Below are 72,089 nucleotides of genomic sequence, written 5' to 3' on the forward strand. Positions count from 1 at the left end.
AAAGAAGAATATATGTTGTGGAGAGACAGGAAGAGAGAAAGAGAGAGAAAAGAATGCTGGCCAGTCAAAACCTCAACATGTGCATGAATGGATGTACGGAATCACAGAGAGTAAATGTTCTCTCCTTACAGTCATGGATCTACCACTGCCTTATAGCAATATATATGCACACAGCTGAGATCCTAGTAAGTTCAAAACCATGCTCATCACAGATTGAAACATTGAAACACAAATAAGACAAGATATATTAAACATAGAAAATGAAAATTGTAACAATATAAATGTTGTAAACTAAGACAATAGCAGCTTTAAAAAATATGAACACAGGGCTGGCCTCAAAGTTGAATAAAATCTCTCATAAAAAATGCTTATTCCATGAAATCAAAATCACCTCAATAGTTTACTGTTTCTCTTAACTCATTTGATGAAGAAACCGGGAGGAAATTTCAGGATGCCCTGAATTCCCTGAAGTACTCAACTAATGGAATCAACAACCTATGTGGCTCCTGAGAGCCACAAGACATGATCCAAAAGCCAGCTAGGGCCATGTGTCTCGGTTTCCATTGATGCATTTTTTCAAGCTATAAAAAGTGTATGAATAAGTTGGGAAAGCAATTACTCTTTGGCTGCATCTATGACAGCCCACAAAGTGAAGCAAATAATTAATTCTGATGAAGTGGTATTTTATAAGAATAAGTGAGGGGGAAAAGTAACCAGAATGTTCTTCTAGATAGATTTTGGAAGGCCTAAAAGTGAGGTGTGAAAAAGTGTACAGTCCCCAGCAAGAATACAGTACATCTCACAAATGCAATGGAAATGCCTCTTCAAGCTAGAGTCCAAGAAAAGTTGTCACAGTATAAATATTTCTCTCGTCTTGCAATCATAATCTCCTTCACCCATCAGCATCTTTTTATAAACATTTTCTTGTATCATTGGTGAGATTGATAAAAAGTGCAACCACTGCGGAGCTTCCTTTAAATTATTTGAAAGACTGCAAGATGGAAGAAAAACTGAATTCAATCTAGGGCACTGGTATCCATTTGCAGTGTCTTTCTAAAATCTTGCTGAAATTCAGTTATTTCTGTTTTCCATAGTGCATGTTTTCCATCCTTGCACACGCATCATGTAGGGGTCAGATACACAGTTTGCTTTAGCACTCTGGGTTCTACACTGTTGTATGACTTGCAAGAGATTAATCAGGCTAGATAGGGACTAGGAAACAAGCATCGGCTTTCCAGGTATTTCAGTGAGACTCCAACACTCCAGACCAGATCTGAGTGTTATTTGAGTGTCTGGAGCCATCTGGAGTCTTTTTAACACATCTGCCTCCAAACTTTTCCCATAGTGTACCATTTTCAAACACAAAGTCTGATTTTCCCCATTATATCATGGCAATATGTACAGCATTCACATGTAGACCATGATCTGCGCTTGAAAAATATTGTATACAGAAAAGAGATATTTTTGCTCAACAAAAAGCCCCCAACAAAACCACCCCATCTTGCTCCACAGATGCAGAGAGGCAAAGGAAACCTATTGTTTTAAATAACTCCTAATTTCAAAATCTTTTATTTTAATTGTTTATGCCTGCTGCATCACGCATTTAGAAATACATTACCAAAAAAAAGAAAATAAATTTTAAAAAAAGCTTTTGATGCTTCACATATAGCATGCCTTATTTCTTTACCCCTCACTTGCTGTTAGAGGCGCTGTGGTTGTGACTCTATTGGAAAGACATTATTCATATGTGATTAATGTTGAAAGACATATTTTAGTGCCTCTACTTCCACCCCAATGAGGAACACCTGCAGTACAGTATCTGACTAAACACGCCAAGTGCTGTTTTTTTAATTATAGTTTTTTTCTCTATGTCACAAGCACATGTCTATATTAGAAAAATAATCCAGAAAAAAATGTTCCTTTTCCGTATAAGGTTTGTTCATTCCATTTCTCTGTGCAGCTTCTTAAGAGTTTTGTTTAACTATGAAAATATCTGGAAACAACATATAATACAGGCATAAAGGAAATTTTGACAGCATTAAGAAATCTACCAGACATAGAGAAGTCACTGTTGTATAACATCAATGTAAATGAGATTAAAATCAAGGTAACTTCTGCTTTCTGTTTCAAAACTATGAGATCTCAAATGGTTTCAGTTCACAAGGAGCTACAAACACTTCTGTGTGTGCACTTGGGTGAACTTTGACGGAAATTTGGTTAAGATTATTTTTCCCATATTCTTATTTGGGGGAGATAAAAGAGATCTTTCAGCTTCCTATATTCATGATTCACTCCAAGTATTTTTTAAGCCTCAGTTTTATTTAAAATGGATATTGCACCTGTCTTGTACCCTAGAGCTCAAAAACTTTTGTATGGCCATGTGATGCTTCCATTCTTGCACAGAGCACCTATCCCAATGAAAAAAAGAAAATACCTATTACATTGATTTAATTCCTTATGATGGCTCTGCATAATTCTATAAGCAAGTGTGTTTTTAAAGTAATGTTTAAGTTTAAACTGATTTAGTCCAAGACAGAACAATAATGACTGTTTAAAGACATTTTAAAATGTGTGTGTGTGTGTGTGTGTGTGTGTGTGTGTGTGTGTGTGTGTGTGTGTGTGTGTCTGTACACCTGTAGGGAAAAACATGTTATTAGACAAGTGGTGTTTCTTTCTTATCATCTGGACTAAAGAAAAACTAGAAAACTAGCCTAAAATTTCAGGATTATCAGTCCCTGATTGTAAAACCCTTCTGCTTTTTGGCAGAAAATCTGTCTTCTTGATGACATGCATTATTATAGCGGTTAGAAGTATAGTTTCTTTCTGGTAAAATTCTTTTGTATGCACAAAATTAGGTAACAAGTAGCAGTATAAATGGCATATTCATTTAAATAGCAAAACTTCTGCTCCTCCTGTACGTTGAAAACAATGTTAACATTCTTGCAATCCAAGGATTCCCAAATCAATTTGATCATGGATAAGATAGCGGTTCTCAAAGGTTTTGGAAGAGTTCAGATTTTTTTTTAACTCATTTTAGTGTTTTTTTTATTCAGACGCAGGCTGTGGAAGAGTTACATCACTGCTAAATCAAGTCTCAGAAAATAAAATACGATGGAAGACTGAAAAGTGCCATTTGTGCAACTTCAAGGCATTCCTTAGACTACATCATCTTGGATATTTTGCTTCAGCACGAAGACCCAAGATACCTTGCAGCAGCAAACAAGTTAAAACTAAATTATTCATGACACTCTGATATTGACTAAATATTTATTACTGTAAAGGCAGGAATTTAGGTCACGTTAACGGATAGTTAACATTTTGGGTTATAATTTTATCGTGTTTTATAGCCTGATTCATTTGACAGTGAACCCTGGACTGGAGGTGCCCACACTGTTCAGCTGGAAGATATTTATGACTGGGATGCAAGGTCAGCTCAGATCTGGCAGGACTCATTAGTTCAGGTGCAGTGATGTGGAAATGCTTCATAGCTCTTCCAGAGTTGGCTCAATCCAGAAATAGTACATCTGCCTTTTGTGCATCAATCAGATACTGAGACAATTATAAACTGGCTTCACAGAAAGACATACTGTGTCTCTCCACAAAGAGGACTATTTCTTGCTATTTGGTATTCTCTTTCTACTTCTTCAGAAAGCAGTGTGGGTCCATCTCAGATTACTAGTTCGGAGCACTATGGGTGACAGCTAATTCATTTTCTAGAAGTGTTTAATAGACTAAAGCATAAATGCACAGATGCAGCCTGTGCCGGCTCTGCATTTAAGGAAATACAGGACCCTTGACCACAGTGCAAAGATTGAGTGACTGGCTCTGTAGGAAACAGTTAAGTGTAACACAGACAATAAAACTACAGCTGCAACCACGCTGATTCTTGCAGTGCCTCTCTGCCTCATGTCTCGTCACTGCTCCTTGAGATTAGAGAGGGGATCATTTACAAAGGCATAACAGGAAAATTTAGGATAAATAGTATAGAAAAGTCCCATAAGTGGGTTTATACTGCATTGGCTTCTTGTAGGCTTACAATGGGAATATTTTTTACTATTTTCATTTCTGCATCTCTTAAGGACATGGAAATTTCACCTATTTGTCTCTACTTACTTATGTCCTAGATTCAGTATCAATGTAGCTGCTTTTATTATCCATATGAATGTATAATAGCCTTAGAATGAAACTGGAGATGCTTAAATGCCAATGCATATGACCAGGAGGTGTGACAGCTAACAATACCACACATCTCACCCAGTGCAGTCCCCCCTCTCAGCATGTTTCCATCCAGCACTGCTCTGCTTTTGCATTTCTAAGATGGCAGCAGAAGGTGTTAATGCCAGCCTAGGTGTTAATCATCACAGTACACAAGAGGAGGAAAGGTGGATTACCTCGTCCCTAAACTGGTGCTGCAACCAGGAGGGATCACAAATGGAACAGCATGAAGAAAATGTGCTCTCCATGCTCTCTGTACACAACCAATGATGGAAAATAAAAGGCTTCTGTTGATTGTGTAACTACATGTCAATGCAATCATCAGCTGTAACGCAAGGGCTGCCAACACTGTTCTTTTTGCTAACTGTGACAGTCCACGATGGTTGTCAGAGGCTATGGACATATCCAGCACTTCACAAACTGAAGTGCCCCGGAAATGGGGCTGAAACAGAATCCCCCCATAGTTATTCAGTCTTCTGACAGTTAAAAGGTGATTATGTATCTATCTTCCCTCTTTTCTTTTTTTTTCACCTTCATGGTGGTTTTCATTCAAAGCAGAGATTGCTAATGCTAATAAATTCTTCTTAAGAATTTTGCTCAAATCTTCTTAAAAATAAGTTTATCATCTCCTTGTTGCCCATAGTTATTTTTTTGTGCTACAATTAGGCAATTATTTTACAGAAATGTTTACTTTTTAAAAACCCCTGGGTTTTTGTCCAATCATAACTTGTTATTGTATATGCTTTTCCTTCTTTCAGCCACTGTTTTCATGCAATGCACCATTCTTTAATATTCATTTAAACAGACACATCATTGCTATAAAAACAAAAGCTAGAAGCAGTAACTAGTCATGGGCCAGCAGTGGAGGAAATAATAAAGACCAGACTGGCCTAAATCTTCATTTCCATGTAAGTATGTCTTTCATAAAGCCATCTAGGCTCATAACACATCTTTTCTCAACTAATCTTAGCTGGCATTGCCCCACATAAAACTTAAATTTAGACATCATGCCTCCTCGCTCTTTAATGTGTAAAAGTATATCCTACAACTACTCTTAATCACTGGTAAGCAAAACTATCAACACTTTGAAGTGTGACACATTTCTTGTTTCGAGGTAAAAACAGAGGGGAAAGGCGATAAATGTGGCTATTGCATGAAAAAATATAGTATTAAAACAGTTATATTTATATAGATATAAAATAACAAAGATATATTTACAATTACTATGAACTGACAAAGAAAATACCTTCACAGCCCTAATTTTCCTTATTACTCTTCATTTCATATAGCAAAGAGTATTGCTACTGATATTTCTGGTCAAAGCAGTAAATTAGTATGTAAGCAAAACAGTCATAATTTATAGATTCTTACAATGAACAAGCAATTCAATTTGTTGGACATCTCCAGTTTACTTCTGTTTAAGTGTACTGAGTTTCCCCTAGGGATTGCCACTAGTGTTTTCCACTTAAATTGGTCTATAAATAAATGAAAACTCTATGGAAAATGTATACCTTGTATTTAAAATCTATGAAATATTTCAGGCCTATTTCTTACATAAAATAGGGATCTTTCATCTCCTTGGGTAACAGAAGGAGGCCAAAATATTTGAGATTATGGTCCTTACTTTTTGAAGCTTCTGATAAAGTTCATTTTTTCTGACCATAACACAGGACACCTGTAGTAAAAGGTGTCTCTGCCGGTGGCAGAGGGTTGAAATGATCTTTAAGGTTATTTCCAGTCCAAACCATTCTGTGATTCTATGATTCTATGACATTTCCTTTTATGTCACAACATTGCTTTCAGGCTATTGACTTGATTTTCTCTAAATGTTGTTCAGTGCTATTGTGCTAACATGGAATCAACGCTTCCATCAAAATTAAAATGAAGCAGATAATAAAGAACTCCCAAATAGAACATATTTTTGCTCAAACCATGACTGAATTCAATGATCTGTGCATAAATTTTATACATCTTAAGCAAAATGCGTCACTTCTGCATTCTTTTTGTGGAGATGTACAGTCCCATCTTACTGACACCAACTTCTTCTATCACAGAGACTCTTTACTTTTAGCTGTAAATATGGTCACAGGTTGAGAAACTGAACCTCAAATAAAATCATCTTGTCAGTGGCACTGCGTCTCTGGTCACTATGCGTTTTAGGCAATTTCACATTTAATCAGACAACAAAGCATGAGTTTAACTTCAGCGTTCCCTACTATAGAAATGGAGATGGCACTGAAGAAAACGCCCACCTTCAGCCTGTACCTACCTAAACTGTAAACCACAGCACTACCCCTTGTGCTCGAGCAGAATTTGAGCAGGGCAAACAGCATCTGCAAAAGTTGCCTACACTTGTATGACAGAAACAACAGCTTTGCTGAACAAAATCTTATTTTAACATGCCTACCTGTATTTTCTCCAAACCAGCCAGTCCCTGCAGCAATGAAAACAGAAGGAAGGCAACAGAAATAGTAGGAAAGCAACCGAATAGACACTTTATTCAAATTTGCAAATTTTGGAGAGGGTCAATTTTAATCTTATAAATTTTATCTTATAATTTCTACTGATCCTAAAGTCAGTATTGTAAAGAAATGAGGTTTGAGAATATTCTAATAAATCATTAAAGCAAACAATCATGACTGCTGAAAGCAGAGATCTTTCAAAATATATTGCCAAAGTGAAAGCATTGAAACTCTCTCAGAAACTCCTAAAAATACAGAGTATTACAAAGTTAAATGTTGCAGTTATTATATTGCACAACTATTTGGGCACCATGTAAAAATTATTAATTTCTACTGTATATATTCATGTTGGGTAGGAAAATCCACAAATTTACTGAATCCTTCCAGAAAATCCAGATTTACACTTATTAAATGTTTCCAGAAAAAAAGGATGAAATATTTTATTTTATTGGTTGCTGGCCTTAAATAGAGCGGGCCACACATCACAGGAAAGCTTCAGAATGATAATATGGATATGCTAATATACAACATTACATGTAACACATGAAACAAGACTCCACACTGTTGTGAGCACCTTACCAAAAATCAGTATTGCAGAACTCAGCTATTTGTAAAATAGCTTGTATGAAATGAAAGAAAGAAAAAGTAAACTGTGGACAGCCTAAAAACTCTTTGCTTCACTTACTGGGTTTCCCCTCCACTGGTGCCATAAGCTGACCTGGGCCAGCGGCCAAGCACCCACACAGCCAAACGCTCAGCTCCCCCTGCCCAGTGGGACTCACGGCAGAGAAGGGAGATCAAAAAAAGCCATGTGTCAAGATAAACATAATTTAAGCGGTGGAGGGGAAAGCAGCAAGATCACAACCACACCAAATGATGCAGAGCTGGTCACCCACTGCCTCCCACAAGCACAGTGACAAGCAGCAAATATCACATTACTGGCTGCCTTGGAAGAAGCCCACATCCTTCCACCCTCCTTCATCTATACCCAGTTTTGAGTGCTAATCATGATAAGAGCTATCCCTTTGTTCACTTGCAGGCAACTGTCCCAGCTCTGTCCCGTCCCAACTTCTTGTGCACCTCTGGCTTACACGCTGGGGACAGGGGCAAAGTGAAAAGTGGAGAAAGCCTTGACATTGTGCAACTAATGTACAGGAACAGACAAATTATTAGTGTGGTATCAACACTCTTTTAGCCAGAATCAAAGATTGGCTGCTGTAATGAAAGCTATGCCTTCCCAGCAAGGGAAGGAATAGCTTATTCAGTAGTGTGATTCAGTAGTGTGAATATTGCTTATTCAGTAGTGGTGATTTTTTCACCAATTTAAGGTTAGACTTCCCCTTAAAAGACAGGTCATGGTCCAATAATGACTTTCCAAAAGCTTTTCCTGCAGATCTGCTCACACTTGGATGTTGACAGGAAAAGAACAATACCACAAAAACAGGTCTAAGAATTAGGTTTTCTAAGTTATTCTCGTTTTTCTAACATGCAGACAGTGCCAATAAGAAATGCACTGCCATTACAGCAATTGCCAAAAGTCTCACTGAAACAAATCAAGAGCAGAGACCTTTTTAAATGGCATGAAATATGCGAGATTTGTACTTTGGCAGCTCTACTATCAGGTGTACAGTCCATTTTGCAATAAGGAAAGGGAGACAGCGTTTTGGCTGAAAATAATGCCTGTATCCCACAATAGTGCAAACACCAATTTATTATGGGGAAGAAGGAAGTGGATTTTTCCTGTTGCAAGGACTGCCCATCACGGGACAGCGCACTGTGTCATGCAGCACAGTCACCGCTGAGGGAGACCTGCCCACTCCGGCCTCACCCAAGGCCCCTCATGCCACCCAGTCCTGTATGACCGGCATTAGAAGTGGTTTGTGCCAGGGCAGTCACGATAGCAGCACCTTTTGGCCGTGTGGTCTCAGCTTCCACAGGAATTAACTCCGTCACACAGGGTGCTAAGGACGCCTTGGGACTTTCCTTCCAGCCAAGTGCCTGGGACACTAGAGTCTCCTTCACACCTGGAGTTGCTACAAATGTTTGATCAAAATATGGGAGAAATTTTTGTGTGACATACAGCAGGAAGGGTAATACTGTGCTGTGGCAGGCCGCTTTGCTGCTCCAAAAGGAAACCCCCTGGGAGTCCTTTTCTCGGCGAAGTACACACAAAGCACCAAAGAACTTAAGTATTCCAGAATTTACCAATTCACAGTTGGCATGTGCACCAATATGCACACACTCGTTGTTTCCCTTTCCAGAAGCCGCAACTGGCACACTCCGATCCTCTGTCTCCAGCGTGGTGCTGAGCGACGACACGTCCATCTTCCAAAGGCAGATGGCCGTGAGGCGACACCGGCGCTACAAGGAGCCGGGGCCGGGGTGCCAAGCGAGCCGGCACGGCGGGGTCCCGGGGACAGCCCCGCCAGGCGGCACCAAGGGAGGCACGTCACGGGTCCCGGGCAGCCCGTGCCGCGGGGTCCGCAGGAGACGGACGCTCCCTGCCCCGCGGGAGAAACGACTGGCAACAAGCGCCGCCGGCGCCGCTGAGGGCTGCAGCGGTGCCCGGCCCTCCCTCCAGGACCGCCGCCCGAAAGAGGGGTCCGGGGGCACGGCGGCCGCGCCCGCTGGAGAGGAGGGAGCGCTCGCCCACACCGTGCTGAGGAAGTGGCCGCGGCTGCGAGCGAAAACGAGGAAGCGGCGGATCCGGCGGCGCTAGGAGAGGGTCCGGCCCCGGTCCGGCCGCAGCCCGGCACGGTTCGGCCCGCCAGAGCCGGCTGCCCGAGGGCTGCCTGCCGGAAAGAGGCGGCGGCGCGGAGCTGAGGGACCCCGAGGCAGCGGTGAGCAGCGGCCCGGCCTCCAGCACGGGGAGCCGTAGGACGATCGCCCCGGCGCCACCGCCCCTTCCCCGCCGGGGCTGCGGCCGGGAATGGGAACGGGGCCGGGGCCGGGGCCGGGGCCGGGGCCGGGGCCGGGGCCGGGGCTGGGGACGCGGCCGAAGCCACAGGAGCGGGCGGCGCTGCCGCTCCCGGTGCGGAGTTGCGGTGTCGCGGACACCGGCGGAAAGGAGAGCCGGAGCCCTTAGCAGCGGGTGGGAGGGAGGCTGGAGCACCTGGGACACAGGAGAGTCCTGAGGAGCGGCGGCGAAGAGGAGCACTCGTGTCAGGGTGGGAGCGGGCGGCTGGAAAGGCGCCCCAGCCTGAAACCTTGTTGTATTGCGGTGCTTCGAAAAATAAATACCGCTAGCCCTGCGTCTCAGGAATTTAAATGTAAAGCTTAGGTGCAAAAGAAAATTGATTTTGCTTTGCTACGAGACGTTACTGTGGTGGCAGGTTCTAAACAGCCAAGTGTGCACAAAAGTAGGGCTACTGTTTGAATGGTGCATAGCCTGTGAAAGATTTATGACTGAAAAAAAAAAAAATCTTTCAAAAAGGGGTTCTCTTACCAAACTTCCCTGTTTTGATTCCAAGAAAACAACTGTGGTTATTGTATCGGTTGTAGTCGATTCTACAAGCCTGGTGCCAGAGAAATTTCTCTTAGTTTTGTGTTCTGCCAGTATTATTCAGTTAACTTTGTTAGCACTGTATTTGCATGCACTTTATGTTGTAGCTGTCTAGATTAGTTTGAAGTGATGTGATGTTTTCTTGGACGAAGTAAAACAAGACTTTTGTTAGATGAAACAGTCCTTTAGAAGAGTGGCAAGTAGAGTCCTAGTCTGACCAAGTTACATGATACAATGTAGAACAATTATTTCAGGTAAATTTAAAACGAAATTATTCTTCTTTAGGGCATTAACAGTTAATAGGATTTTTAAGTGTTCTTTTCCATTAGGTTTCTTTCTTGCTCTTTTTATCCACAGAAGCGTAGATTTCCTCAGTCCTTGGGTTGAATCCATGGAGTAATCCATGGACACATCCATGGAGTACAGATGTGTGCAGATTCAGCGTGCAAAGCTCTATAATTTTACGGGCTTGGAGGCCATACAGTGTAGCAGCGTAGATTGAGGCAGTCCCGTTAGAGGAACTGTGACTTCTTTTTTTTTTTTTTTAATCCCTCTGTTGAGCATTAAGAGATAAATAAGGAAGTTTGAATGTTCTTTATATTGTGACAGTTATCTTGTGAGGGAGAAAGATTATAGTTATAGATATGTATATTTAAAGAGTTTGAAATCAGATGTAATTCTTTTTAAAAATGGCTGAAATAGATTAAAGTATATAATTCTTTTGGTTTTCACAATCACTTAAAATCACTACAAAATACCATGATACCAAATACTGTTGACATGTTCAGTGTTTTTTTCAGTTAAAAAATATTAGCACTCTGTCAAAGTAAGGGTGAACCATGCAGCTTTCCCTTTTGCACATTGTTGCAATTTGACAGAAGAGCAGAATTAGATCCAAAACCACAGGAAGACAAAAAACCTCCTTATTTTTAGAATTAGCTAGCGGTTTATCTTGAGAACAAAATAACAGTTTAGAAGACTGATAGTGAAATTATAAGCTTGTCTTAAGCGCCTTTGAAGATACCAATGACCAAAAAAAAAAAAATCTACAGTAATTTCCTTAGTCTCCCATCTTTTCTTCTGGACATGTTAGGACTGAAGTATTGGAAGTGTGAAAAATCACTTGTGAAATATATGTTAAGTTCAGAAGTCATGATCTCTCAATGATAATTTTCTCTTTTCTGCAAATTACACTTCTTTTTTTTCTTCCTAGTCCTTTTTCAAGATGCAATATTTAGCAGAAAACGAGTCCAATGCCATTGCTGATTTGAATCCTGTAAGTGTAAGAAATCTGTATCTATTGATCATCTGAATCTACTGAAAATTCTAGGTAGTTATTCTTTTTCTAGCTTTATAGACCTTTGGGTCAGTTCCCCAAGATCAGCTGTGTACACATTACACAGGCTGTGCCAGAATCTGCCTTCAGTGACATGTTTTTAGCTCCAGAATAGCACAGCTGAAAAGGGGAACTTGTCAGGGTTTATATGATAATTACAAGGAATACAAAAGTTACCTATGAATGTGAGTAATAGGCACAGAAAAATCATTCCAAATGAGTATTCTCTATTATGCTGTGCTCGAAATAAACCTGTAGCTGCTTCTAAAAACTACCTCTTTTTTGCTTGAATGTAAACATGTGCTTTGGTGAGTTGCTCCACTGTGGCAAGAGGGCTTGTACCATTCAAGGTATCTGTTACGAAGCTGAAGATGGACTTTGTAGGTGTTTCTGGGTTTCAGTAATATGGTTCAGTCATAAGAATGAAAACTTCTCATCTTGCAAGGATTTACAGTATCATCTTCTTAATTTCTAATTTAAGAAAAAGTAAAATAACAACTCATTGTAGAGAATCAACTTTGTAGTTCAGTTTGACAGAAGTTTTCCTTGCATTTGACAAAAGAAAAGAATCTTGGTGGAGGAGGAGAGGGCAGTGCACTAGATGTCTCAGCTGGCATTTCTAGAAATGCTTTTACAAAAAAGGGTTTTTAATATCTGTACTACTTTTACAGAAAAACATTAATTTCTGCTGTTGGATTTAAGCCTTTCAACCACTCTCATAAGAAAAAGAAACCTTGGGCTTTACCATATCCTTCTCTAATCTTTTGTATGGTGTAGGATAGTACAACACACACTTACTAATATTTATTTGAGGCACAGTAAAATCATTTGATCACAAAGCTTTTGCTTAGTATTTGCATTGTATTTTAAGGTTCCAGCAGCAAGGGTACATAGCTGACACTGTTTACCTTTTAATTTCATGACATAGGGTAATGTGAAGGCATACAGTTAAGCAGAAGTTAAGTGGAAGAAAACATTTCCTACTGACTTCTTCATTGCATGTTGGGGTGATTGGAAAACATCAGCATTGCAAATGCGAGAAGTGTGAAGGAGAACCAAAAGAAAACATGCCAGGATTTGCTGTAGCAAATGATAATTAATAAATAAATATGGTGTTTGACACAGAAATATTGCCTGCCTCAAAGAAATTAAATACAATTTAGTAGTTTGTGTATGCATTCCAAATTTGAAATTAGGTATAGCTTCCTGTGCCCTTGCATACAATGATTAATGATACTTCTTAGGAGTGGCTTTTCTAAAAATGAAAGAAAAGGTAAAAATGCTTTGGAGACTCACAGGGATCCTAATGTTATAAAGTGACTTCAGAATATCTATATTGGGACCAGTGTTATTTATTATCTTCATTAATGACAGACAAAGGGATCAAGTGCATGCTCAATAAATTTTTAGATCACACCAAGCTGAGAGGTGCAGTTGACACACCTGAAAGATGGGATACTATTCAGAGGGACCTGGATAAGCTCAACAAATGAGGCCATGGGAACCTGAGAAGATTTAACAAGACCAGGTTCAGGGTGCTGCACCTGGGTTGAGGCAGTTCCCAGTACCAGCACAGGCTGAGGATGAACAGATGCAGAGCAGCCCTGCCCAGAAGGGCTTGGGGGTGCTGGTGGGTGAGAGGCTGGACATGACCCAGCCATGGGCACTCCCAGCCCACTGAGCCAAACGTGTCCTGGGCTGCATCCAGAGCAGCGTGGGCAGCAGGGCAGGGAGGGGATTCTGCCCCTCTGCTCTGCTCTGCTCTGGGGAGAGCCCACCTGGAACCTGCATCCAGCTCTGGGCTCCCAGCACAGGGAGGACATGGAGCTGTTGGAGTTGGTCCAGAGGGGGCCACCAAGGTGACTGGAGGGATGGAGCACCTTTCCTGTCAGGAAAGGCTGAGAGAGTTGGGATTGTTCAGCCTGGAAAAAAGAAACGTTCCAGATTTCCTAATTGCAGCCTTGCAGTACCTGAAGGAAACCAACAAGATAGACATAAGAGAATGTAGTGACAGGACAAGGTAGAATGGCTTAAAACTGAGTTGGTTTACATATTAGTGGATGGATTATTACATGGATTACATATTAGGAAGAAATACTTTACTGTGAGGGTGATGAGGCACTGGAACAGTTTGTCTGGGAAGTTGTGGGTGTACCATCGCTGTAAGTGCTCAAGAGCAGGCTGGGGCTTGCTCCTCAGGATGGGGCTCTGAGAAAGCCTGGTCCAGTGAGAGGTGTTTCTGCCTATGACAGGGGGCTTGAATCTAGATGATCTTTAAGGTCCCTCCAACCCAAGCTACCCTGTGATTGTATGATATGCAAAATGCTGCAAGCCTTCCCTTTGTACCAGGTACCAGAGCAAATAATTTAAACTTTGCATGTATTAGAACGTAAATAACCAGCATACAGAGTATGATTACAGCTAGTTTGTCCAGTTTCACTATCACTCAGTGTGTAGTAAACAGATGTTAGAGTATGTTGGTTGACCAGCTAGGACTACTCAGTCATTTCTCCAGTTTTGCCCTTACTTGCTTTGAGATAGCATTCCTCCAAACAGATAATGGATTTCCAGGTGCTTGAGTAGAAAAAATGTCCAGTAAAAATTCCAACTTTGCCTTTTTAAAAATGAAAAGAGGCAGCAGAAGGAGTTTTTCAGCACTGACACTGAGCAGAAGTAAGATATGAGGTACTAAAAGATTTGATAAAGAAGCAGGACTTCTGGCATGGTAGTGTGTAAGTCCAGCTGTGTAAATCCCTGAGACAGTATCTAGGCTAGGGGTGGAATTGAAATTGACAGGAAGCACAATTGTGATAGGAGGCAACTATAGAAAATACATTCAAGAAGTGTTAGAGTAGGATATGTACCAAGGAATTGGGCACAAGTTCAAATATTTTAATGTCATAAATCCTTATCTTAAACAACAGATTTAGTAAAATGAGTAAGGTATCACCATTTCATGCATCAGCCACAGCCCATCCCTACCCTCTTGGAGACATTCTCTTATTTCCCCCCACCTTGTTTGTATAAAACGGCAAAGTAAATGAGTGGGGGGAAAAAAGAGGAAGAAACCATAAAACTTCTAAGACCAAAGAAGAAATAGAATCCAGAACATATAAAGACAGTATGTGTCTTAGCTAAAGCCCATGTGACTGAAAACGTGTGGTATGCTAGATCTGAATGCTAAAATGTATGTTGCTGATGACCACTGAGTGTGTAGTTCTGCTTTTAAAAGTTCTAGTATCAATTTCAAAATTGGCTCAGTTTAAAACAATGTCTAAATGTGTCTTGCAAAACTGATTTCTTGATTTTTGATAGGGTTACCAGAAAAGTTGATTTTTTAAATCTAGATTCAAAATCTGAGGTTAGAAATTTGCTATAAAGACAGTCCTTCCATCTCTAAAATTCTTGTAAAGTGCATGAAAGAAAAGCTTCAACTGGAAAAAAAAATAGTTATTTTGTTTGTTGAGAACATTGAAAAGGAAGCTGGTATGTGTGTAAAAAGCAGTTGCTTATGGGTAAGTTCCTACTGTGGGAAAGAGACCAAATTTGATAACTTGAATCAAGTAGATCAATCTGTGCAAAAAACCACAAACCTAAAATTTTGTCAAGGTGGTAATCTTTGATGTCATAGAATCACAGAAAGGTTTGGATTTGAAGGGACCTTAAAGATCATTTATCTCCAACTGTACTACCATCGGCAGGGACACTTCTTGTTAAACCCAATTGCTCAATATCTGAAATATGTGGAATATTGAGCGAAGGAAGCAGCACTAGTATTGTCAATTTAGGCATAAAGTTTTAAATGTCACTGCTGCATTTCATAGAATTCATGTGAATTCCACAGTGTTTTGCTCAAGAGTTGGTAAAGCAAGCAGGATGTTTAACTAAAGATTATTTTTACAAGTTGGATAACTGGATTAGCTATCTTTTGGATCAGTGCGCATCTTGGTGCTGTGAAGTGAAAGTGATCACTTCCTTAAAATAAGTATCAAGTTGGAGAGCACAGCTCTGAACAGTTCTGATGCCCCAGAATTGAGGTGGTCGATAAGGGAGGCTTTGAGTAACTTTTCCATCCTCAGTTATCAGGTGCAGTTGGCAAGAAATCTCCTGCTGCCTCAAGTGCAGGGAATAACTGTGTGACAGTCATGATCCAATAAATGCCTCAAAGATCTGTTCTAGGTACTTCTGTGCACAAAAGTGCAGGGGCAGCCCCCCAGTATGGGATGAGTAAACTCAAACCCACTGGAACATGCTTTCTGAAAAAGATGCAGAGCTGTGTTCACTTGGAAGCAGTGGTGTGTTAAGGCCATGATGTTGCAAGTGTGAAATACAGTTGCCTCCAACTCTGAAGAGACAAGTTTCATCAAATGGAGGTGGCTTTTTGTTATCCTGACATAGCAACTATCGACAGCGACAATTACCAGTGGACCTTTTAGAGAGGTAGCTGTTGATGCTGTGTGGAGGACAGCACACCATGAAAAAAGAGGCCTGACTACGCAGCCTGGCAGTTTGTCCTGCAAGAGATAGGGAAATATTGCCTATTGGCCCAGAACACGCTGAGGCCAGGTGCATCCTCTTTCTGCCCAGAGTGATAAATTGGCCCTGTCAAGAGTATTTCGTTGGTCCAGGGGTTGCTAATGGGCTTACTTTGCAGGATGGGAAGAGCGGGCTTATATCTCTCCCTGTGTAGTGTTTCTGGAATGCTGTATGTTTTTATGTGAGAGGAGAGGTTAGGTTTCAGTTTGTTTGCTGGCTAAAATAAGTTCCTGCCTGTCAAGAGACTGTTCTGTCTTTAGACCTATGAGAAGTAAGTTTTATCTGTGCTGCTTGTTCTGATGATAAAGGTTGGTATGGGGAGAGATACAGACTTAATCTTTTCAGGATGGCTGATGCAGTAATTGTTATGAAGAGCCTCTTTTGCGAAGCAGTCTGCCTGTTATGCTGTCTGTGTTCTCCTCATAAAACACATAGTCAGGAGGAGTTGGCACAATTGTTGGATGATAGTATTTTTTAAGAGAAGCTTTCATTTCCTAACAAAAATGCTGTTAAAAAAGGCTTTACTGGGCGAATGTTGAGGCACTTGAACTGGTTGCCAAGAGAACTTGTAAATGCCCCATCCCTGTTAGTGTTCAAGGCCGTATTGGATGGGGTTCTGAGCAACTTGGTCTGGTGAAAGGTGTTTCTGTCCATAACAGGGGGTTTGGAAGTAAGTGACCTTTAAGGTGCCTTCTAACCTGAACAATGCTGTGCGTCTATATTTCTAATCATAGATAGATTTTAGGAAAGATATCCTTAATGCTGTCAACCTGGCTGTGTGAGCTAGTGTCACATCTTCCTTTCAAAAAAACAGAAATGCTTGGCCTTTTTTTCCATACTTCTGTGGCTGTCAATTCTTCGTGAGTGTAATTTCTGCTAAGAGACAGTGCTTACAGTGTGTCTATAGCAGAACGTTTAGCTGGTCTGTGCTCCTAGCAGAAGGTTTTCAAAAAATAAGGTAACATGGCATGGTTTTTATAGACTCCAGTGGCAGTGAGAAGACTTGGCCGGTTTCATAGAAGCTTGCCTATTCTGGGAGTATGAAAGGCAGGTTGTTTTTGTTCCTGCAATAATTTCTGTGCTTTATATATAAAGCAGGATACTGCAGACTGTTTCAGATGACAAAACAACCTTGGTCTGAAAGAGGAAGATGTCTAATTTTGCCTCTCTGACTCATGGGGCCAGTCCATTGAGGCGTCTGTTCATCAGAGGTTTTAGCAATTCTATAGATAGACCAATACATTTCAGATAAGGAATGAAGTATAATGGGGTCCAAGTGTTCTTGCTTAACAGTAAGTGAAGGCTAATATTCCTGGTTGAGAAACTGATATAATTTATATATCTGTAGCCTCTAGACTTGGAAATAAGTAGAGACAGACCTGCACAAAGAAGGAGAGTTCATACCTGCATAGAAGCTTTGGAAATGCCAGCCTGCAACAATTACTGATTTTAAAAAAGTTAAATATAGACACTTACTGGAATGTAAAATAAACGTATCTTGTGGGTCTGCCGACTAGTAAGACCACAGTGGTCTTTATCTGAAACTTTGATGAAAGAAATTCATTCAAATTTCATTCAAATTTCATTTGAATGAAGTGTGGCATTTTGTCTTAGTCCTGCAAAGGTACAAAACTTTGAGACTGCCGTAATAATGTTGAATTTCTCATGGGTTGTTTATTTTAATGGATGAAGATTTTCATTCGCCTTCTGTTTGATTGTAGTAACTTCCTTCTAGAATTCATGATTCTTTAGTTCTGACATGTCTTGCTTTCTAGAAAATTTGCTTAAAATATCACAAGGAAGGAAAAACAAAGTTATGGCTTGTGGATCCATCCACACTTGGACCCTGATCTTTCTGGATGACTCCAGCCTTTCTCTGAAAATTTAAAGTATCGTCAACTCTCTGCCCAAGGCACTTTTTGTGTGTGTTTGGAAATTGGACAGATATTCCAGGTTTTGACTTCCTGGAAAAAGAGGAATGTTTTGAATCAATGTTTTTGGTCTAACACTCTGGTAGATCTTGGTCTGGCAACTTCTTTCTGGGTTGTGACAAACAATAGACTGGAGTCAACCTTGAAAAAAGATTTTGGAGTAATTTGGGGCTGGGGGGAAATTTAGTGATAGTTAGAGGTATCTTTGTTTTACTGTGCAATCACTATCTTGTCCATAACAGTTTTTTTATTGCTCTGTAAAAACTCTTCTGTAAAAATGAAAATATATTCCACTTGGCAACTGCTATACTGTCATATTTAATGTCACTGTAACTTTGAACCTGAAAACATGCAGGCCGTTGGCTAAGCAGTTCAATCTCTTTTTAGTGATTTCTTGCAAGAAAGATGGTAATTTTTTTTTTGTTTTGCTCTTCACATATTTTCACTGCCTCTGTAAGTTCACTTTACAGCCCCTTCTGTGCAGTCGTAGTGGGATCTATGGTATGCACAGGAGTTTTATTTTTTACTGTAGTTCTGGGAAGTAAATACCTGTTTGAAACAAAATCATAAAGGGACAATACGTATACATGTATCCACATACATACATACATGCATACATATATATGTGTGTGTACATGCATATACATTTATGTATGTGTCAGTAGTTCCTGGAGGGAGATAGTTAGGGCTCCCTGAGTAAGACTTTTGTAACTGCACCCCAACACAGGCTTTTTTTTTCTTTTTTACCCCCCCAGCATTTGGAAGATGCAGCTATACCTGTACTATTCTGCAGTCGCTACAGAGGCACAGCTGGTCTTAGTGAAGACCGTCTGTGCCCAGAGAATTTTTTTCACATCTTGTCACATCAGGAAAACAGGAGATTAGACGGGTCTGCCCACAGTATCTGAAATGCTTTCTTGCAGCTGTTCCTAATCCCAGTGGTTCTGTTACTTGTAGGGTAGTTTAATCACAGTCGAGTACTTTGTCCAGAAGGGAGCAGGTTTCCCCATACAAATGGTGCCACCCATTTTAAGTCTGAAATTCTTGATTTGACAAGAGACGAGTTTAGTGAGAGGCAGTGTTTGCATTTGTGACAGTGTAAGAGTCGAAAAGAAGGTAAGGGAATGACTGATAGAGCATGGTTAAAATGTAGAAGAAAATGTTCACATTTTTGTGAAAGTGATCTTGTTTTTTCTTTTTCTAAAAGGAGAAAAAATTATTTTGGTTTTGGGTTTTTTGGTGGTTTGTTTCTATTTTTAATATGTGTGAAAATCATAGGATTTTTTATTTCCAGGGAAAGAATTATTGTAATCCATAATAATCCATAAACGCCTGGCCTTTTTTTTTCTTTTTCTTTCACAGTAGCATTCTGACATTTTTAAGAGATCAAAGCATAAAAAACTTATTAGAGGAAAATTATGGCATGTGAAAAGAATACCAAATACATGAGAATCCCAAAAGAAATATGTTGTATAAGAGAGACAATAGATTCCTAGCATCAGTGAAGAACACTTTTTTAGTGATGCATGCTCCTCCATGAGCTGAGTACGGAAGATTTTATAGAAAAGCCATGAATAGAACATGAATGCTGTGGTACTTTTTCTGAGCATCTGTTTGCCTTGTAATAGGGCAGTAATTGTGTTGACAGGTCAAGTAGTTTTTCCTCAGGAAATACTTCAATAGCTAGAGTGCCCTGAATAGTCTGATGATATTGGAATGTCAGATGCAATTTAGAGTAAATGAGGGCATTTCTGGCATGTTTCAATGGAGAAAAAAAAATCTATCTGTCCTCAGTATTAAGATGACTCCAGAAAGTAAATCTAAATGAAAATATTTTTGAAGCTAATAAGGATTTTACGTGCATTTGTGACATTCCTTTTTAGTTCATTTTATGAATGACTCCTTGATACAGGAGGGGAGATAAATGGAGTTCACCCTAAACCTAGTAGATGCAGTACCAGTGCCACCTGTTTAGTAGGCAATTATTTGTTCGGATGTGGCCAAAATGCTGAGGATGTACATGAATGAGGGAAAAAGCTTTTTCTTCTTAAGCTCAGAAAGAGGCTAGCTAGGCCACTAACTTTCATAATAACGATGAAATAAATAAACCTGTTGCAGATTGGACAATCCCAAAGCTCACTGATCATATTGTAAGATTCAGGTTTTGAATTCCCCATCAGAAAAGTCTTCTGGGCCAAAGCTACCATATTCCCTACTTTTCCCGACAGATTTTAATTAAGCTATGTTTCTGGTGAAGAATACATCTCAGTGTTTAAAAACCTTAGCAGAAACACCATTGTCGCCCTGAAGGCATCACAATAAAGCAAAAATATCTGAAAGAAAAAAAATGCTTCTGAAGCTGAACTGTTAAATTAAAATTTGGAACCTGAGACAAGTATTTTTACTAAATAGAAGTTCTAGGGAAAGAGCCCAGTGTTGAAGAAATAATAAAAAATTAACAATATGAGCTTCCTTGCATATTGTCAATATGAATTGACAATATGAAGGTATAACAATATGAAACTTGCTAAAAACTAATGCTTCATGTATCTGTCAGCACTGGCTAGGATGCACCCTGGCATGTGTGGAATAAAAAGAAAGTCTTTGCAAATGAAGGCATTTTTAAAATCTGAAGAATAAGGCAAAAAACAGAGCAGCATAGCCTAGATTGTCAGTAAAAGGTTACAGAATTCAGAGAGGAGTGTTTGATTGTGTGAAGAAATTTTTCTTGGAGAAGCCGGGGAAAATACATGGAGAAGGAGGGTCGGGCATGAGTGGTGGGAATGTTGCTGTCAGCTGTAAGCTGAGTAGAGACACAGTAGGTGCAGACACAGTGCCCTGAGCATCGGTACTAGGCAAGGGCACTTCCCTGAGCAAGGTCAGCAACTCGAAGATATTTAAGTGTCACTTTTCCCTCTTAGGCAGTACTACAGTACGTCCCCTTCAGTGTGATGAGTGGGACATTGTCTGAAGATGTCCACAAAAGTTGCAAAATCTCCAGTATTACCAGTTGAATTACTCAGGATTTCAAATGTTTTCCAGTAGGTCAGTAAGTTCACTCTAGTGTCCTGAGCAAACTCTAGTTTGTTTGAATTACTTGATAAAATTGTATTCTGCTGCATTTCCTGCCCTAATGACTTCCTTTTAGGCACTTGCTGTGTTCTTCCTTTGTTTCTGCATAATTTGCCCATAAAAACTTTTCTCCGAAGGTGTGGATAGAAATTAAATCTTCATGTTTATACGAAAACTAAAGGAGGAATTTAGAGGTAATCTGATGATCAAATTAAAATCACTGTTCAGCTGCCTACACACACTGGATGATGATTTTAAAGGTGCAAGAATGAGAAATTCATTTTCTTTGTTAAACTTCTTTAAATTTAGTTTGCTTAAAAGTGAGATAGTGGCAATGAATTTGTAATACCTCAGTGCTAATTATTTCCAAGTGTACATCAATTCAGAATATACCTTTAAGGTTCTCCTTAAACCCTGAAACTACCAAAATATTTAATATAGTATATCAAGACACCATCAAAAATGTATTTATAATTCTATGCATACTGAATTTCTTTCAGCTTTCAGGTGTGTTACATAAGTTGAAAATGTGGAGAAGAATCTTAAAAATACTTATACTGCTTTTCTCAGAGGCACACATCTTGATTCCAAGAATCCTAATTAAATAAGAGCTTCAGAAAAATACACATTCATATTATTCTGTTATTATTACTGTTTTCCTGTGTATAATTAGAGAACTGTTGAAGTTCTGTGGGTGCTTGAAATATCTCCCTGTTCTAGAACGAACTGTTTCAGTAAGCATATTTTCATCATTCAGTACTGGTGTGCTTTGTAGGTATGTGTGCACGTGAGACATTTGCTTTAAACCTTACTTCTTTATTTTCATGCCCTGATCACAGAATACTACCTTGAAAAACAAGAAAAGATGAAAAAATAACTGCTCAAATAAGGAACATTTTTTTGTAACACTTATTTCACTGCTCCACGGCTTTTGGTCTTCTGTCACATTTTACTCATCTTACCTATGAAGGACTAAATTTATAAATCAGAAATCCCTAATTCTCCCACCACACTACTGTTCAGTCTTTTTAGAAAGATTCATATTCCTATTTGTATTTTTTTTAATGGTAGAATGGATATCAGTACCTTGGCAATATTATACTCTTTGCTAGGCAAACTTTTCAATATAGCAATTATTCTCTTTTTATCCTTGTATAAATATGAGATCAAATAGAATTAAGCACCTTCCAGGTGAGTTTTCCTTAGTTTTGCTCATCTGTTTTGAGAGAATGTTTTGCTTCCTAGTATGCGTAAAATGCGTGAGGTACTAAACTCTTGTGCTATGTCAGGAGTACCCTGCAGAGTTGATGAGGAAGCTGCCTGAGGGGAAGTGGGTACCTGATTTTCCTATGTGTTTGTGCAGTATTTTTTCTTTCACGTAGGATAAGCCTGATATTTGCATGCATTTTTAGCTTCCTTAAAAGTCACATTTAACAACTAAGGGGAGAGTTGCACTTAGGCCCCTCTGTGGCTGTTATGCTCAAGCTTCTCTCTTGGACAACCAGCCACACTTCCTTCAGCACTTGTAAGGGTAAAGCCTGACAGTCAGCTGTAGCGGGGGGGGCTGATCTCCATTTTACAGCTTCACGTTTGCAGCCACACTGGCTCGAAAAACACTGCACTGTTTGTGCACCTGGAAAAACTTACCAGAGGAGCAAACTCTGAATTCAAGCATTTTCTTCTATTCCATTTCTGATCCTAGAAGGATATTGCACTCCCAAACGGAAGACAAGATTTTGAAATTCCAAACAAAGAGAACAGCCATCCCAAATTCAGACATTTTCTTCGAAAATTTTAAAGTAGTTTTTAATCATTATCTAGAGGGGGTTTTTGTGATTATTTGCCTCTGTGCAAGCCCAGGAGGTACTGCATCAGTCCAAACATTTCCTACCATTGCTAAACATTAAATATTCTTCACATATTAGAAAGTGGGTTAGAGAAACATGGCCTGAAATCTACCAACAGTAACCTATTTTGTGAAAGTAAATCAGGCCGTTGTTTTCTGAAACAGATACAGATAAATAATTTGTTAAATATTAGAGATCATAAGAATCCTGCTGCTGTTCTTTGTATAACTGAGGAATATTCTTCATATTTTAGAAACTTGTTATATAGCAGGCCTTCTCATTCTGAAGATTTAAGAGACAGTCCCTCACCAGTGCCATCTCTGACATTTCATCTAAATTACAACCAGTGGATTTTCCCCCCAGGCTCCCTCTGCCTTTTAAGAACTTTTTTTCTGGGCAAATCATCCTGAAGATTGTGTAGAAAATACTGAGATTAATATGAGACAAAACAATACTCTGGAGAGTAGCCTGATCTGAAACACATCCTAGTCAAAGTGAATTTAAATTTCAGTAGCCATAAAGGTTTTTGTAGTCGGGGGTGATGCGTTTACCCCCTCTAACCCTGTCCCCCACCTTACTTTTGTCTTATTAGCTGTTATTTTCATTCTAAAATTCTTTATCTTTTTTAAGTCTGAAACTAGAAGTATGGCAACTTTAATGAAGTACATTCATTGAAATAAATTTCTACAGATGAAGAGTATGGTGATATTTTTCTGCTTGATATTTGTTCAGTATGTGTTACTGAGGTGTTTTGAGCAGACACTGCAGTGCAGTACCATTCTTGGCATGAGACACATTATGGGATTATTTCTTCCTTTTCTCCAAGTTGTACATTGCTGATGAAGAGCCAGTGTCAATCAGTCATCTGTCCAAATTCTTTCCTTGCTAAAAACCTAGTAGTAAATCTGTTTTCTTCCATCTTTCCTGAAACCTTTCCTTGGAACCTGCCTTCCAGGACCATTTTGCTAGAAGTTGGATGATGTATATTTCTCTCCTAACCACCAGTATGTGTGGTGGATAGTGGAGTAAAAAAAAATGATGTGGGGTGTGTGAAGAAAGAAAGTAAGCATGAGTGAAGGAAACAGGAACTAGAACATTCAAAATATCCTTACTTGTAACGACTTTCAGAATAATTGAATCAAAGAGTCATAGGACTATTTAGGTTGGAAAGGTCTTTAAGATTATCAAATCCAACTGTAAACCTATCACTACTTAATCCACTACTACAAAACCATGTCCCTAACCACCATTCTGTAGGTTTTTAAATCCCTTCAGGGATGGTGATTTAAACACTTCCCTGGGTACCTGTTCCAATACTCGTTAACTTCCTCAGTGAAGAAATATTTGTTGGTATTCAATTTAGGCCTCCTCAGTACTACAGGAGGCCTTTCCCTCTCATCATCTCAGGTGTAGGAAGAGATTGACTCCAGCCCTGCCTGGGATGTCTGCCCCATGCCACTGTCCCTTGCAGCAGAGTTGTTCTTCCCTGTGCCTTCCTAGGTGCCTGATGCCATGTCCTGCCAAGACAGACATACAAAGTGATGGGACTTGTTTTTTTTGCTAGGAGTAGAAAAGTCAGGGAGGCATCAGAAGGCTGTGGGAGAGGGGAGATGGTGAAAGAGCCTCCTGCTGGCTCTCCTTGAAGGCTTGAAAGCAGCACCCGAGCCCTGGGACAGGGCAGTGAGATGTGGGGCTCGGCTGGCCTGTGCCCCTATCTCTGCACCCTGCTGGAGGGCAGGGAGAGATGGCAGGGATGGAGAATAGGAGGAAAGCCCTGATCTCCTCCACATCTCCCAAGTGCTCCAGCTGAGATGTGTGTTGCAAGTGACAGGCTCTGGCAAGATGTCAGGGAGGCTTGGGAGAGGAACTTGTATATTTACAACCCTAGGCCCCCATACCCTTCCCCAGTCACCGCCAGCTTAGTACAGTGTACTTGGGGGAGGTGCTTAGGGAAGACAGAGGAATTTTCTGAGAGTGTTCCCTTCTATCAGTGCACTGTCCCAGGCCAGGCTCCAGTGAAACCCGCAAGACTGTGCAGCTGGGGAGAGGAAGGGAAGCACCGGCAGGGGCTGTGCTTGTGCAGTGCCCAGGTCTGCTGCTGTCCCCTATGCCAAAGCTGGCAGAGCAAGCCAGGAGTTCTGATGGAGCCTGCATGCCTTGTGTGTGCACCTGCAGGGGCCCTGGACAAACTGTGGATAGACAGACCCTGCTGGAAAACATCCTGGTCACAGACCTTCCTTCCATGGTGACATCACAAGGGTGTGGGACACCACATAGCCAGGAAGGCAGATACTCCGAAAGGGGCAAAGTCTGCTCCACCGGATGTTCCCCTTTGTTGAGCTTCATTAAATTACTTTAATTTGAATTCCTTAGCCTTTCAGGTCCCTTTAAATTGTATCACAGCCCTGTGATGTTTAGCCACTGTGCCATTTTGTATAATTTGTGAATTTGCTGGAGCTGCGCTTTCCCTGCTGTCCACCACCTCAATGAAATAACATTGACCCCAGTCCTGACCCTGGGTTACAGTACTATTAACTGGCCTCCAGATGGGCATTGTGTTATTGACTGCAGTCCTCTGGCCCTGCATTAAATTACTGAATGAATCTATTCCATTTGAAGAAAGCTTTGTATGGTACAGTCAGAATGGTCATTTTGCATACAGAATAAATGTTTGATGGTGACTGACTAAGGACTGCCTTCTGTGTCTTCAGTTATAACTTTTCTTTGTTGCAATTAGCGACCGAAAGTTATGCTACTAGATTGGTATGGGAACTTAACACCAGTAACTTTGGTTGCAGATCACAAGAGTTATAAATAATATGTTGCCTAAAGCTCTGTTTTATAGGTGCAATATCTTTGCAACTTTGAGATCTCCCTTATTTGGGATGGTGGGAGAAGACCGGAAGATCTGCACAGCATGTGGTTTGACATGACTGTGCCCTGTCTAGTTTTCTACACTGTGTGAGCCTTGTTGTTTTGACTTTGTGTTTCTCTACCTCTTTCCTTTCCCACATCAACCCTTTACGTATTCACAGCATAACACAGGTATTTCTCTACTGTTTTTTGATATGAGAACAAGGGACAGCAAGTCAGCACTGATGGATCAAATATGAATTAAGCAGTAGGCACAAACAGCTCTGCCTGCTTCAGGACTGGCAGGGAAGTTGTCAGTCTGAAGTGCTGTGTGCTAAAATGCCCTACATTAAGACTCCCATTCCTCAGTTACACCTTTGCATTATGGACCCTCCCTTTTTACATACTTATCCATAAAGTCTTCTGCACTTTTCTTCATGTAACTCAGTTGCACACTGTTTCCTACAGCCTGAACTGTTTTATGCTGATTCCACAGATTGCTGCATGACTTCCCTGAAATGATGCTTCATTTTATTGTGAAGGGCTCATATTTTAACTCCTATGTGCTTCACAACTATAGAAGGAGAAACTGAACTTCTGATCACTTTGTCCACTTCTAGCCAAGGTGCTGGGAAACAGGAAAAGAGATCTGATGGGATTTAGACAAACAACTTCTAACAAGATAAAAAAAATGAGATCTTCACTTTAAAATATTTTTTTTAATTGTCAACATATGTATCACCAATAAATGTTTTAATAAAATTACCTCAAGCTATGCCCCCTGGACATTTTCAGGTAGGACATTGGGTGAATTTTTTTCACAGAAGGCGTTATTAAACAGCGGAATCCTGTGCTGAGGGAGGTGATGGAGTAACTGTCCCTGGAGGTGTTCAAAAAACAAGTGGACAGAGCATTCATACTTGCCATGGTCTTGCTGACAAGGTGGTGATTGGTTCAAGTTTGGACTCAATGATTTTAGAGGTCTATGCCAACTTAAATCATTCTGTGATTCTGCAAACATACTACAGGTGAACTGCCATCTTATTGGTTTATCCTGTTTTTCCTACTGACATTCATATCTCTGTCTTTGTATTTTCAGATACAGTATTCTCGGTTTGTTACTTGGAAAAGAAAAAACCATGGCTTCCAACACATCAAACCCTGCTAACCATTTGCCATACTTCTTTGGTAATATCACACGTGAAGAAGCTGAGGAGTATCTGATGCAGGGAGGGGCAAATGATGGACTATACTTGCTCCGCCAAAGCCGGAATTACCTGGGGGGCTTTGCCCTATCCTTGGCCCATGGAAGGAAGGTTCACCACTATACAATTGAGAGGGAGCTGAGTGGCTCCTATGCTATTGCAGGAGGCAAGTCGCATGCCAGTCCTGCTGAACTCATTAACTATCATTCAGGGGAAGCGGATGGCCTTATCTGTCTACTGAGAAAACCTTTCAACCGGCCTCCAGGCGTTGAACCCAAAACAGGACCCTTTGAAGATTTGAAAGAGAACCTCATCAGAGAGTATGTCAAGCAGACTTGGAATTTGCAGGTAAAACCAGACTGATCTTGCCCTAAGGTAATCTTTGAGCTAGGGGAAAAGAGATTGCAGTGTTTGTTTCCAGCTGTTGCTGCTGCTAGGTAGTATTTTTTCACAATGACATCACAGATGTTTGAGATTTAACAATGAGGGGTTTTTCTCCACAGTCCGTGCAGTAACTTGGTGATAAGTCTAGTTTTCCTGAAATTTAAGCCCTTAGAATTTCTACAATGTCCTGGTCTAGCATAATCTTATCTACCTCTACACTAATATATGCCATCAGATGTGGACCAAAAATTAATACCTGTAATAAACAATATACAGAAATGATTTGTCTCGTTGCTTTTAAATCTGATTTGTTATGGATTGATATGCAGGCAGGCATGGTGACATGATGACTTGTTTTATATCTTACTCTCTTAGTTGGCCTTGTTTCTGTGATGCTGATTTATGTCCAAAACAGAAATTATTCCTGAAAGAGAGCAGTTTCTACACTCCAGAGCACTGCATCTTCAGTGCTGCAGGGGTCAAGCAGGAATTTTCCATGTGGAGGACAGATGTTGGATTTTTTCCTGGGAATGACTATAAAGAAGCCATTCTTAACATGGAAACACTAGTGTAGGAGGCTGCAAAGAGAGTATTATTTCACCTTGCGATGTCATGAGTTACCTTTATGATTATAATTGCTTTATGAACTCATGAAGATACTCAAGGTTCCTAATCTCTTTTGCTGCTAGCAGGTAACCCTATGAATTCTGCTCTGTAAAATATATGGAGCAACCCACAACTGGGAATACCTGAAACTTACACAACATTTTCTATAACTGCTGAGGTTCACAATGTCTTTTCTGATGAGTCTGAGCTCAATCTAGAGGGAAGTTGATGAGCTCTGGTTAAACGTTGGTGAAACTAGTGGAGGTTGCCCTCAGATTCTGAGCCCAATTTAGAAGTGGTAGGTTGTAGACAAGGTTAGAAATGTCTAAGTTGATATTACTCTGAATAATTCATTCTAAAATGGGGACTGTTCTGTCTGGGAAAATTTGCATTGATGTCTTTGACATAGACATGCTGCAACAGTGCAAAGCACATTTGGTTTATTTTAGTACACTGCCATAGGATATGTAATTTGGAGGTATGTTTGAAAGCTCAGACTGACACAAACTTCATTTAGCCATGTCTCATTACCATAACAATATGACTTTGTTTTAAGCTTAAATACTAATATATCAGTGGTTTTATTTACTGGTTAATTTTTCTTCTTTTTCTCAGAGGTAGAGAAAGAACCCTAGTTTTGTGATATGTTAGTTTCTGTTTTAAAATCTTTATAGCAACCAGGCCTTCACACACAACAAATATGTGCAGATTTTGGATGTCCCAAAAGACTGAGAGTCTACCTGTGATCTTTTTATTGCAGAAGATAGTTTGACTGTTTCACCGTGTTTTTACTGTTCTCTAGGGGCAGGCTCTTGAACAAGCTATCATTAGTCAGAAGCCTCAGCTGGAGAAGCTGATTGCCACTACAGCCCATGAGAAGATGCCGTGGTTCCATGGGAGGATCTCTCGGGAGGAGTCAGAACGCCGTATCCTCATCGGGTCGAGAAACAATGGAAAATTTCTGTGAGTTTCTTTTCCTGTGGTATTGCTGTTCGCCTCCAGTGTTACTGTACAGCTCTTTTGAATAAATCTCAAATGAGACTGTGCCCTAAAGCATGGTTCATCCACAGTGAGGGCATCCAGTTCAGCGTCATTTACATGACATGATGCTTCCTGCCTTCAAGTCCCTCACTTAACTAAAGATGGAAAGCTATAACAAAAGCCTGGAACATCTGCAGGGGTGTCCACCAGGACCTGCTGGCACCTGTTGTGACCAGCCCAGGGCAACCCCTGGCCTTTGCAGCCCCACTGTCAAAGCCTGACCACCTGCAACCAATACACAGGATTGTTAAACTGGTACAATTAGAGACAAACTCCCTGTGTTGGCAGCTGTTGAGATCTGTATCTGTCATGTCTCCAAGGGACAGTGGTAGTGCTGTGTTTTGTAGTTAAGCAATAAAATGACCACTTCTACCTTGACACCACTATTTTGTGTCTGGTGTTTACCCTCTGCATTTATCGAGCCTGATGATCTTTTGTTTTCTGAGCACAAATGTGGCATTAGGATAGTGACTGACAGCCATCAGGGACTAGAGCCAGGGGTTTGTTTCGAGAATCCTCATTTGAAAAATACCAGTGTTTTAACAGAGCTGTCTTTTGTCACTCCCACCCCCACCCAGAAAGTATTTATTTAATGATAAAAAATTTGAAAAATTTGGCTTAAAAGTCAAGGCCATGTAAGGATCACTTGGAACTGTATAATTTTTGAGCGAAATTTTATCACCTACCTGTGTAGTTTTCTTTAGCACTCAGCCTTTGGCTTTTTTTAGAGGTAGTCCAAAATGAAACCCCACAACTGATTGCAAGAAGGATATGGTTCTTCTGTATCAATTCTTTCACTTTACTGTTTTTCTGTTATTGTGCCATACTAATTGCTAATGTGGGTGCAACCCTTGCATATTTCCGTGTTTCAGTCTCAGTAGACAGGAACCAGTAACTTCTTTAAATCTGATTCCCAGTAGAGTGAATTCCTATGAGGTCTTAAGCAAAAATGCTGTGACTGTAGTGACATCTCATTTCTTGAACTCTCCTTTCTTTCCTCAGTACTTGAGTTTTTTGTGTTTCATAGCCAGTCTCACCCAAGTAGCCATGCATGCCTGTTTTCAGCCTCATATTCCCTATTGGTGCGGACCACATCCGGAGGGGTGTTATCCAGTTGCTTTGGCTGCCATGTGTAACAAAACATTGTAATAAGCTTGTCACAGATTTTGTCATAATTGTAGTAAAAAAAAAACTGTTGAAAAGTTACAAAAATTTGTGGAGCCAGATGTATATCTTTCTGCTGCATAGGAGTTCAGAGGATTTGATGAACATAGCTGCTGTTACCAATTACCAGCCCAACATCACCACACAACCTCTCCTTTTCCTTGCCCTGTGATTTTTTTAGTTTCTTCTCCTACTTTTTAGACAGAATGTCCAGTAATTGAAAGAAAGAGCAATCCTTTCTTTTAATGACAATTTTGTACCTAAAAATATATTGCTTTTTTGCTTTCTGTTTTAACACCTTACCAAACCAACTTTGTATCAGCTGAGTCATGATGTTGATCATGTATTAAAACTGGCAGCTTTTCCAGTTTGCCTCAGGCACACATTGGTTCCTTTGTGGCCAAAGTGCTTCTCTTTGGGGAAAGGGCGGTGGAGGGGTGCACAGGGGAAGGAATCTAGTTTTTCTTCAGAGAAAAGAATCCACTAGCTAGCATTTATTAACAACAGGGATAGGTTTTGGAGTAAGGGAGTGAAATTTTCTAGTAGACTTGACATTTTCAGTCTCTATTATAAACACTAGTCTCTTTTTAATCTTCTATGAGCAGTCCTACTGCTTTGACTGGAAATATTTTCCCAGCATTTTCCTATGTTCCTTAAAGATGGCCAATGAGGCGTTTCTGATACTCTTTGCAGTGACATGTGCAATCAGTTGTGGGGGAGCATTCAGACCTTCTCCCATGGGACTGGATATTTCAATGGATCCATATTTATATAGTTTTGATGGAACTTGAGTGGCCACTTTCACACTGGGAGGAGAAGCCCATAGAGGAGAAAATGCTAATTTTAAGGCTCTGTTTAAACCATGGCAACTGCCATTGGAGCTTAAATAATATGAATTGCTAGCGTGTTGATCTTGGATATCTGTTATTAAGGACAAGACTGCTTACTTTTGCATCTGTAGGATGCTCTCTGATGTATTAACTGTTCTTGCACAGACTTCCTATCTGGCCATTTTAGAATGCAGTAGCCACTCAGCTGCCATTTGCTCCTATGGTCTCAGGGAAGACACAGGGAGAGAACTTAACCTATCCCATAGTTCAGTGGCCAGTGCAGCAAGAGAAATAATGTGTTGTTCATTTGTGTTGAAATCAGTTATTCTACATTGCTGAGCCATTCTAGCTCTCAGACCCACACACTTAGAGGATCATCACAAATAAAAGAACTGTCTTATTTAGAGAGGTTTATTGGTTTCAGCAGTGGGTTGCCTAACATGGGCTTGCTCAGCAGGTATTGAGAAATAAACCACTCATTTCTGGCTAACTGAAGCAGAAGCAGCAAAACTGTTGAGTGTGAGTGTGGTGCATTGTTTTATATTTCAGGCACAGACATCACAGTTTTACTTACCCAGCAGCAGTGCTTGCCAGAATATTCTGTACATATGTGGATTGAAGGCTTTGAAGTTGTGACTGTGAGTTAGTGTTTTTCTAACACTGGTCAAGATAATTAAGCCCAGTAGCTGACTGAAAAGTAAAACTTTCAGACATGTAAGTCTAAGAGATGTTTGCTTGTTGAAGTAGGAATTGGAACATGGGAACAAAGAGAGGAGCTAAATGATTGAAGAGATTAGGTAAACTGAGGTTATTTAACAAGTCCACGAGTGTATACTTGTATGTGACGAAAATCAAATTGTTTATTATGGAGAAAATAATAAATCTTAGAAGGATATAATATTTTTATATTATATAAAAATAAATATTTTTAACAAGGCTCTCCAAAACTTCATTACACCAGAAATTTGCTATCCATCTGACATACCTATCTTAAAGCAAAATCCAATACAGCAGTCTGTGTAATGATACAACTAACATGTAGATTTCTTTAGCATTGCTAAGATTAGCAATGCTAAAGAAATACAAGATTATCAAATCTTTAATTATTTTTAATGGTTTAAATATGTAAATAGTAGAAAAAATTCCTGATTGCAGTTCAAAATATCAGGAGTAGCACCATAAAAATAACACTACAATGCATGCAAGGAAAAATTCTGAGCTAAATGTGGATGTTTTACCAGGAAGTTTTCAAAGATCTATTAAAAGTTTTTTTCATGGCTTAAAAGTCAATAAAGTTTGTATGTGGATGCTAGAGAGTTTGTTTTCAGAACCAAACACAGAAACCATGACATGAAATGGGAAGTATTTTCTACCTCTTCTGTGAAGAATGTTTATGTAAGATTGCCACTCTAGGCACAAACTTTGGGGGGGAAAAAAATAGCAGTGGAACCGAAGTAAAATATTTCTAAAATTATCTGAAAAGAAACTGAAAATAGAGAACTTTATGTCTGAAGCCCCACTTTACACTAACACTTTTACATTCTATATTGGGTGAATGTTCTTGACCAAACTTCTGGGGTTTATTGCATTTTGTCTGGTAGGGAACTTTGATAATAGATTAAACTGTTAATATTGGTAATACTTTTTTTAATATTGCAAGATTATTTTATTAATAATGCATCATTAAATATTTATAATATTGTTGATATCTGAGTTCATGCATGCATATGTGGAAGAGTTGAAAAATAAATTATAACTTCACTGAAAGCAAACAGCAGAAGAGTTAGTTTCCTCTGTAGTTTCACATAAGAAACGCCTCTGGTGTGTGGCAAGGGTTGGCATATCTTGCCATCAGTGTTGACCACTTAAGTTATACAAGCATTTGATCTTGCATATGCATTCAAAACCAGGAGTTACGGAGTTGGAGGAGAATAAAGAATATTCAGAAATACTGGTAAACTTAAAAATTCAGTATTAGGGAAATTGTGAGTGAAGGCATTGCAAATTAGCAGTTAAGTCTATATAAACTTTTTACATGTGTACCTGTGTTCATGGCTGTATGTAGTCCACATAAAATATGAACAGTTGTGTAAAAGGAAAGTAGAAAACTATTTTGGTGTCATATGAGTATCTTCAGGAAGTAATGAGAATATTAAAGAGGACAAAACTGGTTTAGACTATTATAATGAGCCACAGTAATATGCCACATCATGGCATTCCATGACAACTAGAAACTAAACTGTCTCTTACATGTCACAATACTTAGTACTAGTAACAACATTTCAAAATAATAAGCTTTGAAGTGCAGTTGTCTGTAAGAGTTTTATTGTCTTTTGTCTGACCAAAGATTTTTGTTTCTGGGATATGTAGCAGTATATATTTACACTAATATTGCTGCCTTCTTCTAGGAGTTTGCTGCTACCAGACTGCATACGGAGCTAAGTCATTTTTTGACCATATAGAGCATTCTTAAGATAATTCTATTAGTGTTAACTTTCTATCCATAAAAGGGTCTGGATATTGTTGGCATCATAGAAGATGAAAACAATCCTATTAAATGTGACCCTCATTCAGGGATATTAATTAATGATTAAATTCCTCTTGAAAGTGCCAAGGAGTTGCTAGGCTTAAACAAGCTATAAAAGACCGTAAAAGCTTTTCAAGATAAATGATAATACACAGACATTGAACTGTGTTTCTGGAGGTGCTGTCGTCCTCTCCACAGCAGCCTGGATGATGCCCATGACTCTTTGGGAGAGCTCTTTACTGATCTTCAGTTAGGTACATGTTGGGTGCCACTTGCAGACCACTACGGCAGAGCTGTGGCCTCTCAAGACAGGTTCTGCACTGGGTGCTTCAGCCGCAGAGTGGGTCTGAGGTGTGAAGAAAAGCTGTGACCTAACTGAGACAGCTGTACCAAGATCTCCTATTTCAGATGCAGTTTTACTGCAGAGCTGTTTGTTAGGGGTTTGGTGAAGCATGGTGTATTTTCGTGCCATGGTGAAGTCGACTAAATCAACTAATTTGATGCAATCCTTCTCACAAAATTATTTTATAACTGTGCAGCAGACTCACCAGGAAATGAATTTTTAGGATCTATTGTAGATAGCAATAGTGTGAAGCTGAGATATCTCCTAAACTCTGTAGTGTTCTGACATTTCTGAAACAGCTTTGAATGTGTTAGTGAACAGGGGAGAAGAAATGATGCAAATGAAGACAGCAGTTAATCCACTTTGCCCTTTATATAATTCTTTTACAGATGGTGCCAAGTTCATTACTTATTACTCGCAAACTTGGAACATATGCAATGTGCAGCAGATCTTTGAAGTGATAATGAGTAGCCATGTTGTTAATAGCGTTACCAGAGAGATGGCCATGGAGAGAGAGGGCAAGACAAACAGAGAATGGCTGGAGCTCCATCAGCAGTGGGGAATGTCAATGTCTCTGGCATCAACAAAGCTGTAATTGCTGAGAAGGCAAAGCAATGCCAAGAATAAAATTTAGTATGCCTTTGGATCCAGGAGCAAGAATAATTTCACACCATTCCTAAAGCAAGCATTTTGCTTGTTTATTTTCTTCATAATTCTCCACTGCAGAATGCTGTGAATTCTGTTTTTTCTACACAGTCAATGAGGCATATTGTGATAGCAATTTATTTCTTTGACCCTCAAGGATATTTTTCTTTAGAAAGAGGGGGATCATTTGGGCTTTCAGATGGAAACAGAAAAAATTGGGACATTGTTCTTTTTGCTTCCAAATGAAAATACCAAAGGAAGGAATGAATAGCTATTTACACTGAATCTAATAACACTCCAGATTGTTATTGGTTGCTGTCTAGGTTACACTCCCAAAATCACAAAAAATACTCAAACACACATTGCATGAAATATAAAATCAATACCTAAATATTCTCTGCATTGCATCAGGTAACAATTTTAATTTCTACATTCCTTATTCTGCTGTTTTAAAAATATATGTCACAAAAAAATCTAGATACCTTGGGCACTTCTCTAATATACCTATGTAGCTATGTACTCAAATCTGTTCTCAGTGAAGTTGTTCATAGTTCTGATGAATTCAGTGAATGAAACAACAGTGTTGTTTGTTTGCAGGTGTTTATTATCTTTATGTTTTTCTTCTGGACATTTGCAATTCTCTGCAATAGCATGAAATGGAAGACAAGGTGATACCTGACTGTTGGCTTCCTTCCTTGCCAAAATTTTGCAATGAAGGCCTTTTTATTTAGCAGTTTCTATTGAAGAACAGTTAATATTGTGCTTCATTTCAGAGCCCTTTAAAGCAGAGAGTGCATTTGGAATTTTGATTTTTTTTTTCTTAACATTCCAGAATTTGTTACTTTCCATACAAGGAAAGTTCCATATGTGAGGAGAGCTCCCAGATCTGATGTGAAGGCCCTGGGTAATGCAGGCAGTACCATCAAGATGTGAAAATTTTCTGTCCGTTCAAAGAGGTTTCAGGTTACAACCTTTAAGTTTGAATAGCATTTGCCTTTTATTCTATTTTTTACAGCAGCTGTTGACATAGAATGGAATACTGTTACCCAGCTGCAGTTCTGGAGGCTTAGCCTAACCTAGACAGCTATTATCACAGTCTGCAAACCAAAGTGAAATTGTGAAACGTGGCTTGGGGCAATCCATGCCACGCAGTAAGGGTTCAGTTTGCCAAAACTAAGACTTAAGCTGTCAATTCAATGCACTTGATACTTCTGCCTTTCAGTCATATTTAGAAAAAGGGTAGTATCTTCTGGTTTTGTGTTTTGTGGGGATCCAGGTTGTGTACCTCCTGATTTTATCTTTTGTAGGGATCTATGTTATGCTGGAGTTGACTGACTGCAGTTTAAAACCCACCTGCTCCATAACCCTTAGAGAGAAAGGGTCCCATGGACCCTGACTGATCATGTGTTAGAATGGAGGTGTTTTCAGGATGTGCAGTGATAGAGCTGTCTGACAGAAGTTGTCATGGCTGTAAGCTGCAGATGGCTCCAGAGTTGTGTGGCTGTTTGGTTAGGGGAAGGAAAACCTCTGAAATGCAGTTACAGCCCTATAAACCTGAACTCCAGCTAAATCCTACACTGAAGAGGGATAGAGCTTTTTGGGTCTGTGCCATAGTCTTCAGAAAGCAGGGCTCTCCCCTCCCGTTCGTGCCTGTGCTCTCAAGAAATGTTTGCAGTGCCTCTCCTGAGAGTAACAAGTCTTGGAAATGAGAACCAGTTTCAGTAGAACTGAATTTTATTGGAGCCTCCATTTCTTCCTGTGAAACATGAAGGATATTTGTTACTGAGAAACAATCCATTGAATTTTTATAATCTTATTTGTGCTGTTCTCAACAGAAGCCTGATTACAATGAAATGCCGTTTGTTTGTGTTTTAGAAACAATGCCCTCTATTCTGAAAATATTTTTCTCAGCTTTATTTGCTTTGAGCAGGTCAGAGGAAGACTAAGTAAAAGCCACTCTTCATTGTAGCAGAGCCTGTTGCTCTTCACTGGTCAGTCAGCACAGGAAATCAGCATGCTGAGAAAACACCTATATGCCATGAAGAAACCACAATGTGTTTCAATTTGCTTTAGAGACTTACACAACCTACTTTGGTGTCAGGAAAAAAAACCTGACCCTGCTTCCCTTTTCTTTTAGCCAGTGTCCTGTTCACATCTTAGGCAACAAGAATCATTTTATTTGAAGGGAAAAGGTACATAAGTAATTCAGGCAAAATACACTCTTACTTCAACCTTGAGAGAGTCAGCTGACAAGAATACTTTAATACTTGACTCTGCAATCTCCTGAGATATAACAGCAAATACCAGTGTTGCACCAGCAAAAGTTCTTAAAACCTTAGTGAGAATTTACTGCTATAATTCTTTTCAAGGCTGCTCAAAAATTCAAGGGAGAGAAAGTAGATTTCTGTGCACACCAGAACAAGAAATGTTGTAGTGCTCCAGAATCTAAGCTTTTCATTTAAAAAAGAAAAAATCCAGTCAATTTTATTATTACTCTATTGCTGTCACACTGTCAGCTGTCAGTCAGCATGGGAGCCTGACTGAAAGAAGAAGCCTGCTTTCCAAACTCAGAAATGTTGCACCAACTATATTGGAGGTAGTAACAAACTCCCATCTTTTCTGCGTCCAGTAGTCAGAATATACTGGTCTCAGTGTCAGCTAGCCCTGAGTACACATATAACAACTCTGTCATGCTTTATGGGCATCTCGGAGGGCACTCATAGGTCTCCTGGAAGATCATCCTACCTTTGAATTTTAGACAAAGTTTTTATATTACATTTAGCAGTCTCTCCGTGGTGAAGTTTAGATGAGATATGTACACTTCAATATCATGTTAAGTTTCATAGGAATTTTATGTAAAATCTGCAACAAAACATTAATGTCTTTCCTGAAATTATAAGGATTAATGATTACAGAAATACATTATTTTCTTTAAATTCCCAGCCACACAGCAAGCTATTTCAAACATAAAAAAATTGCCATTTCACATTATGTTCTTTTAATATTTTATCTTCTGTTCTTACTGTCATCTCTTTATTTCGAAATAAAAGATAAAAGAGAGGCAAGCCAGTACTGCAGAACCTTTAAAAGGCATATTTGCCCCAAGAGTGCTTTATGTAGTGTACAGTGTTCTGTAGCTGCCCTAAAGTGCCTTACATAATTGATTTTTTGTTTTCATCTGTTGCCTTTTTGGAAGAAAAAAAAGAGAAACTTTAGTCAATTAACCTGAAAGTTAATTACACTAAGAAATAAATGAAAGGCTTAACAAAATGTTTTCAGAAGTTGCAGTGCTCATTTTGTTTTGGTTTTAATTCAAAATCTTTAAGGAAAGGGTAAATAAAAACAATGTTCATTCCTGGTAAATCCTGAAAGTCTTTCTTATTTCTACAGTATCCGAGAAAGGGATAGCAATGGTTCCTATGCCCTGTGCCTACTGAATGACAGAAAAGTACTGCACTATCGTATTGACAGAGATAAGACAGGAAAACTCTCCATACCAGATGGAAAAAGATTTGACACCTTGTGGCAGGTCTGTTAAATTTATGTCACGTGGATATCTGTCATCACATTTCTATACAACTGACCAGCTGACCAACGTTGTTTTAGTTTGCCCTGTGACAATAGTTTTTGGCTAAAACCAACACGTTTTGGCAGGTTTATTTGTGATATGTTTCCAACATTGTGTGGTTTCTGTATATGAAGAAAATATATGTTGATGTAGAAAGCTATGTGAGTGTAGAGAGTTCAATAATTTTTAAATATGATGTTGCAGCCTGGATGAGTTCAAAACTGTGATTTTTATTAGTTATTATATTATTAGCTGAACATTCTCTAGAATGAAAATCTGTTCACATTTGCAAGTAACCATTTTCAATAATGGATATGCTTGGTTTAGTCTTTTGCTAATGTAATTTATGACAGCAGCAACAGAATTCTAGCAAGCAAAAAGAGGATAGTTTAAGGTGTTGCGCACATAATGCAGTCTTTAGCTTTGAAATTCTCTACCTTCAAGTCTGCTAAAGCGTGGCTTGCTGAGGCTTACCACCCAAATATGTCTGGATCTTGGTAAAGAATAAACAATGAAGACAGCCACAGCTGACTATGCCATAGTTGATACTAAAACTGAATACTGGTGAAATTACTGTGTAAATTGAAAACACTAAGGGAATTGAAATCCCTGCAGAAATCTCTTATGTCCTCCTGCTTAAAAGTCTATTAAAATGAGTTAAGTGAGTCACAGATCTAAAATATGAGTCTTTGCTTGCATATATTAATTCTTAGGGGTTTTGCATTTCTTTCCTGATCTTACTAGAAATTTAAAAGCAGCTCTGCTATCTTACAGTTTTTGTGAACTGTGAACATGCCTGCAACTCTTACACTCACAGACCTTCTCCTTTATACCCAAATGGAAGATATCAGTAACAAACCTGTAAAACATGATGTGGGGAGGACAATCCAGGAGCACAAATGGTCACAACTACTGGTGCTACATTTATTAACTGCTCACATCCCATTGAAATTCTGAGGTCCAGAGAAGGCATTGCATATTAGGGCAATTCTTGCATTGTAATTATCCCCAAAAATTAAAAAGAAAAAAAAAAGAAAAAAAGAAAAGAAGGAGAATGGGAACTCAGAGACATAAAAATAAGTTATTTGCTCAGAGATACAATGCTGTTTGATAGCAGAACTGGGGGAAGTACTGACCCATCACATTGTACATTTATTCACAAGGTTACTTCAGAAACATGCACCCCTGCTAGATAGAAATAAAGCAAATAACATGTGCAGTAAAGAATTGTGGTATTTCAAGGTCATTTATTGTAATATAGATCAGCTATTGTACATATGCACACATTTCTAAAGAGACAGTATATTTAATTAATATATTTAATACCACCTTCATATTTTCTTAACTTCTTCTCTCATTATTTCTTTTTTTTCCCTCCCCTCTCATTCTGCTAGTTAGTTGAGCATTACTCATACAAACCAGATGGATTATTAAGGGTTCTTACCATTCCTTGTCCACAACATGGCTCCGAAAATGGTGAGTTATTCCTGTTATTTTTATATGTGTTAAAAGAAATAATTATGATAAATGTGTGTGAATTTTTTCCACTTCCCATATAGGTGGGTGCAGATTTTCCACGTTTTCGAATGGGGTGATATCTGCCAGACTGTGCATGATGGAGGTGGTATCCTGTAGCTTAGGGCTACCAAGTGAAATTACTGCTGGGTCTAAATTATTGTTAGATCAGAAATGTGCTTTGCTGCTCAAAGTGGTAGTGTGTGTTACTTGGACCACAAACATGAACAAAGTGCTCTTCCCAGCACTGCTCCAGTCACAGCAGCAGTGCTGCTGCAGGAATTCATCATGGGTGCAATGAGTCGTGTGCCCAGCAGGTGAGTTCCTGTGCTGGGGGGAGCAGGGCAGAGCAAGGCACTGGCTGCACCCAACCCTGAAAGTGGGGTCAGAGAGCCATTCCTTGATAACTTGTGGGAAAGAAGGAGAAGAGGTGGGGGAAAGTGTCAGTGTTGGGTAGAGTGTTGGTTTTTATCCTGTTTCTTCTTTAATGTCATATCACACTGAAGAGATGTTGTCCTCCCTCTTTCCCTGACTGAAAAGGGAAAAGAGATGGATCTGACTGATCTATGTCCAGCTTGTGCTCTTCCAGAACTGGTATTCTCTCTGTAAGGTCACCTTCTGTCATTCTAACTGGATGCCAGTGCCATGGTGAGAGGATATAGAATAATAAAATATAATCATAGAACCATTTAGGTTAGAAAAGACACTAAGATCATCAAGTCCAACCCTGAAGTTTTTACATTTTCCATTCATTTGAATGACTACATGCTTTTTTCCCACCATTATTTTCATTCTCGTTTGAATCATTTAGGCTCTCCACTTACTTCTGTCTCTGTGGCCAAAAGTAGCAGAGTCTGCTGCATATAAGAGACAAAAGCAAAAAGAAGATGGTCCAAGAGAAACACTGTAATGGGATCTAAAAACTTCACAGTTGGTCCCCTCTGTAAAATTCTGTGTTCTTACACAAATTTTTCACCTTGTTCAGTATCATTTTACATTTGATTCTTTTGCAGATAATCTTGGTTTTAATACTCATTCTTCTTCTGGAACACTTCCTAAGGTAAATGAACATGGTAGTATAGCAATAGCATTGATTTGAGGAGGATTACTGTCACATACTGTTCTGGGAATCCTAATTCTTGGGTATTATTTCATCTGTGAGTTTATTTTTCTTGAGTTATAAACAGTGATTTGAAAAGAAACTTAACATTCTATCATGGTATTTATTGCTTTCATCAGTGTTTTGAATGCACTAATCATAATTTAATTTTTTGTGAACCTCTTTTACACATATCATGTATGTGATAAAACAGTATTTTACATAGGCAAGGTGCCTCATTGATAGTCATATTCTATAATGTTGTATCAGCAACACTAGGAGGAGAGATACGACATTGCTTAAACTGTTCACTTTGAGAATCTGCTGACTGAAGCAGAAATGGAAGTTCAATTTATTTTCATATTTGGTCTGTGCAGTTAACATCAGACTTTGCACAAGGGTTTCGTTTCTTATGTACTGCTTTAGGGGTGATTATTTCATCCACTCCATGAAGAGTGAGCAAGTCCCCCTGTTACTATAATTACCTGAATTCTCAAAGTCCATTGAATACAGAAGCCATCTGAGGTGTGATACATCCACAGAATCACGTAATACTGTCTTGTTCAAGGTAGTTGATTTCATCTGAAATAGGGAGTGAATTTTAGTCATTTCCCTGCATATCTTAATCATTTAGATCATTATCTTGATGCAGTCCCATATTACAGAAAATAAATTTATTCAAATAAGCGATTACTTCCATTTCAATACAATTGACTCCTAGCAGGCCTGTGAACTACCACTCTCATACCTTCACTTCTGAACATCAGGTACCTTTATAAAGAATTTGAAATTAAGTAACCAAAATCAGTCCCTTTTTAATTAGAAATATTTTAAAATTTATTACTTCTTTATTCTTAATAATATTTTTAATTAGAAAAAGTAAATATAAAAATACTGCCTTGAGGTTTGTATCTGTGCCATTTACAAGGATGTCCATGAAGTTTAAGCCCACAAGACCCACATGTGTATCATCTGGTATACATGCAGTTGTAGAGATAGGGCAAGCATATTTAGTGTGGTAGTACTGTGTATGTTTCATAATATACACAGAAAAATTCACAATATAAGTGTAAATTTAACTGCTACTGCTTAAGGCTTGTCATGATAACTAAAAAGAAAATAACCAAAGCTAAGTGAAAGTGCCTATTTTGCAAAGAGTGTACTAAAATATTGTTTTAATTCTCAATATATTTGATATTTTGAATTTCTTAAAATTGAAATCTGTGTTTTGTGTTTTCTTTGGGACTTTTTAAAAATGAGCCTGCTAAATTACTTGCTTGTACTATAAACATAGAAAATGGAAAATTTTAAATAACTAATACTGCTTATGGAGCTTAAAAATTTCACTTAATATTTCCAGGTTCCCACACATTAATACTTGTGTGTAAAAGCAGTGACTCATGAAGACTTTTAATATGCCTGAAATACAATTATTCAGATTACACAAAACCAAAAATTACGCCAGCTTGAAGAGAAGGTATACTGTCACCAACATGCAAACAGAATCTTATATGAAAGATGTGCAATCTATCTTCATATTATTTACACCATGATAGTTAACATTTAGGAGTTTCTGACAATTCTGGTATACTGCATTGGGTTTTTTATCTATGAAAATCATTGCCAAAATATGTAAATTGGAATAGTGAATTTTTGAATTGGGTATCAAAATAGTTGTGATGAATTAGGGAAATGTCCTGTAAAAAATAAAAAGGGTGAGGCTCAGAAGAAAGTAGTACAAGATACTGCACTTTTAATAGTCAGATATAAATCACAGAAGAGCGGGCAGACACAGCTTTTCAGAGGATCCTATGCCTGTGATGAATCAGGATGGGAACAAGAATGAGCAGCCACCGTGCTGGTAGAGGAAGGGGAAACATCAGTGTGTTTCCAGCTTGTTCGACTCTGGCAAGGTCTCAGCTGAGACACTTTCACCTGTTTTTGGCACTGCATGGAAGAATGTTTTCCAGGAGGAGATAATCCAGAGCAAGACAACAGGGATGATCATGACTTGTGAGAAAGGATTGATTATAATAAAGAAGTAAAGTAGAGAAAGTAGAGGAACAAATCATAATGGCCAGTTCTAAGCAACAGTCTAATACTGATGCTCCCAGGATGCAGACCAATTTTTCAATATCTTTTTCATTTATATATAAATATTTTTCATAGATATATATTTAGCTTTATATTTATAATTATAATTATAATTATATATAATATAATTATAATTATATTTATTGCAGCCTAAAATAAGTGATGCTGTTCCAAAGTCTTAGTGGAGTAGAATGCCCAAATGTGAAGTTGAATTTAAGAAGCTGCATGAAATGTAGAAACAACTGCTGGATGATATGCAAATTGTCCAATTATTATCTGTATACTGTTGGTTATAAGAGCTTGGACTAAAATTTACACCAGGGACATGAATCTACATCAGATTTGTCTAATATTTGCTATTGTTCTGTGGGCAAATTTGGAGTAACAAAATGCTTAAATTTAATGTAACATGGACATCTCCTTCTTAGTCATACTAACATGCTTCCTCTGCAAAAGAAAGAACTTTATGCTAAATTTCTGTATTGAAGGTAATTTTCCATGCAGAATATGGGGAGTTGCTTGTTCTTGCTTCTCCCAGAACATGCATGGACTGAGATGTTTCTTGCCTTTCAAATGAGGCTCCATGGCTAGATTTAAGGTGATTTTGACCCTTTACATTTTGTAAATTACTTTTTTCTCCTTGCAATCAATTTCATCTCAATATATATTTAAACCAGCAGAGGAGCTTTTGAGATTAGTCTTTATTTTAGTTCTCAAGCTGATGACATTATAGTGAAACTGCCAAATTCTGGCCATTTCCCAAATTCTCCTCTTAACCTTTCTCAGTATTTTGTTTAGTCATAGTCTTTTAGGTGGTAATAATAGACCTAAACTTTATGAGTAGAGCCTAACTTACTAGTTGCTGTGCTTGATGAGGTACTCATCTCGACATACATTTGTAGGTCTAATACAAATATCTGAGTTAAGCAGTATTATCCTAACTACAGGTGGTTGCTTTCCCAAGTGCTAGGAGATACTCTCGTTGAAAAAGTATAATGAGAACCATGCTCAGCTTGTGCAACAGAGCACTTGACCTCTTAGAGAATTTATCTACTTTCAAACTGCAACTAAGTAGTACTTCAGGTTTCATTTATTCCCAATATGGAAAGAAAATTTCATGAAGTAAAAGAAAAGAGCTGACTCAGTAACCTTTTTCAATATGCAGTATACTGAATTTTTATGTATCACAGCTATGAAGAATGTCTAGCATGAAAAAGGTTTCTGTTCTTCCAGTAGCATCTCAGGGACTACATGGCTGTCCTTGGTGTCTTGAAACAAAAGACACCTTTCTAATGTGAAATCAGAAATTTTATTTTAAAAGAAAACTAGGGAATATACCAACCCTAGCAATTGAAAAAGTTGCCTTTTCAGAAAATAAGTCCAAATGGGCTATTAAAACGTTCTGAATATCTAAGTTCAAAGGCTGTTTAAAGTGACTGAGAATGTGGTTCAGATTGTTGTTTTAGCTTCAGCATCAGACTAAATGTTTGAACGGTATGTGCTCCATCTCAGTTTTTAATAGTCATGTATGATCTTTAAGTGACCCCTAAAAATGCTAATTTGTCACATTTAATTAATTTAATGTGTTTTTGTAAAACATATTTGCATATCTTTTAAAGGTATCTTTACACAGAACATAAGTATGTGTCTATAATGTAAAGCCTGTTTCTTTTTGTTTGAAATTAATATTACCTACCATGCTTTCTGCTTCAATAACCACAGTGTTTGTTGTTTGACCAAGGTGTGTTTCAAATTTTTCTTGATACATTAGGTACATTACAATTAGGAAGTATTTCCAGACACGAAAGTTGTCAACTCGTCTCTAAATATGTTCGGGGGCTGGGGAAGGGGGACTAAAGTTCAGTGACAGAGGCAGGAGAGACATACAGTGTACTCTGTAAATAAAGATCTGGACAAAGGGCAGGGCATTTGAATTTAAAAACTGCCTTAAGGTACGTCCACAGGTTCAGGATGGTTTGACGGTAATATAGATGAAATAAAATTTAATACTAAGATTTCCTGTACTGCATTTTTCTGATGCATCATATGTGTGTACTTGAAGGCAGAAGCAACAGAAAATTTGGGAGTGTTTTATTCTTTTAGAGTGTTTTTTGTTTTGTGAAATATCTTTAGCTATTTTCATGACACATTTACTGTTCCTCTTTGACATTGTGGTTTCTAGAGTTGGTCAGGAGGTGGATTTATCTCAAGACTCAAATCGTACACCATCCCAAAGCCTGGCAGCAAAAAGGTGCCTCATATACTTTTTTTAGGTTTTTGACTGAGTTAAAAATACTTAAATTACTAATTTCACTCTCTTCTCCCCCTCTTTTCGCTTGCTGTCTTGACTACTAACAATTAGATTGTTAAGATATTGTAAGCTTTCTCTATCTATCTTAATCATATGCATAATTATGAGCTCGATGTTATAACTGAAGCAATGGGTTTGAAGGGGTTTTAAAAATAGAGGGACTCTTTTTTATTTTTATTTGTGGCATACCAAAATAATGCAGATCTCAATATTTCTGCGAATGAAATGTGATAAAATATTTTTCAAAACCACTCAGTTACAACAAAATTATATTTCTACTTTCATTTGTAATCAGAAAATTGTCTTGCTTACACAATTATGTTATTACTGAACACATTTAGTGAACAATAAAAACAACAACATATACATACTTACATAACCTATGTGCACAGAGCTTCTTATGCATTCACTTACATTTAGGCAAGCATAAGATGCCACAGGACCAAGCAGAATGGGAAAATTGGCCGGATGCCAGGGAGCCAAGGGGAGCCCTGCCCTGTCCTAGTGAAAATGCTTTTGCATGGCCTGAAAATGGTGCTGTCCAGTAATTGATGTAGTTCTGAAGCATGTAGCTGTGAGTTTGTTTGCATGCTGAGAATAATATGTATGCCCCTGTTTGGTCCAGGAGTCTGTATGTTTATTGATTTATTTCCACTTGCTCTTCAACAAAAATGAGCAGGCCTGAAAAGCCCTAGAGGTATGCTACTGTTCAGAGTGAAAAGCTATGTTTTATATATACTATATTTGATAATCCTGATAAATAACAAATATTGTTTTCTTACAGCTTCAGTTCACTTTTATGCTGAAGTGCCAACAGCTGTTGTCAGCTATGTATCCCTACAGGACCCATACCTCTTTTTCAATGTGTGTTTGTTATATACGAATACAGACACAGTCTTACGATCTGCTCTCAGCCATCTGAAATACAATGCCAAACTGTCACACATTTTGGGTTGATTCAGAAAAATGGGTGTCGGGTCTGAACTCTGTAGACGTATTTTTGGTCACACTGCTGTCTGTTAACCTGGTAAAACCTGTGTCTTGCTCTGGTCACTTTCTGCTGTCAAATACCTATTTCCTGACTTCTGGAAAACATACACAGAGTAGAGACTGAAGCATATTGGCAGAGTAAAACCATTCAGGAAAATAATTTCAGAAACCCGATTTGATTGCCATTTACGTGTACTTCACCTGGAATACTCAGACCCACATCATACTGCCCGATTTTAGACTCTAGACAAAAGTTGTGCTTTGAACTGTTCAAAGATTTTAACTATTCATTAACCCCAATAAGCACAGTTTACTTTAGACCTGGTTAATTACACAATTACTTCTACTACGTCAAAAGCTTTCACACAGTAAACCAGAAAAAAAACATATTTATTTTATTTTTTATGTTATATTTATTCACTTCTGGAAATTTTTTTTCAATTTTACAAATGCACTATTTGTATTACATTTTCAGATCCAGTTGAAAATTTTTCAGTCTGTTTTACTCGTGTAAAGTCGGCAATTTGGACAATTTAAGTGAAATCCTGCCACCTAGTGGCAACTGAGATGGCGTAGGCAAAACTCCTCTCATGGCTAATGAGATGTTTGTCATGCAGTATTTAGCTATTAGATTTTAATAAAATAAGATTACTTCATGCTTTTTTTCAAATCATAGTTATTACCCTGAAAGAATATTGCACTTGCTGTACAACTTGCCTTCATGAGAATCGTACTATGCTATTTACTATAAAACTATAATCATCACTGTAAAAGTCAGATTTAGAGTAGTTGGAGCCATTTCATTCATGTGTCACATTTTTAAAAGGCTCCTCTAGAGGCCTGTTTTCTTGTACTCCTTTTTATTGATTGTATTGATTGATGTATGCAAGTCCTTGGTCATCTTGCCCATTCTCTGTTTCTTGTAAGAATACAAGAAGTAATCAGTTGTCCTGTACCTTACATGTATTAAGGCAAAGATCCTTATGTCCAAAAAATATCTGCAGAATTATACTTGCTGTTTTAAAAGGGTAGGGCAGAAAGGACTCTGCATTTAAATGATAGTTAAATAAAAAGGAAAGTAGGAATATTAACATAAAAGGCATCACTGTTATTTAATCAATCTGCAGCAATTAGAAATTCTATATGCATTAACCAAACTAAGTAATGACAAATAAGGCACTATGATTCTTCTTAAACATGAGCAGCTCTCTGAGAAAGAAAACCAACTTTGATATATCTGGTGTCACTGTGTGATTTTCAGTTCACAGCTGCAGAGCTTTATTTGCAAGCATGGAAGTGATATACTTGTTTGGTTTTATGCAGAGCAAGAGCATTCAATCCTTTTGGATTTTTGTTGTTGTTGTTGTTCTTGAATTGCAAAGAGCCGTCATAACTCATATGTCTAGTTTGAGGACTCAGCTATGTCTTGGCCAGAGCTATGTTTTTATCAGCAGTTCTCCACTGCTGAAAGGATTCTTGAGGTATGCAAAATTTGGTGTACATTAATTACATTTGGCCAGTTCAAAGTATGCCAGTTGACTTCCAGTCTTAATGGGGGTTTGGGGTTAGGGAATTGCCTGTGTGAAATAGAGTGACACAGGTCTTGTCAGGGTGAATCAGTCTAGAAAAAAAAAACTAGAGCTAAGGATCTTGGTTTATACCTTCATTTGCCTTGAGAATGGTAGATCAATCAGTTTGTTCCTTGACATATCCCAGAACTGTCTTGGGGTTTTGTGGCTTGTCTTGACAGCAAATGGCCTTTTCACACTGTTCCAAGTCAGAAATACTACCCTTACTGTGCCTGATGTCAATGTGCTCATTCTGCTAGGCCAGAATATTGCTGCAAACTGGATTCCTACACATGGGTTGCAGTAAAATCTGTGAAACCTTTTCTATTTCATCCAGCTGGGCAGATTACTTAATTATGATTTCAACGTCTGTAGTTCCCAGGTCAGGTGTTTTCCCTACTAAATGCTGTTTCCAAATGATAAAACTTCTATTGCATCTAATAGTTCACTATGGGAAACTTCACAGAATCATGGAATGGTTTGTGTTGGAAAGGACCTTAAGGTTATTTCATTACAGTCCTTTTGCCATGGTCAGGGACAGCTTCCACTAGAGCTTTGTTTCTCTTTGCTTGAGAAAAAACTAATGTGCAGAAATAGATTCTGTAATTGCATGTTCCCAACAGCTCACAAACAGAAGTGACCAGATTAGTAGAGTTTCTCTCATCTCTACTTTATTGTGCCAGGCAAGGAGCTTCCCAATGGGTGAGATGGTTTGTGTACACCATATTATTTCTCTGTCAAGAATAAGGGCAGAGGAATTGTATTTGAAACAGATGCTTAATTAAGTAATCTTGTCCCTCCTCAGAGCAGACAAACAGGCTGTACCCCAAGTATCTGGTCCATGATGTTTGTCCCTGAAGTTACACATGCCTATGAAAGTAGTAACTTTTTACTACAGTTGCTTCCACTTCTTTAAAATAGAGCTCCTCTGTAATATCCACAAGAGAAACAGGAAATTGGTTTTTGTTTTCATTTGTGCTAGCAATTTCTCTGTGGCCCAGATAGGGGGAGAGATAACTTGAAGAAGGAGGAAGGACAGATTAAAGAGAAATCCTTCTAACTGCTTGTGTTACATGGCAAATTTGAAAAGAGCATGTAAATTTAATATCTGCAGAATAAGATTTGTGCCTGACCCACTACAGTTAATTCTCTCTTATCTAATGTTCTGAAATATTTGTAATATCTTTCTGTGCTTTTGGCCTGCTCTAATAACCTTCAGAATTAAATAACCGCTTTTGGATCCCTTGCTTTCTGATTCTCACCTATGTGTCTCTTGCAAACATTATACCAAAATTCTTAGGGGAAAAAAAAAGGTGCTTTTAACTTACCTATTTATTGTTAAAGAGAAAAACTGTATTTGTGTGCTACAGCTTCAGTCAACTATCGGTCACCCACCAGAAGAAGCACCTTTTAATCCATACGTGCTGCAAAGGAACAGAGGTCCTACAGGAGCAGAAAGAGGTAGGCAGAGTAATATATGTCATTAATGCAATTTTCTTCCTTATGGCAGAGCTCTTTCTCAATCCTTATTTATTTTTCCTTGCATCTATTTCACATTCCGTTATGTATTGGTATAACCACTATCATAACTGAAGCCAGGTAGCTGAAGATACCAGCTGTCACGATGTATAACAAAAATAATTTAGCAGAAATCCCTTTTTCCATTTTGAAGTGGGGTGTTATTTCCTGGACTCTAAAAACTATATTCTCTCATGTCTGAGAAAGGATTGTGCCCAGTTGCATCCACAGTGCCAACCATAATGCAGTTAAAGTTGGGTGCCTGAGAATGAAGGACATATAAGGCAGCATTCTCAGTGAAGAACTGTGTGAGGTAACTCATGGGAAGTACCATGGAGAAGGGCCAACCTTTAGCCAGCCTTTTATCAAGTAACCTCCTGGTTTCACCCTGCACAGATGTTCAGTAGTTACAGCAGGTCACCAGGGGGATGTCTCTGTCTTTTGGTCTGCTCTAAAATGCATATAGATGGACAGCATATGGTTTCTTCATAATGCCCTTGCAAGTCATACACACTGATGGTCTTGAACGTAGAAAAAATTAATATATTAGCTGTGGCAGCAAAAATGTCTGAAATCATGTCTAATTTTTTCATTGTTTGAACTGCAGGTGATCAGAGAGAGGCCTTACCCATGGATACTGAGGTCTATGAAAGTCCATACGCCGATCCAGATGAAATTAAACCAAAAAATGTCACTCTCGACAGGAAATTGTTGACTTTAGAGGAAGGTGAACTTGGCTCTGGCAACTTTGGTACTGTAAAGAAAGGGTTCTATAAGATGAAAAAGTGAGTGTTGCCTTCTGTTTTCATGGAATCCAATATGTAAAAGTTCTAGCCTTTACTTTTTGGAGTAGCGTGTCATTTGGAGTGACACACTGTAACTAATTTCAATTAATATTCACCGGTTTCTCTCTTTGTATGTACACTTGCGCACTCATTTTTGTCGTAAAGTGGGAAAGTACTGTTTATGACTATTTTCTTTCCTGATGGGGATAGTAGAATAGGAATCCCACTGTCTTGCTCCATAGGTTGCAGAAGTACTAATGCTGCACAGTATTTCCCATCTGCACAACATCTCTGTCAGAAAACCGGGAGAGTGCCATGGACAGTTTACCTATAGCAAAGAGAGTTTTGCCTGAAGTGTGATAAATACCAGTTTCCTGAAGCTGGAATGTTGATTTTCAAGGAGACAGAACATGTAACATTTTCCGTCACATCATGTCAGTAGGAACAGACCCTGTTTGTACTTGACTCTTCATGCATTTTCATAGTAAAATGTTATCAGTATGCTGTTTATGTGCATGGACTGATTATGTACACACTCTCATCTCTTGAAGTTGGAGGCATTTCTTTATACTGAGATTTTCAGAGGCAGAAAGGATTTCTATTTTTCTAATGTCGGATGTAGGAATTTGAAGGGCTCTGATCTCAGCTTGTGTATATTTTAATCGTGTTTCACACAAGCTATGTTGATCTCATCCGTCACTCTGTCAGTTTGCTGTATGAATGGAAGGTTGCAGAAGTAAGCTTAGATTCTCGGGGTTTCAGAACCCTGCCTTGGCAACTGGCGGTGATGCATGTTCCAGTCTCCACCCCAAAACACCCCAGTGCTTAGAAAACTCTTTATAGCTTTTCTTGCCAGAAAAGCTTTATGCCATCTTACCAGAGTGGACAAGAAAAATTTGTCCAGTGTTTATTTTTCAGGCTTCTTTAGGCATTGTTATGACAATCTGTAATTTTCTGAGGTTCTTTTCATTCTCACTCTTTTGCTTAGCTGTCTTCTGAGCATTTGATAGAGAGATGTTCCTGTTATGGCTGGATTTTTCTCCTCTGAGTGTCAATTCTGTCTTATGTCACAATTTGTACCATGTGAATGGAAATATCTGATGAAGATTGTGTGCATTGGTGCACAGATTTTTCAGCAGCTAGTCTCAGAACTGGATTCTCTTTTGCAGGGGTGCCAAGCCTGTCGCTGTAAAAATTCTGAAGAATGAGAGTAATGATCCAGCCATAAAGGATGAGTTACTGAGAGAAGCGAATGTAATGCAGCAGTTGGATAACCCATATATTGTCCGAATGATAGGTATATGTGAAGCTGAGGCCTGGATGTTAGTAATGGAAATGGCTGAACTTGGGCCATTGAACAAATTTTTGCAAAAAAATAGGTACGTAAACTTTGATTCCATTCCATAGGCATGGAAAAATTCCTTTCTTTTATTTTTTTCTTTAAGGACAATTAAAATTGATATGTTGTTAATGTAATAATTAATGATTGTAGTTATTCTTCACTAGAACATGTCTCCGAACTGTCAAATACTTCCGCCAAAATATAGTATTTTGAATAAATGAAAGACTTTTCATATATCCTTCTTCTCCTTCTCTGTATCTTCTTCATATATCCAACCTGTCCTTTATTAATGTGATCACACATCATCTTGCTCAGGACAAAAGCTTAGATTACCTTTTCAAATTGAAGCTTAGCTAAATGTGAGTGAATCAGGTTCCCAGTGTAATGTGGACAACTTCAGAGTAAAGATTTGTATCTAAACTCCATGAAAAGTCATGAAAATGAACTACTGACCTCTTTAAAATTCAATTGTGATTTTCAGACATGTCACAGAGAAGAATATAACAGAGCTGGTGCATCAGGTTTCCATGGGGATGAAATACCTGGAGGAGAATAATTTTGTTCATAGGGATCTGGCTGCAAGAAATGTGCTCTTAGTCACCCAACATTATGCCAAAATTAGTGACTTTGGACTTTCTAAAGCTCTTAGTGCTGATGAAAATTATTACAAGGTAAGGTCTGAACACAACATGAAAACTGTGTAGTATCATAGCTTAATAAGGATATTTTCAGTTGAAATGCAGTTGAAAATGAAAAATATTATGTATCACTCATTATTTTAAGACCTAATATTAGATTACCAAATTCAAATTTTGTGATCAACATTAAGACATGTAGAGAAGAAAAAGCTGGTCCTTCCTTTTACTTGTCTACTTTCATTTCCTTTTGATAAACTTGTCGTTAGAAGATTTCAAGTTATTGTGGAAATTAGATACTACCTTATATAAATGGGGGGAAGTGTGTTTGTTGAGAAACAGTTCCCATTATGTCCAAGTAAAATGTATGCTACCACTAATACACTGCCTTATAGAACATAATTAGGGGAGGTTTTTGAAAGAATACCATTGTTAAATAATAAATTAACCTAAGCAAAATTTGTTTATCTTGGTTTTAAATTCTTTGGACCTCAGTACACCTCAAATGATTAAAGTAATTGCAACATTTAATAAGGTAAAAGGTGGGAGACAAAGACTGTTACCATGTGTATATTTGTTTTCCTGATATACACTCTTGTGATTCAAATTACTTCTTCCTTCTGCTTATTCCCTTTTATCAGCTCTTTGAAACTAATAATCCAACCCCTGAAGCACTGCAGAGGAGAAGCAAGCCCATGGAAAAAAATTATTCTAAAGAGCAACTTTAAATTAAATGCCACTAAAAGCATGACTCAAAGTCATTTAGCTACACTTTTTTTTACCATGGATTTCATTTCAATACATTATTTTGAAAGTGGAAGATTAGAACAATTTTGTAACACTTTCAAAGAAGCTGTTACCCATTTTCTCTAATGCTAACTGCATCAGAAATGTTATGGTACTTAGTACAAATGTGTGTAGATCTAAGTTAATGTTAATTATGTGCATTCAGATGTTGTTTACTGCTTATCAGTTAATCTAGTCTGCTTTTTTTCCTTTCTGTTATGACATATTTTAGGCACAAAGTCATGGAAAATGGCCAGTCAAATGGTATGCTCCAGAATGCATGAATTTCTACAAATTTTCTAGCAAAAGTGATGTCTGGAGCTTTGGGGTTTTAATGTGGGAAGCTTTCTCTTATGGACAAAAACCATATAAGGTGAGTGGTTTTATTTGGTCATGTTTTTTCTTTAAAAATTCATAGCAAATTTGAACCAATATTTTTTCCTAACTAAAGGGACTTGCTGCAAGAAGTGAGTCAAAGGATAGCCCAAAATCGGTTCCAGTCCTGTGTTTGATTTATGCTGTCATGTGTGCTGTAATAATTTGCAACTTGGATGACTGTTCTGGTCACCCTGTTCCAGGGAATGAAAGGTGGAGAGGTTGCACAGATGATTGAAAGAGGAGAACGAATGGAACGTCCTGAAGTCTGCCCAACAGAAGTCTATAGTCTAATGAAATTGTGTTGGACATACAAGTGAGTGTGCTGGGATGCTCTTTTGATAGAAGCACATTTTAATATACATGATTAATAGCTAGAAAGAGGGTGAGTAGGGGTTACTTCAAAATGCATCTTTTCACAACCATACTCCAAGCTCAGAAGTCAATTGCACTTTCAGGTGAAAATTATCTAAATTACAGAGTATACTACAAAAAGCCAATTTTGTACAACAGAGTTTGCCAGAACAGTTATATATAAAATACATGGTATCATAAAAAAAAATTACACAAAGATGTCAGTCTAATGCATTTTGAAAAGAATGTTTGAAAGTATGCAAATATTTTTGTTTCATTTTGAATTTGGTTGATTTCATTTTAATTTCCAAGGGTTTAGTTTTACTGAAATTTCAAAGTCATATTGCCAAAATATTTGTTCAATTTCTCAATATTTAATTTTTTGAGCTATTTATCTTTTCTCTAATAATGGAATATATTAAAATTGGATCCCACACTGACTTCTTATCAGTGAGAGGCAAACCATCTTTTCTGATATGTCAGAAATATTTTTTTCTGTTTCATAACAATTTAGAAATTAGAACTATGAAATACAGAAAAAAAAATAAAGCCTACCTGATTTTTTAAATTAGTATGTTGCAAAAATATACTAAAACTCTTTCATGATTTATTGTTTTAAACTATTCTGCTGAAGTTACTTTTAACTGTAGAAAGCACCCAAAATTACTCTAATATCACTTATTCTTCCAGGTCATCATCAGGAGAATAGGTTTGTCCAAAAGTTCTATGTTAAGGTGCTGTGGTACTTCATTTTAGGTACCTTGCTTCATGTTAGCTTTATTAAACCTAGTACTCTAAAAAGAACGTGCAGCCAAAAAGTAATTCCTACCTTTTGGTTTGACTCAAGGAATGCTATAGCAGGTCTACAGTGAAAGAGATCAGGTTTTGTTTTTAGTAACAAACGTATCATAAAGCATACTGATTTTGGTTTTGTACTAAAATATCTTTATTATTAGAAAGAAAATAATTTTTAAAAAGAAGGTTCAGGTCAGGCAGAGTAACTATCTCAATATGTAATGTAAAATTTTAAGGGCTTGTTGTCAGTTTGTGTTCTCCGAATAAAGAAACAATTGCAGATATAAAAGAAAGATGGTACAGTCATATGATGTGTGGATAGGCTCCTCTCAGTGCTTCTAACCACTCTGTGTGATGGTACTACCCATTATAAGGCAAATATTGCACAGCAAATATTCTTTTCTCCAGATAATTACTAAAGTAAATGAAATAGAAAATTAAATGGAGGTGATTTACCATTTCTTTCTTCTAGTGTCTTCATCAACCACAAACAGGTATGATAGTAAACCCACTGACAGGATGCTCTTTAGTAGTATTTGTCACTTGGTATTAATTTTGAAGTGTCATTTTTGTAGCCTTAATATACTGTGAGCATCTTTAAGTGAGCTGTCACTGAGGTAGAGTCTCGAGGGCTGTAAGGCCCATGAACCTTGACAGCTCTGTCCTTCCTGCGCAGTGACACTTGTCATCTTCCCACAGCGTTGACGACCGACCAGGATTTGTTGCAGTGGAGATGAGGTTGCGTAACTACTATTATGACATTTCCCACTAACGGCGTGAAGAGCAGCAGCTTCCTCATCTCCAGCCAGCACCCTCTGAGAAGCAGCACATTTTCCAAAACCAAGCAACCTCGAGTTTTGTACTTCCGTTTTCAACCTGCAAAGCTCAGAGCTGAGCCTTGCATCCGTAAGGTTGCCTTTTCTTACCTTCTGCACAAAATCCAGCCCCAAAAGAGTTTTGGAAGTGTAACAGTCTCAAAGCGTGCAGCAAGGATGTTAGATCTAAGATGCTTCTACTTTTGCTACATTCCATTTCATTTTATTTACAGCTTTATTTGCATTATATTTTGCAGTCTTGTAAAACTTGTTTAATGACTTTGAGCCCTCTTCCTCTCGTATATTGGAATGCAAATTGGAATTTAAATTCTTCTCATCAACATTATTATCCTTTAAATGTATTTAGTTGTTCCAGCCTTCCCTTTCCTCAAGGAAGAATAGCATAAACATTTCTCAATATGAAGCAAATTCGCTATGCAGGTGTGTCAGACGCTTTGACTGACAGTGTGTTTGATTTTATCATCAAGCCCCTTTAAACCAAATCACATTATTCCTAGTAGTAAAGGAAGCAGAGGGGAATTGGGAGTTCTGACTCTCTAATATTGTCACATCCTTTAAATGTGACCATTTTCTTTTGTTCCTCATCTCTTCTTTTGTTCTTCAGCCCAGCTGTTCCTCAGGGAGTTATTTTTTCCTAGTGAAAACTGGGAACTCAGAGGCTTGATCTCATCTTGGAAGAAAACATACCAGCACCTAAGATGATTCTATATTTTAACATAAACTCCAACACTGCATTCCTGAAAATACACCTGTGATGGAGCAGTGCTTACCTTTCTCTGTGCTCTTCCATCCTTCTCCAGAGATACTTTTTCTATGGATCTGTTTGGGTACACCATAGCTCCTTGTGTGGTGCTTTGAATAGCAATCATTTCTATATTTTCTTCAAACCTTTCTTTAGAAAGCATGTGAGAATTTCATGACACTTTACTCCCTCTAAATTTAAATTTCACATCTAGTTGAAATATTTTATAATGGGCACATGGACAACAAGATTACCAGGTCCAAAATCTTAGTATTTGTCCTGTGGGACAAATCTCAGTAAAAGGCATCTCAGGAAAAGGCATTTGTCTTACCAGTCTTCTGTAATGTAGTGTGCATCTCCATTAAATTGGAAGTATAGTAGAGTAATAACAAATCATGGAATCAATTTCTGATTCTGTTTTTACCCTTATGCTTTGCTTGCTCAACCTCATTTTAAATATTATCAATAGAGACCTTTCTATCACTCATTACTTACAAGCAGCTATTTTATTGTCATTTGCATATATCTCAGGAATCTACTTACATTTTGTTTGCTAGATATAGATATTTTAGAAGAATATAAATAATAAGATTTAGAGTTAGCTATATTTATTGCATATGGCTGGTTAGTATATATGTGTTTAATTTTTGTGTGAACAGAGTATTAGAGATGCAGTGGTATTTTTTTTCTCTAGTAATTAAATTGTGTGAGCAATTAAACTGAGAAAGGGTGAAATCATTTTCATAAAAGACGAGACTATAAACAAATATAGAAGCTACTGGTACTTTTTTTTATTTTTACTAAGTTTATGGCCTATTTGTTAAATAATATCTGGTGCCTTTTAGTACTTTAGTCTTGGCTGTCCAGTGCAAGGCACCGCAAGCTACTGGAAGATACTGAGTGTAATAGACTGTGTTTCAATGTGACCAAATGTGACTTGCCTTGAAGATGATTTAATTTTGTTTTGTTTTTAAGAAACATTTTTCTACAAGACCAGATTCTGTAGAAGTTAGCAATAGTTATACATAGGTGTTTTGTCACTTTAGTTATGTTGCAGAGAATTTGTTATCTCTACATGTGCAATTAGTACAGTTATGGGGATATTAGCTATAAAAAAATTGCACAAATCTCTATGAAACAGCAAGTGACAGTACTCAGTTTTCTAGAATGAGGGATATATTCATCTCTATCTCTCACTCTCTTTAAAAGTGATGTCTGATACAACAAACATGGAGGATTATTTCTTCTCTTCTGAGTGAATGGCAACATCACTTTCTGGAGTTACTTGATTATTTTTAACTTCATTATTACATAATAAAAGTTTACAATGAGAATATAAAGTATTGTGAAATAAATAGATTCAGTTTTAACATTTTAATTAAAGATACTTTATAAAATATGCTGTCTTAACAAGAATCCTTTCATTTTGTAAAAAATCCTGATTCTGTGCAGTTTGTATATGTACCGAGTTATCGTGATTGTTGTGGAAGACTGAGTTTTACCTGCTGACAGTGAAAGGTGCCCACCAGGACAGATAAGGCCACTGAAGCTTGGGCTGCTTTCAGAGCAATTCAGGAATAGTAGGAAATTCCCAAAATATGCATATTGTTATTGCACCTAAGTATTTTCAAAGTGATTTACAGCAATTCTGTGCTGAATGTGTAAGGTTAGAGAATGCCAGGAGTCAATGCACTGTATCAGCTAGCTAAGAATTTCTGCCTTACAGATGTCAGCTATGCAAGATTTAAGTCACATTATATGACATGGGGCCTCCCTCAGATGCAGACTGCTGTTCTAGGTATTCTAAAATAATAACAGCAACATCTTAGTGTTTCATTTTGCTTTTTTGCATGCTCAGGTTCTCTGGAAAGCTAAGGCTAGATGAGTGTGAATGTGAATTTGAACAATAACCAAGAAAGGCGGAAAGGCAGGCAATTCTTCAAGCAGCTGTTTGCCTCTGGATAAGTCAGTCAGTGTCTGATTGACTGTTCTTCTGTGGATGTTTTCCTGCATAGCAAATCTGGCCTATTTGCTGCACCTTCCCACTTGTAGGGCTGCACCATCAACTGACATGAAGGGACTTCTTCTCTTTTGGCTGTCTGGATCTGGTTGTCTGTTTTTAGATTGACTTGTCTCAGAAATGCCACTTGGTGGTGAAGGCCTACAGATAATTGTCAGGACAGAGTTAAGGGGTAGAAAACTGCAGCATGCAGTTAGAGAGGCTGGTGGAAATAAAGGACTAGGTGATAACATGCTAAGAGGGCTTTTCACTGGAGGAAAACTTTGTATTTACACATTTAGTTAGGGCTCAGATTTACAAAACTGTGGAATATGATTTTGAAGTATGGGAAGCATGTGGCTTTTTCCATAAAAACACACCCAAACATCCTAAAAGCCCTGATGTAGCCTGTCCTTTCTTCTAACACTGTGCAAAAAGGGGGATTTTAATCAGACAGTGAGGAATACCCATAATTTTCACCCCTTAAATCAGCACAGTCAGCCCTGCCAGTTTGCCAAAGAACCCATCTGAAAGCAGCCTGGCCTGCACAGCCAGGTCATGCATCAAGGCAGCAGGGTGTCCTCACCGCAGCCCTGCCAGGAGGTGGCAATGCCTGAACACAATTGCAGTGAAGCACTTGTCTGGCCATTTCTGGCACCCTCTACTCTGCCCTGGCTGCTGTTGTGCCTGCGTGTTACAGAGGACACACTCTCTTTGCTCCTTGCTGTGAAGCAATGCTGCATGTGAGGACGAATCATCATTTATTTATATGGTGAATAGTCAGCTGTGGATGATTAACCAAGACTTCTGAGGCTCAGTGTCCCCTTGTCTTTTAAATGATCGCAGCAATGAGGGATTGCACGCAGAAAGATACAGACTACGCCCCACACGTGCCTACAAGGGAGTGAGGATGACATATGGATTGAATAACATAGGGAAACATTAAGCAAGCAGTTGTAATTACCAGCCCTAAGTTTAGTGAGGACGGACTCAAGAAGACTTGAAGACTGCAAGGCATGCAGAAAAAAGAGGGAAAAAATAGATTCCTGTTAAAAAAACAGTCAGAGAGATGTTAGGCAAATCCTGAGAACAGTCCTCCAGTCTGAACTCAGAGTTCCCTGAAGCCAAGCTAGCGCTGTGCATCTGTGTCCAAGTAGATAGTTTATTCTTTTCTGTCACGTATGTGATAATTGAGACGAAGACCCACTGGTTTCCTTGGCATATAATTAACCCTGCATGGAGTATAACAACTGCTTCCCTGAGGCAGTGGAGGTGTGTGCATTTCTTGATAGCCAGAGAAGAGAGGAAATGAGGCAGCTGGAGAAAGCATTACACTACTGTTCTTTAAAATTCATTACTTCAAATGCAAATAGTCCCTGGATGACCAGTCCAGTGTAACCGTGCAGAGATCATTAACTCCCCTTGTCTATCCACTGCTGCAAATGCCTTAAAATGTCACCAAGAAACTTTTAGGTCTGGCTTAACTGTATCAAAGTGCTTGTGGGGGAATGCCACTGCCCTGCACCTGCAGCTACACTGCCCATGCAGCACGTTCCATGTGTCAGAGTGTCAGCTGAGTGCCAGGCTCCCTGCCAGGCTCTGCCATGTTAGAAATGCAACACATTTCTGCAGTGACGGAAAAAGAGAAAACATTTTGGAAAGAGCCATTCAATGACACTGTCCTGTTCCATTGTCACCTGCCAGTGGCTTCATTAACACCAACATCTGTTCTTTCTACTTCCTGCTTTAATAAAGAGAAATTGTGCCAGTTTCAGCAACAGCAAGACTATAATTGCATCACTGAGCAGCAGAACATGTAGCAGAGAACTTTAATAGCTGTCTCTTAAACAGCTTGAAGACTTTCCTTTAATAATATTACACACTTATGCACATATGCAAATATTTCTTGTCATTAATTTATACTTGAGTTCAATAATGACTTGTTCCTCAGTTGTTACTGAACAACCATTGTAGCTGCATCTTCATGTCTTGTTCTAATTTATGTGCAGATTTCACCAGTGTTACCACAAGATTTCTCTCTGACTGGTGTATCAGGTCCCACCTCCAGTAATCTGGCAAGAATTAATAATGTCGGTTTTCAGTGATAGTTCTAGAAGATAACATGAAAATTTGTTATCCTGTTAGATAACAAGGAGCTGGCTTCAGGGTGCATGAATACATCAAGAAATGCATGAGAGGTACAAGCTCGCTGAGCTTGTCAAAGAGCAGCACTTAGGGGTGTTTTTCCCACTCTACTTTGGAGCATATATAAATTGACTGTTTGGCTAGGTTTGATGTTTCTTTTCCCAAAAGATACGTATTTAGAGTCAATGTTTCCTTAATTTTCCCCAGTAATGACATATCTTTATATCCATAGTTGAGGATAAAAACCTAGATTATCAATATCATCTTGTTTCAGCAAGATTTCCTCTGGTGCCAGTAAATGCCCCAAACTGGGCTGTTTCTGGGCATACAGCTACACACCTTGCACTCAGGACCCACCTCATTTTTTGCACACTTCTAATGCACTTGAGCACAAAACCTTCTTTTTTTTTTTTCTTTTTCTTCTGTAAATTTGTTTTTCACTCTGTCATGGATACACATATTTTGGGTATTTTAAAATTGTATATTCACTGGTTTTACTGCTTCCCCAGGGGCATGCAGCATGAGATACTATTTTTAAATTCCTCAGTCAGCCATGACTTCCTTTTTGTCTGTCCACTCTGTAGCTGCCATAGGGAATGAGCATGGCATTCCTCATCTTTTTGTGGTTTCTACTTATAAGGAATAAGCAGAACAAGTAGTGGTTCTTGTTGGTGCTGGAGTACTACACAAGTCAGATTACAGGAAAAAGCAAAGGCTGAATCATGTCTCAGAAATTCTCCCTCCAGTGTCACATTGTACCCAAGTTAATGCAAACCAGAACTCCTGCTATACAAGCACAAATACAAAGCTCACAGTTTGTTCCCAAAACTCCCACAGCTTTTTCCACGCCAGCTATATAAAAGAAAAAAAACAAAAACCTAACCAAACACCAAAACCCAACAACATTTAATAATATGACACATTCCTGTGTTTGTTTGCAGAACTGTATGTGAGCAATTTTATGAGTCATTTAATTACAAGGAAGCCAAGGCCTGGACAAAGAAATACACTCAAGGTTTGCTTGGGTTGAGGACAGTCTCTGTCTTTCCCCCAAAATGAAAAGGTCCCAGTGTGTTTGAAGTACAGTTAGAAGGAATGAAGATATCAGACGCCACACAAAAACTGGACTTTGAGACTGCTGTGAGACTGGTGGTACCTACACCTTTTCCTTGAAAACTGCCTTATTTGGTGGTGGTGCCAGGCCCACAAAGCCAGCATGTCCCATTGCTTGGCCCCCAGGCCTCAGTAGGAACCTGCTGATTACTACACATTAACAAACATTTGTGGAAAAAACACACAAGTACTGCACCCTCTTCACCTAACATAAACATCGTACACTGAAAATGTCATACATACATACATGAGACATGTACTTGAAAGGGAAGGAGCCTTTAAAGGCCTTTAAATTTATTTATCCCAGTAAATGCAGCCAGTCTCTGCTCCTTCTTATCCAGGGAGCTCACCTGCTGCCAGCATGTCCTGGCTAGATGTTATTGCATACCTTTTGGAGGTCACCAGGAAAGCAGTAACTTCAAAAGGAGGGAAGGGAAGGGAAGGGAAGGGAAGGGAAGGGAAGGGAAGGGAAGGGAAGGGAAGGGAAGGGAAGGGAAGGGAAGGGAAGGGAAGGGAAGGGAAGGGAAGGGAAGGGAAGGGAAGGGAAGGGAAGGGAAGGGAAGGGAAGGGAAGGGAAGGGAAGGGAAGGGAAGGGAAGGGAAGGGAAGGGAAGGGAAGGGAAGGGAAGGGAAGGGAAGGGAAGGGAAGGGGGGACAGACACTATACTCATCTCTTGCAAAAAAAACTATGAAGCACACTTTCACTCATAAGCTAAGAAATTTGAAGTAGCTGGAGACTGGGTCTGGAACATTCAGGTCACTAGTAGGGCTCACCTTTCAGCCTAGCAAGCAGTACCATGTTTGTGGAGGCAATGTGATAGAGCACAATTTTACAAAGGTCTTTCATTTTGTAAAAACAATGCCCGTGTAAGATTAAATTAAATTCTTTGGCTGATTTGTTTATTTTCCTTTAATTGTGCTTAGCAACATGCAACCGTGTATAAATATGCCTTACTTCAGAAATATTTTATTCTCACCACTAATTAGCAGGCAAGTACCTTCCAGTCTTGCTCTTGGTTGCAGGAAGCCCACAGCAGCAGGACAAACTTGGTTCAGACCTACTCATTTCAAGGAAGAAAACTTGCAGATCCTGCTGCATGCTCACTGCTCCCCTGCTTCTACATGGCCATTTGTATTCCCATTGGGCTGACCATAACCATAATTCCCCTGCTGCCCAGAGAAACTGCTTTGACCCAAAAGTAAGTTGCATGAAGGGCACTGCACAGCTGCCAGACGTGCCAGACTTCTGTGGGAAAATGCTCCAGACAATGGTGAAATGGCAAAGAACACCTGGTACCACCTTCTGCCGCTGCTGGGGAACAGGATCTGGGATCCTGTTCCACTGAGGTGGCAACAGTCCTGGCACAGCCATGCAGCACAGCTGTTCTCCAGTACCACTTGCTGCTGATGAGCCAGGGGCAGAGTCTGAGGATGCCATGCAAACCTCAGATGAAGGGCTGGTAGGGGTGCTGTTTCTGTCTTTCAGATGAGTGCTGATCAGCCTAATCAATTGTTTCCTCTTCCCATGTTTCAGACAGGCACTTTTGTGATTCTCCCAGTAGGAATGCCAGTCTACCTGTCTGAATAAAGAAAGCAAGGGGAGAAATAAGGGTCTAGATGTCATCACAGGTATGATTATGTGCAGAGCAAGTTTTCATATTGGTGGGGATCTTTTGTTATACTCTGGAAAGGTGTCTCTTTTCTGTGTTGGAGCATAGGTTTTGAGCTGAGCTCTTCCCCCCTTTTAGTTTAGATTGAAAAACACACACCTAGCTTTAGGTGATGTAGTGAAGCCACAGGACACAGAAAGAAGTCTTGTACAGTGAGTAGCCAAGTGCCCATACATGTCAAGGTCCATTTTTATTATTATTATTTGACCTGCAGTTCAAAACCATTTCAAATTGGTTCAGTGGTGCTTATTTGTTTCTGTTCCTCACGGTCTGCATGTGACAATGAATAACCCAAAAAGGTCACTTCCTTTAAAGCTCTCCAGAAAATGCTCTGCAGCCATAAACTCAGCAAGGCCACAGAGAAAACCAGCTCAAACCAATCAAGTTTCCAAAACTGCCAAGATTGAGAAGAGAATGGCCTCAACAGGTGGTCTCATCCAATGTCTCTCTGACCAAAAGGACAAAACTTCCTTCCAGCCAAAGAGCTCTAGGGTGAAATGAGAGTGCAGGAAGCTCACCAGAGGTCACCAAAGTTTAACAAAAAAGGGAACTGTTATTTCTATCTTTGTGCACATACTCACACACGTACACAGAGGCATCACTGGTCAGGGATACTTACCAGCCAACATGCCTTAATAATAAAAGGCAAATAGCAAGAACCTGATTCTGAAATTTCCTGCCTTTTCTATACTCATATTTATCTAGCAAATCTGTTTCTGTTGTCATCTGCAAATTTTATTACAAGCAATTTTTCCTATATTTTCAACTCCATGGTAAAATAATGAAAAGTTACTGAGCCTAGCATGAAATTCATCAGATTCCCCTGACAAAGATGGAAAGGAAAAACATCTCCTGTCATCTGTCACTTTGCAATCAAAAAACTCATTTAACCTAGAGGAAAGGGTTTTAAAGACCCTAGAATAATAGCACAGAACTGACAGATCACACAACAAAATTGTTTTAATACATTCCAGATGTATTGCTTCAGTGAATTTAATACAAAGACTAATCTGAATCACTGCTCCTATGGTTGCCACTCTTCAATTCTCTCAGGGCTACATGCCAAATTTTTTCTGCTTTCAACTGCATGGCTTTCAACAGTCAGGCCAAGGGAGTACACAATTTGGTCCCAAGTAACTAGTTAAGTATTTGAAACTGTTTCCATCCTTTTATGAGCTCAGTTCAAAATGACATTTGGGGAGGCTTGAAGCATCTTAGATAAGAAAGATGCTGAAGAAATAAAGGAGGATGATCAGCAGAGGAAGAAAAATAAAGGAAAATCACTCCTACTGAAATAATAGAAATAACATAAATAAACCAACATTTACACATGTTATTCCCCTATTTCCTAACTAAGCGTGCACCATTAACAGAAATTTTCAAATTATGAAAGCATATGCAAAGTTGTTTAAATCCTAATTCTTCAGTTGTAGGGGAGTGATTTATTCTGTATCATTAAAATGTTTAGCTGCAAAACAGAGAACAGAATTGAATGTTCTGTTCAAATACTTACATAAATCCACAGCAAAGCTGAAAGAGAGCTCTGATACCATCTTAATGGAAGCAGTGTTATTTGCTTAAGGAAAAACAGTATTTTGAAAAGACTAAAAAGGACCAAAACCAAAAGAAAAGAAAGAGAAGTTTGGGCCATGGTAATGGTGAAGCAATCCAAACAACCTCTGCAAAAATAGCAGAAATTCTGAAGAAAATATTAATGTCAGAAAATCTTTTGTAGGAAAGAATATTAACTTCTGCTGTTATGAATAAATGAATTCTAAATTATTCTTTGTTTGATGGATTTTAAGAAGTATTACCATTATCACACAAACTTCCTTTCTTTCATATAAAGCTATGTATAACATAAGACTTCCCTTTCAGTGCCATGATCAGAGAAACTGTTTGAATGAAGACATTAAAGCACTGAGATTCCAATTAGAGTATGAAACACTCTAAATCTGTCAAAATGAGCTGCTTGGATTACTGATGGAAACCCAGAAAACCCCAAATGATGGAAGATAAAGGTGAAGAGAAACTCAAATGTAGTTCTGTACCCATTCCACAAGCCCCTCTCCCCCACCCTTTTGATCCCAGAGCATGTCCTTTTTCAGCCAAATTGTCCTTTTCCTGGTCTACAGGTAGATGAAGAACAAAGTTTTATTCAAAATGAGAGTCAAGGAGAACATGTTACATAGCACAGGTTTGAAAGGCAGTGACTATCTGTCTTGCTGAACGAGTATAATCTGTCTGATGTAGATGTATGTGGAAAGAAGAGAAAAGAGAGCAACGTTGATGCCTGGGCTTAAAAGAGAAGTTTTACATAATAGCTGAAAGAGCAAGATTCTTGCACTGAAAAATTTGGAGCTTCTTGTCAGAAATTAGCATAAAGCTAAAGAGACCTGACAAACAGCTGTTTTGTGTAAAAATGTTCTATGGGATTTCTTTTCATTATTTTCAGTTCTTTACTGCATATTTTATGTATGTTGGGCACACACACATGCACAATCAGGAAACCTTTTATGGATATATAGATCAAATTGTTGTTCAAAGGAGTAAATTAAGACAAATTTGCCAAGCCTGCACTGAAGTGATGCTCTTCATGCCTCAGTGCATCCCAAGCAAACTCAAGGGTCTTATCCTTTACTTGAAAACACACATATGGAAAACTATGTTTCTACACTGTCCTGGGGTCTCTGGTGAGCCACAGACCACTCAGTGACCCCATAGAAAAAATGAAGAAATTATCCACTCTTAGCCCTATTCTGAACCACTGACCTTAGTAAGAATATCCCTCTAGTAAAAACAAATATTTACAAAAAACAGATTCCTTCTCTATCTGTGAAAATCACCTGTGTCTCTTCTCACAGGTGGCCAAAAACCAACAGTGTTGATGATTTCTTGTTTGACTTGTCCAGAAAATATGTGCTGTGGGGGGGCAGACATGAAAATGTCCTTCTCCTGGGAATTTTTCTAGGCTGGGTGAAGTTTTGTGGTGGTTGCAGTGGGAAATGCCTGGTCCTGGCAGAGCAAGGCTCTGTGCTGATGATGGCAGGAGCCAAGGTGTCCCCAGCAGTGACAGGATGGATGGCAGAGGATAGGCGCCAAAGCCCACAGCACCTGTGCCAGGAACCATGTGGGAAAACTGCCTGTCAGGAGAAGTTGCCCATGTGCTGCTGGAGGCCCTCTTTGCCTTCCTTGGCTGTCCAACAGGTGACACTGCAGCTGCTGCAGCCCTTCAGCCACAGCAAGGCCAAAAAAGAGGAAGGCCTAGCATGGAGGGAACGTGGTGCTGCCCAAAGCAGTATTAGACTGCATTTCTTTCACACTTCTCATCCAAGTATTATTTCCTTAATAGAAACATGCACTCTACTCTTTATATGTTTAGAAGGGGCTAAAAAAAATGTGAAAAAAGCAATTTTCACTATCCTCCTTTCAGATTCTGAGTACTTATATATATTTCATATTTTCTCAATATTGTTGCTAGTCTGCCTAGTAGTCACACTGTGCGCCTGACAGTTCTTGGCAGCAATAAGCAAGATCACAAGATCATAAGCAGTGCTTGGTACAGACAAACGGTAAGCATGACCTGTGTCATCACTACCCTCCAGGGCTTCCTTGTACAGTTCCTTATAGTATCCAGATTTTATCCTAGTTTCACTTCAATACACTCCTCAAGCTGTGTGTAAGAGGAAGTGGACTAAAAAAGGGACAAACATAAACATAACCATAAATACAAACATAAACAGAAGGGTAAGCCGGTTGTCTTAGTAAGTTTCAGCCACCACTCTCATGTCTTCTTAGGTACCTTTTGGATCAATGTGTTGACTTAAACAGACCTTAGGTGGATAGAAAAAGAAGATTTGCTCCCCAAGAGCCATTCTTAACATGTTTCTCTCCTTTAGTTTTCTCTGACAGTAATACCAGTGTGAAATCTTCTGATAGATGCACCTCATAATCTTTACCTCTGTGAAGCTGTTTATTGGTTTAGATTGAGTAGTTTAAAACGATTAATAGTTTTCCACTTTATTTCAGGAGTCACTGTTAAGCCTAGACAATGTATTCTGGTCAGAGCACAAATCGTAGTTCTAGGGACACTACAGCTTTATTTTGAAGCTGTTATTTGTTATTGGGATTAGCAGAATAATTATCCTCTCTCAAATTAATTCAGAACCTACTGAATAGTCTATGGTATTAATTCAAAATGCTGTAGTAATAAGTAGGTATGTCACTTTGCTGTACCTCTCCCAAGACTTTAAAAAAATTCTTAGATAAATGCTTTTACAATGCACTAGCTAATTTATTAGGATAATGACATTTAATAATAGCATTATTGGAAGTGATTACTAACATATGGAAAAGGTCTTTTTCATATATATTGAAAAGGTTGCAGTCATATGTAATTTCTATATGATAAGTTGAGTCATATTCATTGCAGGGTAATAGGTATCAATTGCACTGAAGCTACACTAGGATTTAATTTTGCTCATGACGTCTTGTGTTCCTATTCTATATTAGCTACATTATATTATCTCCCTCCACAGGCACAATTGCATGTACGTCAAAATTGGTTTGATGTAATTATCTAGGAATAAATTATCTTGTTTTGGCTTGTTTCAACAACTTGGGCCATTTTCACCCTGTTCCCACAAGATTTTTCTGCCTGCAGAATTCTCTTGGCAGTTCTTCAAGTCTGATCTAAAACTCAGTCTGAAAAGGTACAAATCCTTTGTGTGTACCTACTGTACAAACACAGTTGTTGCTTTTTTTGCCAACAGCATATCACAGCTTTTGCTGGTGGCTTATGAGAAACATTGACTTAAAGCATTTTTTAGGACTACTACACTTGCATATGAAAAGCAAGTGTATCAATGACACTTCAGGTTCTTGTAAGAAACACTCCTTTAGATATCCATTGCAGCTTAAGCTTCTATATCACTTCCATCCTTATAGAAAATAATTCATATTTGTGTGTGGTTGTTCAGACATATTCTGGTCTATTGACAGGAAAAGAAAGGTTAGGTTTCTATCACTAGTAGGGAAATTGGCAACCTCCCTCAAAACACCCTGCAGCTAGCAGAGGAAGAAGCTGTTTTCTTCACTGTCAGGCAATGGTTCAGACTTGAAACATCTCAGAGAAGGAAAAGAACAAAGACAGTGATCTGGGCACCCTCCCCTTTAAACTCCTCCACAGGGAAGCTCTGTGTTGGTTAGCATGCAGATACACACTTCTGTTGCCTTTCTGAGAGCCTATTGCTGGCAAGTAAGGTCTCAGTTTTGACTGAACTAACACCTTCTGGGCATATCAGGAGCAGAAATGAATTTGGCAGATACATCAGACAGAGCTCTGTGCTTCGTCCAAGGCCAGAGGTTGCTTCTAAGTGCATCATAAATTGCTGAGAATGCAACTGGTACTCCTCATTTCTCTGGTTATTGTCTAACAGGTGTTTGTGAAACCTGCATGGTCTAGTACCAAATCAGGCATCCAGCAAATATAGAAAAGGTAAAGAATTGCAGGGGCTATCTACAGCACCCACTGAAATCCTCCTGCTTATTTTCACTAAGTGCTCTGATATCCAGCTCTGGTGAGTTGAGCTGCCTTTTTGCTGCATTTGAAAAATGCATGTCAAATCCAAGGCCTTTAGGTACTGCTGAACTAAAACTGATCAATATTACTGATCTCCTAGAAGTCAGGAACTCACCTAGGACCAGGACCTGGCGCCAGCCCTCTGTACCTGGAAGGAAGCTAGAGAGAACATCTATTTAGTAGTAGATGCCCCTGCTCCATGGCACAAGATAATGTGCCTCCACCTCCACTTCATTTTCACATCAGTGCTCGGTTCTGATGTGCAGTGTGGTTCCCTGTGCCTCCATCCTCTTACAGCAGGCTGAGGAATGCTATCCCCTCACTCCGTCCTCATTTTGTGAAATGGAGAAACTCACCACCACAAGATGCTTTGTGTAACAGAATCATAAAATTGCAGAAAGCAATATGGGAAAGCCAGAGATGGAATGTCCTTAAAAGGTCTACTGAAGAAAGAGAGGCAACAGGTGATGAGACACAGTCAGGATGGACTTAGGAAACACAGATCCTCATTGACCAACACGACCTCCTTCTGTGACAGGGTGACCTACCTAGTGGATAATGGAAAGGCTATGCATGTTGTCCACATGGACATTAGCTAAACATTTTACACCATTTCATACCATTTCCCAGATATTATCCTGGAGGAACTGGCTTCCTTTTACATGGGCAGTTGGTGAGTTAAGAACTGTCTGGATGGCCAGACCCAGTGACTGATGAGTGGAGTTACATCCACCTGATGCATCATCATTAGTGCTGTTCTCCAGGGCTCACAATCCTGAGAGCCAGTCCTGGTCTGGGTGAGGGGATCACCCTTAGTAAGTTTTCAGATGACATGAAGTTGGATGGGAGTGTTGATCTGTTGGAGGCTAGAAAGCATCTGCAAAAGGGTGAGGACAGGCCAGATCAATGGGCCAAGGCCAGTGGTATGAGGTTCAACAAGGCCAAGTGCCAGGTCCCACACACGAGTCACAGCAACCGCAGGCAGTGCCACAGACTTCAGGCAGTGTCTGGAAATCTGCCCAGTGGAAAAGGACCTGGGGTGCTGCTAAATAGTGTCTGAACAGGAGCCAGCCATGCCCAGGTGGCCAATAAGGCCAATGGCATCCTGGTCTGTGTCAGCAATAGTGTGGCCAGCAGGACAGGGCAGAGGTTTTTCCCCTGACTCTGGCACCGGTGAGGCTGCAGCTTGAATCCTGTGTTCAGTTCTGGGCCTCTCATTAGAAGAAAGACATTGAGAAAGGCAACAGAGCCGGTGAGGGGTCTGGAGAGTAAGTCCTGTGAGGACCAGCTGAGGGAGCTGGGGTTGTTTAGCCTGGAGAAGAGGAGGTTCAGGGCTGACATTATTGCTCTCTACAACTCCCTGAAAGGAGGATGTGGTGAAGTGCATGTCAGTCTCTTCTCCCAGGTAATGAGACAGGGCAAGAGGAAATGGCCCCTATGTCCACCAGGGAAAGTTTAGATTGGATATTAGTAACAATGTCTTCAGCAGACAGGATCGCTCCACATGTCAAGCAGTGGAACAGGCTGCTGGGGAAGTGGTTGAGTCACCTTCCCTGGAGATGTTTAGAAGACATAGTGCTTAGAAACATGGTCTAGTGGCGTACTTGGCAATGTTAGGTTAATGGTTTTACTCAATAATCTTAAAGATGGAAAAATCTGCTGTGGTTAAAGATTCTTCTGAAAGAAATAAACAAACAAACAAACAAACAAACCCCTAGCCTCTTGTAGGCTGTGAAGATTATGAAAGCCATGTGCACGTGGCTGCAGCACATTTGAATTTCACAAGGGGAAGTTCTCCCTGAAAATCAGGTGACAAAGGTCTTGTCACACGCAGAACAACAAGGGGGCAGTGATGCCATCACTTTGCTGATGAAGGTGCCCAGTTATTGCTTTTCTGGGTGTGGTGCTTGGCCCATTTTCACAGCTCAGTTTGACAGTACACATCCCATAAAGCCAAGAACAACAAAAACACCAGAGCCAGATTTCACTCAGGTCTGAAACTCTCTGAACAAAACATATGGCCTCTTCTGCCTAAGAACATTTTGTTTTCAAAAGCAGCATTTTTGCATGATTTCACTGATTTGAATGAAATGGGAACAATTTGTGGCATGATTTTTATAGTGAGATCAGCTGAAAAATATGTGTATATGGTGGTCAGTAGTGGTCACCCTCTTCAAGTTCTGCAAAGCACAGCCATGCCCCTGGCAAAGCCAGGAAAGGCCACAGGTGGGAAACACATCACACCAAAAAGAGAAGAATGACCAACAGCTATCTTGACACTAAACATACCCTTGAGTGTGCAGGCTCCAAATTATCTCATATTCTGCAGTGCAAAACACTCCTCTTCTGCAGGGCCAGATGCCCAGACAGTGTAAATCATCTTCCCAGTGCTGCCATCATTGATGTCTGCCAGCTGGCACCACCTGTGGGTTTGACTACAGGTCCTTCTTTTCCTGAAGCCAAACAACATCCCTAAAAGTAGTCAGAAGCCTTAAACCTTGCTGTTTTCCTTCTCCTAGCCCTTCTGGCAAACCTACATGTCAGCAGCCTGCTAGGAAAATGCATGTCAGTTTTTAAATGTGCAAGTGCAAAAATGAAGGGAAAACTTCCACATACCTCTTTCCTTTCTCATTCCCACACAGAGGAACCTTGCCAACCCATGGAAGAAGAAGGCTTGCTGGACAGAAGCCCCAGCCCAAGTGGGATATTTCAAGCCACTCAGTGAAGGGGAACGGTCCCATTGCCGCCAGGCCAGAACCAATGCACAAACATTTTACACAACTATTTTTGTGGTGGGATCTAATGGCTTGGTATCTGAGACATCTGCTGAGAATCAAACCCCCCTTGTACACAGCTCAGCCAGCCTCACACTTCTGATTGCTGAAGCCACAGCTCTGGTCTGCTTCTCAGGTTCTGTTAACAGCAGAACAAAGCAACAAACTAGCTTGCTTTAAACTGCTATCAGTCATGCTTTGTATTACTGTGTCAGGTACACCTTGTGCAAATTCCAAAAACCTGCAACATCCACCACATGTCTCTGTACTTCCCCAAATCCTCTTTCTGAGAGAAGAGACAAAATAAGAGCATGGTTATGGCAGGACATCATGACTTGCAGCCTGTATTTGTAAGGAAATCCTGATCTGTGCTAACAGAAAGACACCCTGCTCCCCTGCCCCCCATCCCCTCCTACACGCACACACACATTCACACTCACTTTCTCATATACTGTCATTCAAGTGCCACTTTCAGGTGCTGGTTCTTTCATGGGAACACAACACAAATACACAGCAATATATAAATATATAAAAATACACTTGAACCATTTCATTATTTTCACAGGTGATTCTTAAGGTCAGTTCTGTGATGTTAAATCCAGTACTTAGGTCCCCTGTCCTAAACCAAGGTACCCATGCTCTTAAACCAGTATCTTTCAGCATAAATGGGTGCTCTGAGCACAAAGTGCGGCAAGGAAACAGTAGATGGTTTTTCAGATTGCCCACTGTAGTTTTGAAAAGAGAAGGAAAATTTCATCACAATCTAATTGCTCCACTTCTTGCAGAAATGGCAGTTGTCACTTGTGCTCACAGTGAGATAAAACACACAGACAATTTGTATTCAGAAGTAATGCTGTTTGAGGCTTTGAGAAGATAGTGTGCAGTCATGATCTGTAAGTCCTCCTGAGGCATTTTGCTTTATCTGTGGCACATATTCTAAATGAAGTCAGGGTATTATCTCTATAAGAGCTGCAGCACCCAGCCTGGCCTATAGGC

General features: G+C 39.1%; 1 protein-coding gene across 1 annotated transcript; it reads left to right on the forward strand.

Moving 5' to 3' along the window:
• Positions 1-25,776: 25,776 nt before the first annotated feature.
• Positions 25,777-57,209, forward strand: SYK (spleen associated tyrosine kinase). Its single transcript, XM_063180272.1, has 14 exons — positions 25,777-25,862; positions 26,854-27,307; positions 28,752-28,912; positions 37,890-38,028; positions 39,462-39,543; positions 40,596-40,642; positions 44,958-45,026; positions 49,015-49,105; positions 49,770-49,947; positions 51,117-51,326; positions 51,771-51,960; positions 52,943-53,083; positions 53,289-53,401; positions 54,934-57,209. The coding sequence occupies exons 1-14, from the start codon at positions 25,819-25,821 to the stop codon at positions 55,004-55,006; spliced, it is 1,992 nt and encodes a 663-aa protein (XP_063036342.1). The 5' UTR covers positions 25,777-25,818; the 3' UTR covers positions 55,007-57,209.
• Positions 57,210-72,089: the final 14,880 nt, after the last annotated feature.

Source organism: Melospiza melodia, chromosome Z, assembly GCF_035770615.1.
Source record: "Melospiza melodia melodia isolate bMelMel2 chromosome Z, bMelMel2.pri, whole genome shotgun sequence".
NCBI lineage: Eukaryota > Metazoa > Chordata > Aves > Passeriformes > Passerellidae > Melospiza > Melospiza melodia.

What these genes read in the sequence shown, in the direction of transcription:
- SYK (XM_063180272.1), top strand. Translation starts at nt 25,819, where the DNA reads ATGTGGTTTGACATGACTGTGCCCTGTCTAGTTTTCTACACTGT. An exon ending in CTTCTGGAACACTTCCTAAG is followed by an intron (nt 40,643 to 44,957) that starts GTAAATGAACAT and finishes TGTGGTTTCTAG; the next exon opens with AGTTGGTCAGGAGGTGGATT. An exon ending in ATGGACAAAAACCATATAAG is followed by an intron (nt 53,084 to 53,288) that starts GTGAGTGGTTTT and finishes ACCCTGTTCCAG; the next exon opens with GGAATGAAAGGTGGAGAGGT.